The 70,574-nt window shown below is 39.9% G+C and overlaps 6 protein-coding genes across 11 annotated transcripts in view; 5 read left to right on the top strand and 1 right to left on the bottom strand.

Moving 5' to 3' along the window:
• The window catches only part of LOC124878246 (oocyte zinc finger protein XlCOF6.1-like), an 8,627-nt gene extending 497 nt beyond the window's left edge, over window positions 1–8,130 (top strand). For 2 of the 4 annotated variants that reach the window (XM_047382109.1, XM_047382110.1), the window contains exon 3: window positions 6,763–8,130. In XM_047382109.1, coding sequence (XP_047238065.1) covers window positions 6,763–7,922 — 1,160 coding nt within the window. In that variant the 3' untranslated portion in view covers window positions 7,923–8,130. Of the gene's footprint in view, window positions 1,063–1,262; window positions 6,283–6,762 lie in introns of those variants that run through there. The other 2 variants (XM_047382111.1, XM_047382112.1) reach the window with 2 other exon arrangements.
• A 4,688-nt stretch (window positions 8,131–12,818) lies between these two features.
• LOC124878247 (zinc finger and SCAN domain-containing protein 2-like) lies at window positions 12,819–17,382 on the top strand. Its single transcript, XM_047382113.1, has 2 exons — window positions 12,819–13,072; window positions 15,428–17,382. Exons 1-2 carry the CDS (start codon window positions 12,901–12,903, stop codon window positions 16,576–16,578), a joined length of 1,323 nt encoding a protein of 440 aa, XP_047238069.1. The 5' UTR covers window positions 12,819–12,900; the 3' UTR covers window positions 16,579–17,382.
• Window positions 17,383–24,568: 7,186 nt separating this feature from the next.
• Window positions 24,569–28,087, bottom strand: LOC124878245 (zinc finger protein 771-like). Of its 2 annotated transcripts, none has more exons than XM_047382106.1 (2): window positions 27,331–28,087; window positions 24,569–26,771 (listed from the first exon to the last, which is right to left on the bottom strand). In XM_047382106.1, exons 1-2 carry the CDS (start codon window positions 27,536–27,538, stop codon window positions 25,639–25,641), a joined length of 1,341 nt encoding a protein of 446 aa, XP_047238062.1. In that variant the 5' UTR covers window positions 27,539–28,087; the 3' UTR covers window positions 24,569–25,638. The 2 variants fall into 2 exon arrangements, with proteins under 2 accessions (XP_047238062.1, XP_047238063.1); XM_047382107.1 differs by lacking the exon at window positions 27,331–28,087 and adding an exon at window positions 27,005–27,291.
• A 7,355-nt stretch (window positions 28,088–35,442) lies between these two features.
• LOC124878242 (zinc finger and SCAN domain-containing protein 2-like) lies at window positions 35,443–40,741 on the top strand. Its single transcript, XM_047382103.1, has 3 exons — window positions 35,443–35,737; window positions 36,168–36,213; window positions 38,883–40,741. The coding sequence occupies exons 2-3, from the start codon at window positions 36,208–36,210 to the stop codon at window positions 40,356–40,358; spliced, it is 1,482 nt and encodes a 493-aa protein (XP_047238059.1). The 5' UTR covers window positions 35,443–35,737; window positions 36,168–36,207; the 3' UTR covers window positions 40,359–40,741.
• Window positions 40,742–41,818: 1,077 nt separating this feature from the next.
• Window positions 41,819–51,391, top strand: LOC124878241 (zinc finger protein OZF-like). The gene is made up of 2 exons (XM_047382102.1): window positions 41,819–43,600; window positions 49,066–51,391. Exons 1-2 carry the CDS (start codon window positions 43,243–43,245, stop codon window positions 50,253–50,255), a joined length of 1,548 nt encoding a protein of 515 aa, XP_047238058.1. The 5' UTR covers window positions 41,819–43,242; the 3' UTR covers window positions 50,256–51,391.
• Window positions 51,392–63,553: 12,162 nt separating this feature from the next.
• On the top strand, window positions 63,554–69,679 carry slc14a2 (solute carrier family 14 member 2). Of its 2 annotated transcripts, none has more exons than XM_047382225.1 (9): window positions 63,554–63,803; window positions 64,515–64,686; window positions 64,907–65,096; window positions 66,643–66,771; window positions 67,494–67,686; window positions 67,863–68,010; window positions 68,718–68,852; window positions 69,006–69,055; window positions 69,134–69,679. In XM_047382225.1, the coding sequence occupies exons 1-9, from the start codon at window positions 63,780–63,782 to the stop codon at window positions 69,503–69,505; spliced, it is 1,413 nt and encodes a 470-aa protein (XP_047238181.1). In that variant the 5' UTR covers window positions 63,554–63,779; the 3' UTR covers window positions 69,506–69,679. The 2 variants fall into 2 exon arrangements, with proteins under 2 accessions (XP_047238181.1, XP_047238180.1); XM_047382224.1 differs by having other exon boundaries at window positions 64,374–64,686.
• The last annotated feature ends 895 nt before the right edge of the window (window positions 69,680–70,574 follow it).

The raw sequence follows: 70,574 nt of genomic DNA, 5'->3' as shown, positions 1-70,574 counted from the left end.
AGAGCTGCAGGAATGTCTTTTTTAAATGGTAGTTTTGGAGCTTAGTTACAAAACCAAAGTGAAATAGGTCGAGTAAACAGTGTTTTTATGGAGGTTACGAAAACAAGCAAATCTCAGCTCAATTAGAAACCAAATGTCGGAGTCAAATAAATAGTTTGATGTAAACCATTTTCCTACAAATCAAGCAGCCATTTCACTGGGTTTGTCAACAATATTTTCAAACCAATGTAATGTGGGGAAAATAAACATGTTAAATACCAGAGACCAGATGGAAAAGCAATATAAATATAAAAGAGCATGATCTGATAAGGGAAAAGTCACATCTTGGTGTCCATCTTATGCTACAAGAGTTTTGGGGGGAAAAAAGGCTACTGGTTTAATCAACTTACTTTATTCTACTATTTCATATGTCTTTTTTGACCTATAACTGCTTTTATGAGAAAATCCCCTCTAGTTTAATATTTTGACGTACAAATGAAAATGTTAGACATGCTGATGTTAGGTCTCTCAAATATAGTCCTGATATCTTTTTTTATTTTAAATTTTTTTATCGTGTCCTGTGCAGCAGAGTAGCACTTAGATAACTGCTATAACTTCATTAAATTGCTTTGGGAGATTGCTTTGGGATTATTTCAAATGAAATGGGCACGGAGACACCTATGCACCGGCAGGGAGAGACATCAGCCACCAGCAGGGAGTGTGACGGGGGGGGCTAAGATGATCCAGGAGAGGGGGAGACTAAAACCCAATCTGACAGAAAAACAGGCACACACAGTCACAATAACACTTTCCCACCCTTATGCATACACATACAAACACTCACACAAAACACGAAGACACACAAGAATGGATGCCGCACACTCTCTGTTGAGCACTGATGCGCGTTTCCACCATTTTTGAGAACCAATCATGAGTCATCAACAGTGGGCGTTACATAGCGTGATAGCAAGACAACGCAGCTTGTTGAGCTGTGCGCAATGTTCCTTCTGATGCAAAAAGAGAGTATCCATAAACTACAGTTAATATGGAAAACGGAGACGGAGGCTTTGTGCAAAAACAATGGTATGTACAATGTTTTTAATTGCATATGTTCATTATCCGCGGGTGTAATGGAAACAAGTATTTATGCAATGTGTGTTTAGTGTGTTTTTGCAAAGCTAAAAATAATATTTATATGATTCGTTCTTCATCTTGGCTGCTGTACTTGCTGGTTCTATTGTCTGTGGCTTTGACCCACCCAGGGGTTACATTATGGTTTCTGCTTAAGAACCGAGCATTCTGCAGTGCCTGAGTTGAACCAGATGTCGCGCTCTAAGATCTCTTTTTGTTGATGGAAACTTACATTACCGGTTCACCCCAAAGGGATCCACCTGGTCCAAACTAGCAAGCCAGCCACAGTCACCCCAGGATGAAACGGTCCCAACCCCAATTAACTCCTGTCTCAACCCGTGAACCCCAACACGAATTTCCCCACGGTGCCATCCCCAAACCACGACATATAAATCAAACACATGTCCCCGAACACAAATGCCATGAATCCCCTCCCCACAAGGGCACAGTCCCATAAAAGAGCTCCATTTTCAAAAAGCTGATAAAGAAACATCCACTCAGCACGAGCCCTGCTCACAGCTCCAGCTTCTAGGGTCGCCGCTGCGGTGCGATGGCAAGGCAACAGACCTGCGTGACGCCATCACACGCGAGTGCAACAGAGTAGACACCAAAGAGCCCCTACCTGACACCAGGACTGTATCAACTCACCCGGCAAGCAGTCCTCAGCAGGCAGAACACCATAGGGCGTGTTCTTAGGGGGGGCAGGTAGGGGCACAAATTGTAAAAGGGTGGCACCCTAAAACTGTAGTCAAAGATCCAAAGTCTAAGCTATTATATTTTTGTTCTGTTATGTTTCTGTTTTTATATTACTGACCTCTGAACCTTCATTTGCCGTCTCTTAAACTGATGCCTCCTGCAAATGCCTATCTTAAACCAGAAGGTTGCAGTGGTAAAGCTTGGGCTTAAAATGATTAAAATACTTTATGGCTTAGTTTACATAAAGAAGCTTAATTAAAAAGATATATTTGTTATTCTTTCATTTAAATAGGCTTTTAACTTTTTACAGTTATTCCACTTAAAGCATTTCTCTTGAAAAAGTTACCGTTGCATACCGGTGATTCTTCAGCACCAACTGAATGTAAGACAAACACAAGGTCTTCGGTCAAGATGGCAATGTTGTGCATGGCCTGCAGTCTACCTCTGCGTAGACTTTTTGTTTGTTTTGTTGTTTTTTTCGAGTTTTATCTGGAATGTGTCATCTCTACTGGCTAATGAACGGCAGTTCCTTTTAAATATACGTGCTGTAGTAGAAAAACTACCAGCTCACAGGCTTAATGGACATTATAAGACACCTCCTTCACCACTTGGCGTTGGTACCTCTGTTCCTTCAGCGCCCTCTCGGCGTGTTTCTCCGCCGCGGTCGGCGCCACCGTAGGCGAGGGAAAAGAGGTGGACTTATTGTAAAACTTTAGGCGAACATTGGTCTGCTGTGTCACCAGTCAGGTAAGATTCTACGTGAAAACAGCGATCTCATTGTGCATCGCCCTATGGAATACTGCAATCGCTGGCTGCGCCTCACTGATGCAGACACTGGCTGCAAACCTCCTCACCAAAGGCGCTCAAAGATCCCTAGGTGGGGCCGTGTGCTGGAGAATCTCCTCCCTTGGGCCGTGTCCTCTGACTGGGCAGCCCGAGCTCTATTCACATGGCTCTGTTCAACACCAGATCACTTGCGAACAAAATGTTTATCCTTAATGATTACTTTGGTTCTCACTATTTGGACTTTCTGATGTTGACGGACATATGAAACCAGGTGACAACAGTGCCTATTCGGAACTCCTCCCACCTCCCTACTCTTTCTTCAGCTCCCCACGTTTGGCTGGTTGTGGTGGCGGCATTGTTACCATTTATAAACACCAATTTAAATGCAGGCTTCTGCCTTCAGACACTTACTCCTCTTTTGAACTACAGGTTTTTGTGGTTGATTTCTCCGATCCTGGTTTATTTGCTGTAGTTTACCGTTCACCAAGACTTAATAAGGATTTTATCCAAGAATTGTCTGAATTTCTTGCTGATTTCACTCCAAAATTTGACAATCTTATTTGTGGGGATTTTAATGACCATATTTGCTGCCTGAATGACCTACAGGCTATTGAGTTCTCGAGGCTTCTGGCATCTTTTAATCTGACACAGTAAACGGACCAATTCATAATTTTGGGCACACCCTGGATCTTGTTTTCACACATGGACTTTCTATCACTTGCTGTGAGATCTCTGAGGCGTCTGTCTCAGAAATCATTTTTTAATTTGCAGCTCCCTCTCCAGCCAGTAGACCATTGGTAGTGGCCTGTCAACGTCGCATCCTCACCTCTGCTGCAGCTGAAGAGTTTGCAAACACTTTTATGGATTCACAGTTTGTTAAATCAATTGGTCTATATACCACATTATGTCCTAACAACTTCCTCTCTTTTTTCAATGACACCTGTTGAGAGATCCTAGATTCCATTGCCCCTGTTAGGGCCAAGCATCTTAAACCTAAAGCTGAGCCTTGGTTACGTAACAGTAATGTACGTGACCTCAGGAGGAAATGCACAAAACCTGAAGGACTGTGAAAGGACAAATTGCATGCATCTCTGGTTTTATTAATGAACAGTCTTGCTCACTACCAGAGATCCGTTAAAGAGGCAAAAACCCTAGGGCAAAGGCTCTAATAATAGCCTTTGCCCTAGGGTGTTATTTAACACAACTAACTGTCTTGAATCCATCTACATCTGTGTTGTTAGATGCTTTGGCTACTACCTGTGAGAATTGTCTTTCTTTTTTTCTTGGAAATGTAGCATCTGTTAGACAGGCTTCTGTTTCTTCTACTAATGTAGTTTTCTCTGCTTCTGCCGGTTCTGCTGTATTCGAGCAGTTCGAATCAGTATCTTTTTCTTCACTGAGCAAAATTGTGCAACGCATGAAAACTACAAATTGCCCTCTTGATTTTTTTCTAACAAAGTTATTGAAAGAAGTTTTTATGACCATAGGTCCTTCCATTTTGTCCTAATTCCTGTTTAAATTCAGAGATTGTGCCTGCTCACTTCAAACATGTTGTGAGGCCTCTTCTTAAGAAACCCCACCTTGACCCCCTGATTTTATCTAATTTTAGGCTAATTTTCCACTTGCCATTCTTATCTAAGGTTTTAGAGAAAATGTTTTTATCCAGCTACAAACATTTTTAAAAGAAAATGAGATCATTTAGAAATTCCAGTCTGGCTTTAGATTGCGACATAGCACAGAGTCTGCCTTATTATTGCTATGCCTGTCGATGAAAGTGTCCAGTTGTCCTGGTGCTGCTTGATCTCACAGCAGCCTTTGATACTGTGGACCACTCTGTTCTCTTTTCTTGTCTAAACAACTATGTTGGCGTCCGTGGCTCAGGTCTCAAGTGGTTCACATCTTATCTTACTGATAGAACTTTCTCAGTTGTGATTAACGACTTCGCATCCTCTAGCGTGCCTCTGTCGTGTGGGATGCCACTGGGCTTCATCCTTGGCCTCCTTCTTTTCTCCCTCTATATGCTGCCACTCTGAGCGTTTATCACAAGGCACCACCTGTCTTTCCATTGTTACGCAGATGACACAGATGACATCCAGATCTGTCCCTAAAACCAAGTTACAGTAACTCACAACATTGCCATTTTGACTGCATTTCTGCAGTTAAACAATGGTTAAGCCAAAATTTCTTGTTTTTAAATGTACAATAGACTGATTATATTCTATTCAGTAATAATGCCACCGTTGATGTTAGTGCTTTGAATTTTAATTTCAGCAATACTGTTAAAAATTTGGGAGTGATTTTTGATAAGGATTTTAAGTTTAGTAATCAAATTAATTCAGTAGTCAAGTCAAGCTTTTACCATCTATGTATTTTGTCCAAAGTTATGCCTTTTTTAAACCACTCAGACCTTGAGACAGCTATACACGCTTTTATCAGTTCAAGAATTGACTACTGTAATGCTCTTTATGTTAGTGTCAGTCAGTTGTTACTCAGTTGTCTGCAACTAGTCCAAAATGCAGCTGCCTGGCTTCTTACGGGTACCGCCAAAAGAGAGCACCTCACTCCTGTTTTATTTTGTTTACATTGGCTTTCTGTCCATTTTAGAATAGATTTTAAACTTCTACTGTTTATTTTTAAAGTTTTAAATGGTTTGGCCCCATCTTATTTATCTGATTTGTTGTGTCTTTGTGTGCGTGGTAGATCCCTGAGGTTTTTGTCGCAGTTTTTATTAAATGGACCAAGTACTAACCATGTGCATTGGGGTGACAGGGCATTCTCAGTAGCAGCTCCTAGACTGTGGAGCCAGCTCCCTGCGGACCTACACTCTATCTCGGACCTGAGCTGTTTTAAATCAAAACCTAAAACTATTATTTAGAAAGGCTTTTAATGGCCAGGTTGGTGCTACATTGTTCCATCATTTGTATTGTTTTACTGCGGTTTCTGTTGTTGGTTGTTTGCTAATTTACCTTTTATGAAAATTTTATCTTTTAATGAATGCTTTGTAAAGCACTTTGGTTGCCTAGTCAGCGGTTTTGAAAGGGCTGTACAAATAAATAATAACAAAACAGGTGGGACTTAAGGCGGGAAAGCCAATCAGCAGCCGGTGTCTGGCTTCAACAGGAGATTGAGGGGAGAAGGAACGGGATGGAGGGGAGAAATACTGCAAGCGTAATACAGAGGAAAGAGACTGGAAGCCTAGTGGGAAAAGTGAGGGTGTTCAATCGTCTCGGAAGGAAAAGCGACGTCCACACTCGGCATCCTGTTGTAGGCGGTTGCTGTGCATGGTAATAAATTCAGCTCATGGCAATGGCAACACACCACGAGCTCCAGTCCACCCATTATAATGAAAGTAAACCAGCGCCTAAGCCAGCTGGGAACTGCACCCGTCCCAACCGCAAACTGCCAGCTGCCTCAGCGCAGGCACAGGACGCACAGCACCACCCACCCAACCGCAGCCCGGTGCCAGGCAGGGGCCCAGAGCTGCGGAGGAAGCCTCCACAGTGCACCAAAGACTGGCAACCCCACACCACAACCCCAGGGCTGCCCCGGCATGCCAGTCACCCCACCCCCCGAATGGGAAATTCGGCGGCCGCTGCAGGCACCCTGCACAACCCCACAGCCGGCACAGGGTGCCACCCCACACTCCCCACCCTGAACCCTTAATGTCTACATACACCTTAACATCTACAGGTTTGTGCAGGCACATGAGGTGAGACTAATTAAATAGATCCATCTCTGGATGTCATTAGGTGTGCCCACCCCATTGAGCTACTATATGTGTGTGTCAGGAAAAAGTTATAAGGATGAAGTCCTAATATCTAAACCAACATTTTACTAAGGGAGACGTCAGAGTTTCATCTGCTGTTAAAGAGCTTTGGTCTAAGTACGCAATAATTTGCTTTTACAAAAACAGTTAAAGCTGACCTCTGTAGTCAGACTGAAGCCCAGGTAATGGAGGATTCTATTTATGTTAAAATGTTTATTTAAGCATGTGTCATATGTAATTAAAGCTAAAAGATGGGTCAGACATTTTTTTTATTTCCAAAAACAGCCCAGTATATGATTTTACACTCTCCAAACAGCATTAGCTCAATTAAAAGATAAAAATGAATTGTTCTTTTTTGATTCTGAAAATAATCAGCTTTTTCTTTTCCCCCTTTTGCCTGACAGACCATCCAGAGCATTATGTCTGGAGGGAGAGGAACTCTAACTTAAACCTGGAGGGACCAGAACCTCAGCAAAAGAAAGAAAATCAGGGTGAATTTAAACCTCAACAGATAAAAGAAGAGCAGGAGGAAACAGAAGCTGAACCAGGACAATTGGGACCAGAACCTCTTCAGGGAAAGGATGAACAGGAGGAACTCTATATCAGTCTGGAAAAAGAACAGCTTGATCTGAATCAGGAGACTGGTAAATATACAGTAAATCCTACATATGAGGAAAGAGACCTGGAACCACAACCAAACAGGGACTCTATCCTCATCCAGATCTCTTCAGAACCTGAGAACCAAAACCAAGAAAATAACCATCATGAGGAGCCAGGATCAAGTAGATATGAACAGAAAAAATCCAAGAGGTGTCTGGATATCAGAAGAAAAAAAGATAATTTAGACAAACCAAATGTGAAAAGGAAGGAGAAAAGCCACAATGAGAAACTGTCTTGTAAAGTTTGTGGTAAAGTTTTATCTCGGGGTTATTTGAAAGATCATATGAGAACTCACACAGGCGAGAAGCCTTTCTCATGTAAAATCTGTAAAAGAAGTTTCAGTCTAAGACGGATTTTGACTGCTCATATGAAAACTCACACAGGTGAGAAGCCTTTCTCATGTATGATTTGTAGAAGAAGTTTTCATCGACGTGATCATTTGACTGCTCATATGAGAACTCACACAGGTGAGAGGCCTTTCTCATGTATGGTCTGTAAGAGAAGTTTTCATCGAAAGGGTCATTTGACTGTTCATATGAGAATTCACACAGGTGAGAAGCCTTTTTCATGTATGGTCTGTAAAAAATGTTTTTGTAGAAGTGATAATTTGACTGCTCATATGAGAACTCACACTGGTGAGAAGCCTTTCTCATGTACAATCTGTAAGAGGAGTTTTCATCAAAGTGAACATTTGACTGCTCACATGAGAATTCACACAGATGAGAAGCCTTTCTCATGTATGATATGTAAGAGGAGTTTTCATCAAAGTGAAAATTTGACTGCTCACATGAGAACTCACACAGATGAGAAGCCTTTCTCATGTAAAACTTGTGGAAAAAAATTTACCAGGCGATTCTGGTTGAAAAATCACATTAGAACTCACTCAGTCGAGAAAGCTTTGTGATATGGGAAATGAGGAAAAAGTTAAAATAAATTTTCCTCACCACATGAAAAGTGAGAAATGTGGGAATCCTTTCTCATGTTCAAGGAGGCCATTTGACGCTGTGAGACTAGCTTTATTTATTTGAAATTTTTGGGACAGATTCTGTCTTTTGTTACATCAGTCACTCCCGAAATATTTGTCTGATCCATGGATAAAGTCCATGCTTCTGTCTGACTTGTCTTCTTTCTGAGCCTCTCTTTGCATATCTCCCAAATTGTAAATTATGGATCTGGTCAGCTGGTCTCTCAACGCAATTGATCAAATTTTCTCGACGGGAAGACAGGGTAAGGGGAGACCCTCTTGTCCAGACGGGACATTCCTCTCCGGATGCACAATGGACTCCTGGCAGAAGTCAAGGATTGTATGTCAGATAATGATATCAGTTGAGGATGTGGAAGATGTGTACATAATTGGATTTCTGATAACAGGATTTCTGCTTTTCGGAGTTTGCGGTTACCTGGCATATTGGGAAAACGGCGCCAGCAGTTCTGGCCATTGCAAGGCTGCCTGGTTTATGTGAAGGAATCTGCAGAGCTATCAACACTCAGATTGAAATGTTAAGCGAGCAGAATCGCAAACTGGATGTGATCCTACAAGATCACAGGCTGGCTGCAATTCTTGGACTCAGAGGTGAAATGGGGTACATTTTGGAGAAGTTGTTCGCTCGGATCTGGCGAAAGACCATGAATTTGGCTGTTTGGATTCGCCATTGAGAAGCACCAGCGAGGCTCTCAAGGCTGACGGAAAATTAAGAGTCAGCCTGACCCAAATAATTGTTTTCTGAATCTAGCTCCCCTTCCTGGCCTTGATGGCTGGCTATCTTCAACTTATCCTGGAAGTTATGTAAACATGACGCTCTGCCCCCTCCCTTCCCTGAGGACATCTGTGGACCTGCTCAGAACTTTGTGGCCAGTTGATGAACATTCTAACGTACCATCAAGGACAATGGCCTCTGTGATAGTGCTTCATGGACTTACTTTGCACACACGCACATGCTTATATAAACATACACTCCCCTGACATACAGCCTTCAAGGTATCCATGCAATATGTTGTCTCGTATATGTGTTGCTTATTTGGGCTGAGGTTTGTTTTTGATATCTCAAACTCTATCCTGCTGAGGATAAAGTGTGAAATATGATTTTTTTTCCCACCTCATACCTATTGTGGTCTTTCTTCTCATCCTCTTTTCACCTAAATGTGGCTCCATAGATTTTTAGATTTTTTAGAAGGATTGTACTACAACTATGTCATACCAATGAAAGCCAAACATTAGTATTTGAAAGTTTGGACTAAAACAGTTTTACACTTAGACTTCAGTGAGTGCCCATGACTGTTGCTGAAAAGCGCTATATAAATAAACTTGAGTTGACTTGTGGATTCACATATAAAGGTAAAAAACAAAGAAAAAAATACAAAAAATATGGGAGCCGCAATGTTGTCGCAGGGGTAAAGCACGTGGCCAATGTATGAAGCCTTAGTCCTCAACACAGGCTGTCGCGGGTTCCAGTCCCGGCACATGTTTCCTTCCCCTCTCTTTCCACACTATTTCCTGTCAACTCACTTTCAAAAACAATTGAAAAATAAAGGCCACAAGTGTGTAAGAAAATAAAAAAACACAAATAAAAAAACTACATTAAGGGAAGATTTGCAACATAAATACATTACCGATATTAAAAATAGCAGACTCAAAACAAATGTGTGATTGAGTATGGTAAATTAAAAAATCTACAATATATGCGTGCATGTTTGTGCATAAAGAAACACTACAAAAAATGAAACTGCAGGGATGTAAACTTCAGTTTGTTGGGAGCAGTGATGGTTATAAAGTCTAGCAGCTGCTGGGAGAAGTAACCTGTGATAATGCTCCTTTGTGCACCTAGGATGCAGCTGAAGGAGCTCCCCAGTTCAGCAACAGCATCATGAACAAGGTGGGGACATTTTCCAAGAGAGATGGGTTTTTTTTGCCAGAGTTCTGTCTCCCACAACGTGCACTGGGTCAAAGGGGTATCCTAGGACAGAGCTGACCTTCCTGATGAGGTTTGAGTTTGCAGTGTAAATAATTTTGTAAAACTAAATGTGTGGTTTCGTTTTGGATGTCTTTTTTTTTACCATTTTTTTTAACCATTTGTTTTATAATAAATAAAAAAATAAAACAGTTTTTTTGTGTAGTGTCTCAGTGATCAGTACAGCTGCTTGCAGCACAGATCCTCCAGTATTTTTTACATCAATATTTTCAACTCCAAGTCCAGTTAACTTTGATATAAAGTGTGCTGGTACACAAAAACTGAAATGAACAATTTTGCTTGTCTGAAATGAAGCGGGGAGAAAAAATTGCCAAAATGATAATCTTTTATGTAGGAATGTGTTTTTTAGTGGTGCTAATTATATTTTAAAAACTAGACTTTAGTATAAAGAGACAAAAAGTCTGTGGCGAAAGAGTAGACCGACACTGACATCTAGAGGATAGCTAAAACTATGCATGCTGGGCTGAGTCATGCTCGTTAGTGTTTGCCTCACAGTTTAAATTAACAAAATATTTTCTCTGCATCAGTTTCTCAAGAAATTTTCTATTTACCAATTATTCCTTTTTCTGTTTTGTCACAAACATCTCAAGAGAATAAGTTTGATTAGTTATGAGGCTTTTAATGTCAGTTCTGGTTTTATGTCTGAAAGTACAAGTTTCAAATTGGAGGAAGAGACACTGTCTTCTTTACCTTTTTAAATCCTCAGTGGGTTGCAGCAGATGGTTGCTTACGCTGAGCAAGGTTCTTCCTGTTAAAGGGAAGTTTTTGTTTCCACCGTTACATGCATGCTCAGTATGAGTGGTTGCTGCAAACTGCAATAAACTTCAATGTCATGTGGTACAGGAGTAATTGCTGCAAAATCAGTGACTCCTCTTGGTATTCTTAGATTTAAAATGTTTTACCAATTGTAATAATAAGCTGAACTTGAATGTATTGTTTCATAACCATAAAGAAATTGGAATGTTTGCAAGTATATTTAAATCTCTGTATAGGATTGAATTGGATTTAATTGACTACATATTTCTGTGTATGAAGTGTGAAGTACCTTGTGAGGACATTTGTGAATCAATAATTTAGAATATGCATTCCTATCAGACTCGCTTGTCAGATTAAAAGTACCTTTTGAAAATAACCTTTAAGCAGGTATTAAACATACTTTTCATTGTGCCCCCATTTCTCTATTAAATTTTTTTTTCATCGGTCTGATGTAATCTAATCTTAAATGTTGTGTTTTCATTAGCTGTAAGCAGAAAATCACAGTTGACAGAAATAAAGGCTTGAAAACATCAGTCTGTGTGTATTTAATCTACACAATGTGTTTCACTTAGAGAACTGAGTTACTGGAATAAATTCACTTGTCAATAATATTCTAATTTATTGAACAGGTATGTAAAAAAACTGTACTAAACTGAACTGCCTTCATGTGTGCATTAGTGTGTTGACCGGACACAAATGATGGCTACATAGGTAAAAGAGAGAGAAAAGTGGAGCAGTTAAGCTGCAGAGAGCAGATATGCTGTAGGAGGGTAAGTTGAAGAACCTGGGATGTAGACAGGGTGGAGAGTCCAGAGAATACTGACAGAGGGAAAGGGGAGGTTTAACAGATGGTATTGAAACTTTCTAAGGCATGTGGTTTGGAGACAGTGGTCATATTGTGAATCCATAGCAAGTTGAAAAATGGTTTTCCTGTTCAAAGAAGCACTTATGTTTCCATTTTTAAATACAATGAAATAGTTCATTTTAGTTCAGTAGATTTGTTTGATTAATCCCAAAGGAAAATTAATTGTTGTAGTAACTCAAGTTATCTAGGTTTCTTTAAAGAGCCATTATAGATGGCTTCAAATCAGTCCCCAGAACAGATCCAGTCTTTTTTATCAACATGTTCAGCTTTTTAAGTCACTTGTTCCAATACTACTACCCCAACAGATGATAGAAGATGAGATTACACTCTACACAGCAGACTTATAGAAGAACTACAGCATCTTGCTGCAAACACTCAAGGACCAAAGCTTTCTCAAGAAGTACAGTTTGCTCTGACCCTTCCTGTTGACAGCTAACTGTTTCGTCCCAGTCCAATCTGTTGTCCAGGTGGACACCAAGATATTTATTTACTCTCCCAACAACTATGCATTTCTTCCCATGATGGAAATAGTGTTTGACATAATTCTGTTTCTCTTGAAATCCACAATTATCTGTTATGTTTTGTTCACATTAAAGATTAGATGATCCCTTCCACGCCATGCCACAACGCTGCCCATCAGTTCTTTGTACACCTGATGATTGCAGAGTCATCTGAGTATTTCTGATGATGACAGAACTCTATCTTGTACCGGAAGTCTAATGGCTGTTTGGCAAGGGGTAACAGAGGAGAATGCTGAAGTTGTTCCTGAACCTAAGCTACCGGAAGAATGTGTCCAGTTCATAGGCTTTATCCAGACTTCCAGCTGGATCAACTTTGGTCAATAAATATTGAATTTGTTGATATGAAGTGTCCTGTTATTCAAATTTATGTAAACTAGGCATGTTTCTTGCGGACTTTGTGGTTTGCTTAAAACAGTCTGCTCTTTGTGTTCCTGTAAAACGTTTTGGAAAAAAAAAAAAAACTGTATGAAAGCTGCTATTTATACAAATATGCCATGCCTATTCTAAAAAACTAAAAACAGTGCTGCAGCCCATGAGGCCAAAAACCTAATGGGTACCTTTAGATGTGTAAAGCAAAATAAATTGATTCCGCTTTTAAAATGTTACTTTTCTCCTCAGACTTGAGATATTCTCCAGTCCAGCAGGGGGCAATAAGGAGCCAAGCCTTTTCTTTCTAGCCTCTATTAACAAGCAGATGGACTTTGTGGGCCCGGGGTAGCAGAGATGCCTATGTTGTGTTGAGGTGTGCGAGCCAAGTATTATGCAGCAACAATGTCTTCAGCTCAGTCTCTGAGAGAGTTTATCAGGGAGCGACTGACCGCTGCTGCGGAAGAAATATTCATAGAGGTTGATAAAACCATCGTCCATTATGAGGAAGAGCTGGATCGTCAGCGCAGACTGCTGGAAATCTGCTGGAAACCCCAAATAAACCTACAGAGAATAGGTATGAACCCTGAGCGGTGCTGATGTTGTTTTACTGAACACAGAGCTGCAGGGAAGTCTTGCTAGAGGTGTTTCTGGTTAACTGCAGAGGGTTTTAAGGCGTCGCTGGATATTTTGATGCCTGATCAAAATACCGTGAACAGTTTGAACAATATTCCTTTTTTCTCGTTTTTTATTTTTATTTTTACATGTACTAAAACTATAACAGTCAGGCTAGAAATTTACAAACAGTTCTTACAACCTGATTTAAAGAATCAAAAAATGGAAAGTGTGCAGGTGTACTCCGACCAGATGAACTTGTGATGCACCTGTGTCTGTGTCCTTAACTATACCATACAGAAATGGGCCGGGTGGCATGGGTAAGATGTGTGTTCAGAGCTTTACAACTGGATTATAGTTATTTTTAACCAGTATACTTTTAGTAAAACAGTGATTATTGTAAATAAATTCAATAATAGAGCCCCATTTCACAACAAATATCGTCTATCATTTACAAGAAATGTCCAGTTTATATACAGTATATTTTCAGTTCAGTTGTACAAACAGGTTTGAAATCAATTACATACATTGAGATTTCATCCTAGACAGAAATCAGGGCAATCGAGATCCAACTATTATTCCAATTGGTAGAAAGATTTCCATCTGAGGAAACCCAGCTGGTGCCAGCGAGTCACTGACTTTTCAGCCATCCCTCCTACTGAACGAGCAGTCAGTTGCATGGTGGTGTTAAGCTTGCAGCATTCCCTCATATGGAGCAAGCATGTGGTGGGAGTGGAAAGAAGAACCCCCGCTTAAAAATGAAGACGCCTCCAGCAGAATATATAAACACACAGACAAAACCATTGTCATTAAATCAAAGGAAGATACTTGTTAGCACTGCAAGGTCAGCCTCCTTTGAGCTGACCCTTTGATCAAATTTGAATTGACACCTTGGCAACAGAGGCTACTGAGTAACTTACCCAGTACGTGCAGCTGCTAATTTCAAAATTGCTGATACCCCAAGTTTCATTGTAACACTGCTTACTTAGCCTTCTATATATGTAAACCTTATTTAGATATATAGAAGCACAATGGTTTTCTGCTTAAACCAGGATTGCACAGGGATTTAAAAAAAATTTTTTTAGACTGATCAAGGGAGATAAATAGTGATGCTGTCTGGACCCCTGTAACATTAACCAGGCCAAGCAGGCAGCTTGAGCAGCAGTCTCCTTGCGATTGAAATAGTTTTTTCTCTTTGTTATATGACAAGTACGAGATTATTCTCCTTCACATAACTGCTTTTACCACCTCTCACATGGAGAGATACTGGGCTAATTGTTTAAGCCACAAAATGTCCTTTCATTCTTGTATTTTTATGGACCCTTCTAAATCGGACATCCTTGCACACATATGCAGACTTTTCACCCTTCTTACCAAGACCATTGAAAAGGCCTTTACTATTACTTTTAAATAGAGCTGAAATAATACTTTACCCCACAAATTAAGTTTCTGGTGTTGTCAGAGCATATTTATGATCAAAAACTGTTTGTTTTAATGCATGTCAATACATGTCAGAAAACTTTCAAAGTAAGATATTTTTTCTGTAAGTTTTAAGCTCTGTAAGCTTTTGAAATAAATGTTTTTCTGTTTAGAATGTTTCAGTACAGTTCTTAGACCCTAACTGACACTAGATATCTAATCCAGTTTTGTTTTGAAAGTCTCCATCTAAAAAAAAGAATAACACAGGGTTTAAAAAAAAAAACAGCAGAGCCAGTTTTACAGTATAGTTATCTAATGCCATGTAATATATTAAATACCCCTGCTGGAGTTGATCAGTCCCAACTAACATCATGATGGGGCAACTTCTGTGTTGTGACTAATGATGACTTGAGTCTGGGGGGACGTTGGATATTGGATCAAAGAAAGGAAGTCTGTTTTTGGTTTTAACGGGGCGGTTCTAGATTGGCCAAGCTGATTCATTCCTCGTTTTCTAAACCAAGTCTTTAATGTTGTGTCAGATATTTAGAAATCCAAATTATGTCTGAAACTTGAAGCATTTAAATTTCAGACACTGACATTGATACTATTTTAAAATTAAGTTAGTCTCCAGTTAGACCTTTTATCAGCTAGTAATACCTTTTTCGTTCTCACTTTCCTTCAGAGATTATGTTTGCATTTTAAGTTTTGCAGTACGTTTTTTTCTTTTCTTTTTTTCTTTACTTAATTAATCAATGCAACATTGGTTTGATTACTAATAGGCTAGATACTGGTTGTATAAGTGACTAGTTGCAATATTCAATTTCAGGTGAAGTGTCAATTTTGCATTTCTCCAAATAAATTCATTTTTATAATATTCAAACCTCATTCCTCTCTGTAGAGAAAGCAGTAACATGGTTCCCTGAAGAGGAGATTCTCACTGACCAGCAGATCTACAGTAAGGAGAGGAGCCCCAGTATGCGACAAAATGATCCAGAACCTCAGCACATAAAAGAGAGCCAAGAAGGAATAGAAGCTGAGCAGATGCTAGAGAACGGGGGAGACATTGAGCCACCACAGATAAAAGATGAACTGGAAGAGCTAGAACCTCTGCAAATGCAAGAGAGCCAAGGGGAACATGAAACTTGTTATACAAAAGGAGAACAAGAAACACAACTGCCATGGGTAAAAGATGAACAGGAGAATCCAGAACTACCACAGATAAAGGATGAACAGGAGGAAGTTTGTATCAGTCTGAAGAAAGAGCAGCTTGAAATGAAGCAAGAGACTGATAGCATAATAGTGTATCCTGCTTATGAGGAAAGAGACTGCTGGGAACCAGAACCAAGATCAGACCAGCTTTTTGTCCAGATCTCTGGTGAACCTGAGGACCAAAACCAGGAAATGAGCGACAATGAAGACTCGGGATCAAGTAGAGATGAAGAACATGAGCTGAACAGGAGGCATGATAACATCAGAGGTCACTTTGACAATGTAGACAATTCAACATTAAAAAGACAGAGGAAAATGCACATTAATGATAATCTGTCTCCTTGTAAAGTGTGTGGTAGATTTTTTGCTCGGAATTACTTGAATCAACACATACGAACTCACACAGGTGAGAAGCCTTTTTCATGTTTGACCTGTGGAAAAAGTTTCAGTGAAAGAGGAAACTTATCTAAGCACACGAGAACCCATACAGGTGAGAAGTCTTTCTCATGTTTGGTTTGTGGAAAAGGTTTTGTTCAGCAAATTCATTTGACTCGTCACATTAGAACTCACACAGGTGAGAAACCTTTCTCATGTCTGACCTGTGGAAAACGTTTCTCTCAAAGTAGCAGTTTGTCTGGTCACATGAGAACTCATACAGGAGAGAAGCCGTTCTCATGTCAGACTTGTGGACAAAGCTTTAGTGAAAGAGGAAGTTTATTTCATCATAGTAGGATTCACACAGGTGAAAAGCCTTTCTCGTGTAGGACCTGTGGAAAAAGTTTCTGTCAAAAAAGTAATTTGACTGTTCACATGAAAACTCACAGAGTTGAGCAGATTTAATTTTGTTATATTCTCAAAAAGTGCGGTACATCAGAACAGGAGAGAAGTTGGACTCTGGTTCATCAATATGTCTTTGATGAAGTGATTTAAAGTAGTAGAAAACCACCAAACTAAGAATTTAGTGATATGAAAGTGTAATGAACAAGCTGTCTCAAGAGAAAGCACATGTAGGCCCTGACATCTAGAGAAAACTTGTTAAATTATGCATGCTTCATGCCATTTGTCATCTAAAAATGTGATTTCTTTTAGCCACTGACCACTAGGCTGGGCCAGGACTCCTATATAAATCTTGTCACAATTCAAAGTGAGGAAAAGGTAAAAGAAGGTTTAAAAAAATTCCAATGCTCAGAGAAAATAAAAAGCAGAGTGGTGTCATCCCCAAGTTTCCCTAAAAGCTATTAGATGTCAACCGATTGTGTGGTAATGAAAAAAACTGGAGCCGTGTGCGTTGGCCAGGTGAAACTAAAATTGGGCTTTTCGGCAATAAATATGGGTAATATGGGTGATGTAAAATCTGGAAAATCAACTAATACCTACTTTTAATTATAGTGGTCTACCTGTAATGCTGTGGGCCTGTTTCACAACTGAATGAACTGGGAAAATGTTTAGACTGCACTGTATCATGAATTCATTGAAATATACAAATGATTTGCCAGATACAACTGTCAATGGCCGTCACAGTCCCTACACCTACAGTACAGACCAAAAGTTTGGACACACCTTCTCATTCAAAGAGTTGTCTTTATTTTCATGACTATGAATATTGCAGATTCACACTGAAGGCATCGAAACTATAAATTAACACATGTGGGATTATATACTGAACAAAAAAGTGTGAAACAACTGAAAATATGTCTTATATTCTAGGTTCTTCAAAGTAGCCACCTTTAGCTTTGATTAATGCTCCGCCCACTCTTGGCATTCTGTTGATGAGCTTCAAGAGGTAGTCACCTGAAATGGTTTTCACTTCATAGGTGTGCCCTGTCAGGTTTAATAAGTGGGATTTCAAGCCTTATAAATGGGGTTGGGACCATCAGTTGTGTTGTGCAGGAGGTGGATAAAGTACACAGCTGATAGTCCTACTGAATAGACTGTTAGAATTTGTATTATGGCAAGAAAAAAGCAGCTAAGTAAACAAAAACGAGTGGCCGTCATTACTTTAAGAAATGAAGGTCAGTCAGTCCGAACAATTGGGAAAACTTTGAAAGTGTCCCCAAGTGCAGTTGCAAAAATCATCAAGCGCTATAAAGAAACTGGCTCACATGAGGACCGCCCCAGGAAAGGAAGACCAAGAGTCACCTCTGCTGCGGACGATAAGTTCATCCGAGTCACCAGCCTCAGAAATCACAGGTTAACAGCAGCTCAGATTAGAGAACAGGTCAATGCCACACAGAGTTCTAGCAGCAGACACATCTCTAGAACAACTGTTAAGAGGAGACTGTGTGAATCAGGCCTTCATGGTAAAATAGCTGCTAGGAAACCACTGCTGAAGACAGGCAACAAGCAGAAGAGACTTGTTTGGGCTAAAGAACACAAGGAATGGACATTAGACCAGTGGAAATCTGTGCTTTGGTCTGATGAGTCAAGTTTGAGATCTTTGGTTCCAACCACTGTGTCTTTGTGCGGCGCAGAAGAGGTGAACGGATGGACTCTACATGCCTGGTTCCCACCGTGAAGCATGGAGGAGGAGGTGTGATGGTGTGGGGTGCTTTGCTGGTGACACTGTTGGGGATTTATTCAAAATTGAAGGCATACTGAACCAGCATGGCTACCACAGCATCTTGCGGCGGCATGCTATTCCATCCGGTTTGCATTTCGTTGGACCATCAATTATTTTTCAACAGGACAATGACCCCAAACACACCTCCAGGCTGTGTAAGGGCTATTTGACCAAGAAGGAGAGTGATGGGGTGCTGCGCCAGATGACCTGGCCTCCACAGTCACCGGACCTGAACCCAATCAAGATGGTTTGGGGTGAGCTGGACCGCGGAGTGAAGGCAAAAGGGCCAACAAGTGCTAAGCATCTCTGGGAAGTCCTTCAAGACTTGGAGAACCATTTCAGGTGACTACCTCTTGAAGCACATCAACAGAATGCCAAGAGTGTGTGGAGCAGTAATCAAAGCAAAAGGTGGCTACTTTGAAGAACCTAAAATATAAGACATATTTTCAGTTGTTTCACACTTTTTTATTCAGTATATAATTCCACATGTTTTAATTCATAGTTTTGATGCCTTCAGTGTGAAGCTACAATATTCATAGTCATGAAAATAAAGACAACTCTTTGAATGAGAAGGTGTGTCCAAACTTTTGGTCTGTACTGTATATCCTGTAGACCTAAATTTGTGTGTCGATATCAAGAGAATATATTAGAGCACCCAGGACTGTAGATGATCTAGAGAGGTGGTGCAACCTATTTTTCAAACTTGTGAAATGTTAGAAGACTTAAGGTACCCCCAGGGTCGGGCATACCGTGAGCGACGCGGACAAACAATCGAGGTTTCATAATCGAGTGTACCAATTTCTTATATTCGTGGTGCTGAATTCCTACACCTCCCACACTTTCTGCCATGGTATCATTGGACGAGGAGAAAGAGCTAATTTGCCTTGTAGCTTTGGAAAACCAAAGAGAAGGTATTAAAGGTCATTAAATAAGATTAGGGACAAAAAAGGGGTACACACCTGTTAGTGTGGTGCGAAGAATGGTAGTGACCCACCTGTTTAATGCTTGCTGGATAAAAAACAATGGCTGTGAATACAGTTTATGTTACTTGTTGTTTATCATTTGCATTAAAAAGTCAGATCCATACGTCAAGATCTAAACTGGTACCCAAAGTGGTCTTGTGCTACAGCCGGACAGCGAGGCTTTGGGCATCATCAATGAACTAACTAGTCTAAAATTATACAAGTCTCAAAATGTGCATCACTGGAACATTTCCTGGATCTTTCAGCACATGGTTGAAAGCTTGGCGTTGCATGTCTGCTCTCTACAATCAAGATAGCTCTCCTCTTGGCCTTTGAGTCAATTTAATGTTGGCACTTAGGTCTTTAATCAGTACAATTAGAGAAAACGGCATCATTTGTTTGATTTAGTTAAAAAATACTGTTCAGATATACTTTATACCCAAAGAAAAATACGATGTTGTAGATGCTCCCATTGTCTAGTTTTCTTCAAAGTGTGATTACAGTCATTCAATTAAAAAAATGTCTAATGCAGGTTGTTTGTCAGATTAAAAGCACTTTTTAAAAATAGCAATGTTTAAGCAGATTTTTTTTTCCTCCTCGTGATCTGTTGTGGCATTTCGGGCATAAAATATGGATGGTTGCCTACATGTGCCAGGGAGGTTTTTGCTCTACAAAAAGGATATCTCAAGATGAAATCCTAATTGCGTGATTAACTTTATTAAATCAAGACAACACTGAATTCAGTATCAAAGTAGGCAGGCCACATTGATGTAATATTAACCTGTCTTTGTATGACCTTCAACCATTTGATTGTGTGTCAGTACGTGGGTGTGTAGGTAAGCGTATGTGTAGAAATAAATGTGTCTGTGTTGAGTGTGGTGCGTGTGTGAGTGAGTTGTAAGTTGTTGGAGTGACGAAAACCGTAGAAGTCTTTCAACACCCAGCACCAAGAGCAACAAAGGACAAGTGGACTCAGCTCTGGAAGGCCGCAGCAGTCCCAGGCAGACATACACAGGGCTTCTCCTCAGGGCAGCCACATGCCCCATACACAGGTAGGTTGTTAGTAAAGCACAGGAGATGCAGCCCCGAAGGCAAAGAGGCACAGTGTGAGACATAGGGCACTAAGAATCCCCGAACCAGCCACACCACCATGCCCTGCCACGCAGACCAAACCCGGAACCTAGACCTCCAGGCTGCTCACCAACCCGTGGTAGAAAGACTCCTCCAATGGCATCCTCCGAGACCCCAAAGACATCCCCACACCTCCAGTCCATGCTGAACCACCACAGGTGCTAGAATGGGAGCAAAAGAGGACCATGCTGTGCCTCTTGAGCCCAGCATATCCACCCCATGATCTTTGCATGTGTGACTGTGGTAATGGGCAATGTTTCAATGAATGTGGATGTGTATGTCTAAAGAGCATTAAAATTGTGGTTGTGGCAGGGATGTGCAGGGCTCCACTGCTTGCTGACAGCAGTCTTCCCAACCCCAAAGCCCTAAGTGTCTATAGGTCATTAAAATTGAAGTTCAGGATTGGGCCAAATATAGAGGACGGTGGATACTGGATGGTACTGCCCCCATCTCTGTCTCACCCTCAGCCACACCAACACAATTACACCCGAGGCCAGAAACCCACCAAATATCCCCAAAGAAGCCAGGGTGGAGTCCCCACAGAGTGTCTGCCGCCTAGGCAGGAGCAGTTTGGGAGAAACCGGGCCAGCCAAGGCGAGCGAGCCCATCTCCAGCAGCCCAGCCCACATGCAGCCTCCAAACTCCCGCCATCCATCCGGGCATAACCATCTTACACTACAAAGTGATTTATTTAATTTTAGGAGACCAAACAAATTCAAACTTTTGGACATGTGTTGGTGAGAAACCCATTTGGAACATCCAAAGGATTTTCTAGTGTAAGCTGAAGGTTGGCACTTTGGGCCATTCTAAAAGCATTTGAGCAAATTTGTCTCTAAAAGTTCATATTTGTACTGGCAGATAAATCAACATTCCTGTTGCTGAAAGGATGTGAGATTGGTAAATCTACTTCTAAAAGTTTTATACTAAGCTTTTGAGAGTAATTTTGGTGGTTGACTTTTAAGGAAGCTAGTTATTTATAGAAGAAGTTCTAGGTTTATCAGTTTGATCCTTAATTTGGACTGGATAATAGTTTTTGTTGAATTTTTTTCAATGCCATATGAATCTTCTAAAACATTAAAGGGCATGGTATCTTTCATCAAATATGTAAATTCTTTATTACCTTACTCTTTAATGTTGAGATGTTAAGAGCCCTTTTATTTTGCAGGATGTCTGGGTTGTTCCACATGGGTGTTTGTCTGCATGGGAGAATTGAAAACCTATTCATTTTGAGATATTCCCAACAGGCTGCCAGAGATGTACTGACATTGATGCTTTTAAAACAGCTGCTCAGCTTAATTAAAGCACTGATAAATGGAATATTTGAAATACAGATTTCCTTACATAGCATTTGTTCCGATACTTTTTTATGTGTTTTAGGCTACATAAATATTTAAAAATGACAGTAGATAAGTAGGAACAACATATTTTGAAATAAAATCCATTAAATCTGTATTCTTATTTCTATTTTACATGTGACTCATGTGGTAAGGTGAAAGAATGTTTCTGTAAAACAGTCATTGTGCTCCTCACATTAACAAATGTCCTGCTGCACCTCATTAATTATACAATTATTTAAATTAATCCAAATATTAAAGTGATAGAGGCATTTTCTGGTCAATGCATGGTTTGGCAACTTTCTGATTTGTGTTTTTTGGCCATTTGTGGCAAAGCGTGCAGTAAAAAATTATAGACCAGATGATTTGATATCAGGATTTCTGCTTTTTGGAGTCAGCGGTTACCTGGCATATCGAGAAATTTGGAGTGTCAGCAGCTGTTCTGGCTATTGTAAGGCTGCCTGGCATGTGTGATGGGGTCTTCAGGGCGATCAGCACTCAGACTGAGATGTTATGTGAGCTGATTTCGCAGACTGGATGTGATCCTTAGGATCGCAGGCAGGTTGCGGTTCCTGGATAAATCTTGGAGAAAGTTGTTTGCTCGGATCTGGCAGAAAGACCATGAATTTGGCTGTTTGGATTCGCCTTTGAGAAGCACCAGCAAGACTCTCAAGGCTGACGGAAAATTAAGAGTCAGCCTAACCCAAATAATTATTGTTTTTCTGAATCTGGCTCCCCTGCACGGCCTTGATGGCTGGCTATCTTCAACTTCTCCTGGAAGTTATGTAAACATGACGCTCTGCTCCCTCTGCCCCCTCCCTTCCCTGAGGACACCTGTGGACCTGCTCAGAACTTTGTGGCCGTTTGATGAACATTCCAACGAACCATCAAGGACAATGGCCTCTGTGACAGTGCTTCATGGACTTACTTGCACACAATCACTCACACACACACAGACATGCTCAAGATAAACATATGCACCCCTCACATCACCTTCACTGTTCCCAGCATGATGTTGTTTTGTCAACTTGTTGCTTCTTTGTGCTGAGGTTTTTTGCAATCTCAAACTATATCCTGCTAAGGATAAAGTGTGAAATATGATTTTTTCCCTCTACTTTCCTAATGTGGCCTCTTTTCTCATCTAACAAGGGCAGCGCCTGTGAATGGGAAGCAAAGCCTCGGTGACCCGTCCCCCCTTGTCTTGTGTCATGATGTATGTTTGGATGGGTTGTACTGGAATTCTAATTTCCCCTCGGGGATCAATAAAGTATCTTTGAATTGAATTGAATTGAATTGAATGGCCCAGCTCTGCCAGATGCAACATGATGGTTCTGACCCTCTCTTTTCCCTTATACCTGCCTGGTTCTTTTTATTCTTCGTCTTGCACCACATCTGCATGATGCTCTGTGACTCTTTCATCTCTTCATATTCTTCCCCTTCTATTGCCTCTTTTTCACCTCATCTCTGACCTAATGACTTTAAAATATCATGGAAGACTGAGCTTTACTTGGACTTTCATTCCATTGACTCGTGACTTCACTTTGACTCCTCGTTCCGACAACAAGCCCGCTTCATCTGTCCTGTTTACCTGCGTTTCTTCTGCATCTAACAAAGACAAAAAAGAAGCTGATGGGGATGGACCTTGGTAATTGATTGTAAGACTCAGCGCAAATTGCTATAAGATTGAGAGCAACTGGGATGTCTTCCTTAAAATCATGTTTTTTTTATTTAAACAAAATTTTAAAAAAACAAACAAAAAATTAACGCAATGTTATCAATGAGATCAGTTTGCACATTTTCTAAATTTGCTGGATATTTGGTTTATTTTGGTTAGCAACATCAGTCCTGCTTTTCAGACATTTTTGAAGCTTACTTCATCTTGCTGGTTGTTCTGGTGGATAAAAACACCTTTTAAAATAAATTATGAATATCAAAAATATTTTTGCTCTGATTAAATTACATTATTGGTCAAATGGATTGTTAAGACCCAAAACTAAAAGTTTGGGACTTTGACGACTTGAGACCTCAGTGAAGACTTGAGACTTACTTGTGACTTTCAAGACAATGACTTGGTCCCACCTCTGCTTTACAGTACGTTTACTTTGACTTTTTTAATGATAGGTGCAATCCACTCAATTCTGCAAGAATAAATTTGTGATTTCCTGCAGCAGATCCAACTCATTACCAGGTGATGACAGTTCTGCCCTTTTCCTCAACCAAGTGTTCAAGACTTAACAAAACAGGGCTGATTATACAAATTCAAAAATCCCTGGTGAACTCCCGAGTAGGTGATCTGCCCCTCTCCAGAAATTGGGTTTCAGAGCCCCAGTTGTGCATGGGTCAGAGGTCAAAGTACTCATCCCAATTAACAACCAACCTTTGCCAACAGGACAGTTATTAACCTTCTCCTATAAGATTACACATGGTTGGAGAATAGATTGCAAAATTTGTACATGAGCACAGAATACATGCATAATTTAACCCATTTCCTCTAGATGTCAGGATCTGCCCACTCCCCCTCTACAGTGTTTGTTCATTGCCTCTTCATAACAATCAATTTTGTAAGGTGGTTTATCATTACATGACTATAAATAAATGCTACCCTAAAACATATGATCAAAGAGATCCAATGTTGTTCAATTCAGGGTTTGTGTACCAGCACAACTTGTATCTGAATTTAAATGGCCTGGGATTTCAATCTGCCCATGGGAAACCTGGTTAGGGATCTGTGCAGCAAACACAGATCTGAGCTGAGAAGTGAGAAACCAGGTAAAAAATGTTTTGTTTTTTAGCTTGTTTGTATTTTTACAACAGAAAAGAGGAAAAGACAACAACTGTAACCATACCATACCAACTTTATTTATAAAGCACTTTATACACTGACAGGACCAAAGTGCAGTACACAATTATAAAAACATTGCAAAATGGAAAAAGATTGAATATAAAATACATATTAATGTACAGACACAATAAAACAAGTAAAAACATCTCAGATTTTGCCAAACGCCAAAGAAAAAAGATGGGTCTTAAGGAGGGACTTAAAAACAGTGAGTAAAGAGGCCTGTCTTATGCCCAAAGGAAGATCATTCCAAAGCTTGGGAGCTGCCACAGAAAAAGCACGGTCCCCTCTGAGCTTGCATTTTGTTTTTGGCACCTTCAGGAACAACTGATTAGCTGACCTGAGGGAACGTGACGGTGTGCAAGAATAACAGCTCAGACAGATAGGGCGGGGCAAGGCCATTAAGAGCTTTAAAAACAAATAAACGGATTTTAAAATGAATCCTAAAATGTACTGGTAGCCAATGTAAGGAAGCTAAAATAGGAGAGATATGATCAAATTTTCGGGTGCCTGTTAAAAGACGAGCAGCTGCATTTTGTACCGTCTGGAACTGGGAAACATATAAAGTGCATTGCAGGTAATCAGGCTCAGCAAATCCCCAATGAATATATAAATCTCTCTGGCAAAAAAAATAAATACATCATTCAAACTCTTGGCACATTTGCTTGGTTTGTTTTAGCTTTTGTGAAAACCTTTTATTTAAAAAAAAAAAGTTAAATTGTTCATAAAAACAAGAACTATGAAAGCCCATCCGCTACTCTGAAGAAAAAAACAAACAAATTTGTATCTCATAATTATGACTAAATTATGACATAATTATGAGATACAAGGTTTTTTTTTTTTTCATCAGAGAGGTGGAAATGGGCTTTCATAAAGAACAAAGTGTGCTGCCTCAATGGTTTTTTTTTTTACTGCTACTGTTTGAACAAAGAGCCCAGCATCTTCCCTGGCAGTTCTGAAATACTCAAGGGTTTCAGAATAATTACAATCTTCAAAGGTTACACCTGCTCAACTTGGTGAGCTTTCATATGAACAGTTAAATGACTTTCTTGAGAAATATTGTTTCCACAGTTCCTACATGAAAGGTTTTTCCCCTGTATGAATTCTGCTGTGATGAAATAAACTTCTCCTTTTGCTAAATGCTTGTCCGCACGTCAGACATGGGAATGGTTTCTCACCTGTGTGAGTTCTCATGTGACAGGTCAAATGAATTTGCTGAACAAAACCTTTTCCACAAGTCAAACATGAGAAAGACTTCTCACCTGTATGGGATTTTATGTGCCTTGATAAGTTTCCTCTTAAACTAAAACTTTTTCCACAGGTCAAACATGAGAAAGACTTCTCCCCTGTGTGAGTTCTCATGTGACAGGTCAAATGAATTTGCTGAACAAAACCTTTTCCACAAGTCAAACATGAGAAAGATTTCTCACCTGTATGGGATTTTATGTGCCTTGATAAGTTTCCTCTTAAATTAAAACTTTTTCCACAAGTCAAACATGAGAAAGACCTCTCACCTGTATGGGTTCTTATGTGCTTAGATAAATTTCCTTTTCCGCTAAAACGTTTTCCACAGGTCAAACATGAGAAAGGCTTCTCACCTGGGTGAGTTCTCATGTGTTCAGTCAAATGCCTACGAGCAAAAGATTTACCACAAATTCTACAAAACCGATTCTTATTCATGTTTGTTTTCTTCTGTTCTTTTAATTTTGGACTGTCAACATTGTCAATGTGACCTTTGATTTTCTGATGCCTCTTCTTTTGTTTCAGTTTATTTATCCTTGATTTTCGGCCATTATAATCACTCCGTTCCTGATTTTGTTTCTCAAGTTGAGAAGAGTTTTGGACAAGGAGATTGTCACCATTTGGTTCTGGTTCCATGTGATCTCTTTCTTCATAAGTAGAACTTTCCATAAAGGTATCTGTCACCTGTTTAAGTTCAAGTTGATCTTTCTCTATACTGATACAGAGTTCCTCTTGTTCATCCTTTATCTGTAGAGGGTCTGGTTCTCCTTCCTCCTCTTTGATATGGAGAAGTTCTAGTACAATGTGTTTCTCTTGTATCTGCTCAGGTTCTAGTTCTTCTAAGCTCTCTTTCATCAGGCAGGGTTCTGGTACTTCTTGGTGTGATCCCGAGCTCCTTTCCTGATTGTAGAACTGCTGCTCAGTGAGAACCTCCTCCTCCTTCCAGATATAATGCGGTGGGAGGTCTAAACAGACAAAGAGAAAAAATGCTGAATATGACTGTAAGATAGAATACTTTACTTTTATTATTTCATTCTGCTCAAGATGTTTTAGAGGTTATCGATGCCTCCATTGTCCAAGTAACCACCCACAGATCCATTCTTTAGAAAGAAAATAAATTGTGGTAATCTTTGTAGGAACCTGAATGGTCAGCTGTTTAGAGATAAGAAGAATACTTCAAGAAACAAACTATTCTCACCTCTTAACCTCCCCGCCCAAGTCTTCCCTGTTACCGTTGCCAGCCGAGCCTTTTGCTGACAGTCTTTTAATTTGGTTATGAACTCATCCCGATTTGTCAGCAATAATATGTACAGAATTTGAAGAAATTTAAAAAAATCCAAGTCATGTTTATAAAAACAATACATTGGAAAAGGCATTACATTTTCAGTAGTCTTTAAATTACGGGCATGGATAAAGCCACAGACCTTTTAAGAACATCTGCACTTCATCCGAAACACCTCTAACAAGACTTCCCTGCAGCTCTATGTTCATTAAAACAACATCAGCACCGCTCAGGGTTCATACCTATTCTCTGCAGCTTTATTTGAGGTTTCCAGCAGATTCCCAGCAGTCTGCGCTGACGATCCAGCTCTTCCTCATAGAGGACGATGGTTTTATCAACCTCTGTGAATATTTCTTCAGCAGCAGCGATCAGTCGCTCCCTGATAAACTCTCTCAGAGACTGAGCTGAAGACATTGTTGCTGCAGAGACACGAATATATATCCCACACATAGAGTTGCCAACCGTCCCTTGAAAAACGGAATCGTCGCGTATTTAGAATAAAAAGTACGCGTCACGTATTGAGCTGAAACGGGACGCACGTAGTCCCGTATTATTAAGTGGATCAAAAATCTTCACTAAAATGTCAATAGAATTAATAAATGATGGAGTGCTTTATATTTAACATTACGGTAAATTCATTACCAGCCATATCCTGCTCTGTGACCAATGAACTGACAGAATATTTCGGCTCATCTCATTGGCCAGCAGGTACCGTTGCTAAGGATGGCTACAGGTATTACGTTGATTCGCGTTTTCCCATCAGATACGGTTTCCCCAGCGTCTCCTCGCCGAGACGTGAAAAAAGGCCCGTGTTTGTTCAGCGCTCGTAACCAGCGCGCCGTGCTTCCGCCGCAGGAGATCTACGGAGGCCGTGAAAGCTCAAACAACGTGTTTTTCGGCGAAGTTGTCCCACTTTCTTGCAACTGTGCTCTCATCATAGATAGATAGATAGATAGATAGATAGATAGATAGATAGATAGATAGATAGATAGATAGATAGATAGATAGATAGATAGATAGATAGATAGATAGATAGATAGATAGATAGATAGATAGATAGATAGATAGATAGATAGATAGATCCAGGCTATTGTACCCTTTGTCCTCAGCATCCCTTCTTCTAGTGGGTTTGTGGAAAATATTTTCTCCATCATGAAAAATAAGTGGACTGATGTGAGGAACAAATGTTCTACAGAATTAATGAGAAGTGAGCTAATTTTCAGTCTAATTAATGAAATGTTCTGCTCAGAGTTTTACTCGGTAGTCCTGAAAAGCAAACAACTCCTTGCAGCAGCAAGAGCTCAAATGAAATATAAATGGAAAAAATAGGTTGTTTCTACATAATTCAGTACTGCATTTTTTAGTTCACTAGTTCAATATTTTTTTCACCACAACTGTACAGTCATGGCCTTTAAAGTGTTTATGTTTACAACTTTTCTACAGACTTTTTGTTTGCACTAAATGCACTATTACGAAAACGTTTTGCATTATACTGTTATGCTTTTTTATATTGTTTTAAGTTAAGCAGGACGGAGGTCTTTTCAATAGTGGTTTATTTATTTTAGAAGGATATTTGTTTTTGTCTAGTAATTTTATTTTGCAAAAAGAATAAAATATTTTATAAATTGCTGAATAATTATTTTTCCATGGATATTTGTATCAGTCAAAACATGCATCGAATTAAACTTGGGTTCGAGTCCAATGTTTCCAAAGTCATTTCACACAAAGAAAAAGGGTGAAAAAAATCACCAGGTCGGTAGAGGTGCAGACAGTGGAGTTGGATGGCCCTACCAGGAGGTGTCCCTTATTTATTTATCAAGGAGTTGGCAACCCTAGCTACACACCACAACAAGGCTAACTCTGCTAACTGACCCAGCCTTCTTCCGGGTTTAACGGAGGCTAGAAAGAGACGTATTGGCTCGGTATTGCCACCTGCTGGACGATTGAAAGAAAGAAAGAAAGAAAGAAAGAAAGAAAGAAAGAAAGAAAGAAAGAAAGAAAGAAAGAAAGAAAGAAAGAAAGAAAGAAAGAAAGAAAGAAAGAAAGAAAGAGAAAGAAAGAACAGTCACTCTAAGGGTATATGTGCCCTACTTTAGTTCATGCTGCCAATGTCTGGAGTGGCAAACAGGCAAAAATTATGATTATTGTTCATTAAGAAAGACTTAACTTTTATTATGTAATGCAATTAAAATGTTTTGGAAAGTGTTGAACCCTCAAATTTCCAAGTAACCAGACATAAGTTCACTTTCAGAAAAAAAAAAAGAGAACTGTTATCTGACTGGCCACTTTAATTAGTCAGTCAGTCATTTTCTACCGCTTATTCCATAGTGGGTTGCAGGGGAGCTGGTGCCTATCTCCAGCAGTCTATGGGCTAGAGGCAGGGTACACCCTGGACAGGTTGCTAGTCCATCACAGGGCAACACACAAACAACCATGCACACACTCATACACCTAAAGACAATTTAGAACCACCAATTAACCTAACAGGCATGTCTTTGGACTGTGGGAGGAAGCTGGAGGACCCAGCGAGAACCCACACATGCATGGGGAGAACATGCAAACTCCATGCAGAAAGACCCCTGGCTGGGAATTGAACCCAGGACCTTCTTGCTGCAAGGCAACAGTGCAACCAACTGCGCAGCCCCCACATTAATAATATATGGTTTATTCTATAATGAAATGCTATCAACCCAACTAGAGGGACTCAAAGATTCCTGGTCTTCAGTTTAACTAGAGAGACCAGTTTTACTGATGTGCAGTATGTAAAAGGTCATTATTTATTTTTTGCTTAGATCACAGATCTTTAACAGCTGATTAAAATCTGACTGCTCTGTGACTGAATTCACAGATGCCAAAGCATGAACCAGCTTTTGGAATTTGACGTTTTATCTCCAAAACTTTAGATAACCGGCTGAATTTCTTTATTGAGTAAAAAGAAACTTTTACTGTGCCCAAAACAAAGCATCTTTCTCTAAACATTTAGCTGATCAATTACAATAATGAGTGGTTTTCTGAGATGCCAAACTGGTGTTGTATTGTGGACCCAGACTGAAGCTGACAAGATAAGCAGAACCCAATCAGATCAAGTAGCAATCTACTCAGCATTTCACACTTTGTTTTCACCAGAGAAGTGCCCAGAAAACAGAAATTTAACTGGATTGCTGCTATTTGCACAAACCGAATCATGGTTTACACTGTGAGAAAAGTTGTTCAATTAATTGCACAGCTGAATTCAAGGTACATACTTCAATCAAGGATTGAGGGTGGTGTATGAGATACCCCCTGAGTACCTCAAGTCTCTGGATGTTGTTGAGCTGTCATAGTGGACAAACCTCTTCAATATTGCGTGGCAATCGGGGCCAGTACTTCTGGACTGGCAGACCAGGGAGTTGGTCCCCCTTCACAAGAAGGGTGACTGGAGGGTGTGTTCCAACTATAGGGGGATCACACTCCTCAGCCTCCCTGGTAAGGCCTACGCCAGGGTATTGGTGGAAAGGCCGATGGTCGAACTTTGGCTACAGGACAAGCAGTGTGGTTTTTGTCCCTCGTGGTACCCTGTGGGGGCATGCTACAGGAGTACGGAGTCGGGGGCACTCTATTAGGGGCCATCCAGTCTCTGTACAAGAGGAGCAGGAGTTTGGGCTGCATTGCCTGCACTACGTCGGACCTTTTCCCGGTGCATGATGGACTCCGACAGGGCTGCCCTTTGTCACCGGTCGTGTTCATAACTTTTATGGACAGAATATCTTGGCGCAGCCAAGGACCGGAGGGGTCCAGTTTGGGGACCAGTGGATTTCGTCTTTTTATTTTGCAGATGACGTGGTCCTGCTGGGCCCCTCTAGCCAGGACCCACAGCATGCACTGGGGCGGTTTGCATCCGAGTGTGAAGCGGCTGGGATGAGGATCAGCTCCTCCAAGTTCTCGACCGGAAAAGCGTGGCTTGTCCTCTTCAGGTTGGAGGGAAGTTCCTGCCTCAAGTGGAGGAGTTTAAGTATCTCGGGGTCTTGTTCACGAGTAGGGGAAAAAATGGAGCGGGAGATTGACAGATGGATCTGTGTGGCTGCCACAGTAATGGGGGCACTGTGCCAGTCCGTTGTGGTGAAGAGAGAGCTGAGCCCATTGGATGATGACCCAGGACACGCTGGAGGGAATATGTCTCTTGGCTGGCCTTGGGCTCTCCCCGGAGGAGCTGGAGGAGGTGTCTGGGAGAGGGAAGTCTGGGTTTCTCTACTGAGTCTGCAAGTAGATGAACAAGTATGAGTTTTCTTTTTGGCCCCAATTAAACTAAATATATTATTGTTTATTCATATGTCTAAATAATACCTATATTATTTAAATTGGGGAAACATGCTACAGAAAATTTGTTTTCAAGAAGAAACATTGGGACATGTTTTATTGTTTTGTGCCAAATATGCTGAAACGAGGGAACTGGTCATGACAACAGGTTCCAACTGGAGATACAAGACTCAGAGCTCTCAAGCCTCACGCAATGAGCGTGAGACACACACATTTTCCTGACTCCACACACACACATGACATGCCTCACACTAAAAAAATAACAAAGCTAGAGGTGGGCGGAACGATCGAAAACATCGATGCCAAATCGGGATCAGAATTGGATCAATACTAGCGTGGTGAGAGCGACACGTTAGTTTCAGATATTTTTCTATGCATCCAACAAATATCTCGAATTTCTTCACAGAGTTCAGCAATGTGGGCACAGTGCTCAATGGCTCTTATGGTATCCACAATTGCGTCGTCGATGCTAATATTCTGGAGAGCAATTATAATCCCCCCCCCCCCCCCCAAAAACAAAAAACGGCTGGAATTATTAGGTAAACATTTTATATGAAACGCTGTTTTTTAAGGGAAAATTAAATATATTTCATAATAATGAGCTGAGAATCGAATATGTATTTAATTATTTCACAATTTCATTGTCACATTATATGTTTATCTATTATTTATTGATGTAGGTACTTATTTCATGTTTCATTTATTTATTTAATTTTGAGCCCTTTGACGTTTCCTAGCCAAAGGGTGTTAAATCAAATTCTGCGATCATTAGATGTAATTCCAGAGGGCGCTGTTGAGCCTGTCCAACTGAAATATTCAGTCATATTCTGATGACTGTTTTCAGAAATGTCATCATACTGGATATTAAATCTTAGTAATCAGAACGAACTTTCTGACACTTCTGATTGTTAAAACTATAATTTGAACAGTGACAAATGAATGTGCCCTGAAATGCAAAGGGTTACATTAATTTCAAAAGCTTCTGCATTTTGCATCAAATGCATGTTTAATTTATGTATTTGTCTAAATCTGTCCTTTATTGGATTAACTAGTTTTTGCGATTTCTATTTGTGGTTATTTGTAGCGAAGATGATTATCTTAATAAAACAGTTGGGAGAACAAAGTGAGGTAGAGGGACTGCTGTGGCCAAAACATCCATAATCTGTAGTTTCTTCAGCAGCAGTTGACATAATCTAACTCTGAACATTTCATTAAACTTGAGAGCTCTGTACAAGACCTTGTGGACAAAGACAATAGAACGGAATTGTATTTTTGTTTTTGTTTAGATACCTTAAAAAGACAGAGTTAATAAAGAGAAAATAGTATTTCTTACAAATATGTGTAGTTTGCACGGTGACGCAGTTGGTAGCACTGTTGCCTTGCAGCAAGAAGGTCCTGGGTTTGACTCCCGACCATATGGAGTTTGCATGTTCTCCCTCTGCATATGTGGGTTCTCACCAGGTACTCTGGCTTCCTTCCACAGTCCAAAAACATGACTGTTAAGTAAATTGGTCTCTCTAAATTGCCCTTAGGTGTACAGGTCCTTCTCAAAAAATTAGCATATTGTGATAAAGTTCATTATTTTCCCTAAAGTCATGATGAAAAATTAACATTCATATATTTTAGATTCATTGCACAGTAACTGAAATATTTCAGGTCTTTTATTGTCTTAATACGGATGATTTTGGCATACAGCTCACGAAAACCCAAAATTCCTATCTCACAAAATTAGCATATCATTAAAAGGGTCTCTAAACGAGCTATGAACCTAATCATCTGAATCAACAAGTTAACTCTAAACACCTGCAAAAGATTCCTGAGGCATTTAAAACTCCCAGCCTGGTTCATCACTCAAAACCCCAATCATGGGTAAGACTGCCGACCTGACTGCTGTCCAGAAGGCCACTATTGACACCCTCAAGCAAGAGGGTAAGACACAGAAAGAAATTTCTGAACAAATAGGCTGTTCCCAGAGTGCTGTATTAAGGCACCTCAGTGGGAAGTCTATGGGAAGGAAAAAGTGTGGCAGAAAACGCTGCACAACGAGAAGAGGTGACCGGACCCTGAGGAAGATTGTGGAGAAGGGCCGATTCCAGACCTTGGGGGACCTGCGGAACCAGTGGACTGAGTCTGGAGTAGAAACATCCAGACATCCACAGGCATGTGCAGGAAATGGGCTACAGGTGCCGCATTCCCCAGGTCAAGCCACTTTTGAACCAGAAACAACGGCAGAAGCGCCTGACCTGGGCTACAGAGAAGCAGCACTGGACTGTTGCTCAGTGGTCCAAAGTACTTTTTTCGGATGAAAGCAAATTCTGCATGTCATTCGGAAATCAAGGTGCTAGAGTCTGGAGGAAGACTGGGGAGAAGGAAATGCCAAAATGCCAGAAGTCCAGAGTCAAGTACCTACAGTCAGTGATGGTCTGGGGTGCCGTGTCAGCTGCTGGTGTTGGTCCACTGTGTTTTATCAAGGGCAGGGTCAATGCAGCTAGCTATCAGGAGATTTTGGAGCACTTCATGCTTCCATCTGCTGAAAAGCTTTATGGAGATGAAGATTTCATTTTTCAGCACGACCTGGCACCTGCTCACAGTGCCAAAATCATTGGTAGATGGTTTACTGACCATGGTATCACTGTGCTCAATTGGCCTGCCAACTCTCCTGACCTGAACCCCATAGAGAATCTGTGGGATATTGTGAAGAGAACGTTGAGAGACTCAAGACCCAACACTCTGGATGAGCTAAAGGCCGCTATCGAAGCATCCTGGGCCTCCATAAGACCTCAGCAGTGCCACAGGCTGATTGCCTCCATGCCACGCCGCATTGAAGCAGTCATTTCTGCCAAAGGATTCCCGACCAAGTATTGAGTGCATAACTGTACATGATTATTTGAAGGTTGACGTTTTTTGTATTAAAAACACTTTTCTTTTATTGGTCGGATGAAATATGCTAATTTTGTGAGATAGGAATTTTGGGTTTTCATGAGCTGTATGCCAAAATCATCCGTATTAAGACAATAAAAGACCTGAAATATTTCAGTTAGTGTGCAATGAATCTAAAATATATGAATGTTAAATTTTCATCATTACATTATGGAAAATAATGAACTTTATCACAATATGCTAATTTTTTGAGAAGGACCTGTAAATGAGTGTGTGCATGGTTGCTTGTCCTGTATGTCTGTTGCCCTGCGATGGATTGGCGACCTGTCCAGGGTGTACCCTGCCTCTTGCCCGTAGACTGCGGGAGATAGGCACCAGCTCCCCAGTGTCCCACTATGGAAGAAGCGGTATAGAAGATGAAGGTAGTTTATATATATATGTGGCAGTTTAGTATCACGATCCACATTCCATTCCAGTTGGTGGTAGTAACGCACACAATGTTTTTTGCCAAACGCAAAGAAAATCCAAGAAGAAGAAGAACCAACAAGCAGCAGCCTGTTTTGTTTTTTAAAACAATCTTGCTTACAAATACAATGACACAACAGGACATAGAACACAGAATATTTGACAAAGTATGTCAGATGGATAGGCTTCCACAATAAATACAGTTGGTACAGAAAATAACGGACACGTTATGACAAATTAAAAATGTTAAGTGACCTACAACATTCATACGTTTTTATAGCATTTTTGTTTGTACTCTTACAAATAGTGGATAAATATAGTTCGATTTCCTTAACCAAAACTGGAAAAAAAAAGGTGAAGATGATGAAAACTTACATTTGTGAATATAAAATTTGCCAAATATTACAATTAGGGTACTTGCTAGTATTCTGTTTGTATTAGTATTCTTTCCATGAAAACCAAAAATAATATGCTCATACCTCAGTGAAACCATGACATCAATATTGCAAATTATTAAGTTGTTACATTCCTTCCAAAATTTCTTTGTAACATGACAATTCCAAAATAAATGTTTCTGGATGCTCTTTGCAAAACTTACAATTGGGGTCACCAACAAGCAGCAGCCTGAGACGCCCTGAAATTACACGCTCCGGTACAGTAGGTGGCGATATGCACAAAAACGTTGGTTGCGAGTCGCTAATAAAATCGAAGAAGAAGAAAGAAGGAAAAAGACGATCGCGTTAGCAGAGTTAGCTTTGTTGTGTTTTCTGAGCTGAATATTTGTGTCTCTGCAGCAACAATGTCTTCAGCTCAGTTTCTGAGAGAGTTTATCAGGTAGCGACTGACCGCTGCTGCTGAAGAAATCTTCACAGAGGTTGATAAAAGTTTCATCAAACGATGGGCGATGGTTTTATCATAAAACCGTCGTCCAATACGTGGAAAAGCTGGATCTTCAGCGCAGACTGTTGGAAATCAGACGTAAACACCAAATAAAGCTACAGAGAATAGGTACGAACCATCAGCGGTACTAATGTTTTACTGCAGGAAAGTCTTGTTGAAGGGATTTTATGGTTAAAATTATCTTTCTTGAAGTTTAGTGGCCCAACTCAGGTGAATCAGCCAAGGAAACATTCTCATTATGAATCACCAAATCTCAGTTTAGTTTGAGACGAAAGTATCACAGAGTGAAGATCTGAGTTATAGGGAAATAGGAAACATCAGATGTAACCTTTTCTTTAAACAGAATCCTAATAAACTAAGCAAATGATTGCTCAGTTTATATTTTCTTTTAAATCCAGAAACAGTTTTGCTCCTGAAGGACACCTTCTCTTAGGCCAAAGCATCTATCAGCATTGCACTTAACGTTAAATTAAGAGACTGATCTTGTTTTAGTTTAGATTTAAAGAAACCCCACATTTGTATTTTTCTGATCATTCAGGCTAGAAGCGGATTAAGGAATTTCTTCAACACCATTGAAGATGACGGTGAGGAGACAAACTTCTGAACACTGACATGAAGCAGCACGGAGGACTGTGATATATAAGTGTCAACAATGAACTTCATATAGTGATAATTTGCTATATCCATATTCATTACTGAACAAGTGATAAGAAAATAAATTCAACAAGTGGACAATAGTTTCATGTTCAGATATTTCACTACCTAACTATGTGGGAATTAATACAAAAGATTTTTTGAAAGCACGCTCATTTTTATTCTGGGCTTGTACAGCAGGTGTTATATTTTGAAGCATAAGAAGACTAATTTTAAGTTGCATGGTAGGGTTGTGTGTAGTTTTCATTGTAGTGCATTTTATGACAGACGGAGCTGTAAGTATTGTTGCTGCTCACAAGTTTGTTAACCTACAAAAAATCTGTGTATGGCATTAAGCTTCATGATGTTTTCATTGAGATCAATTCTAAAGTATGCAGCCATATTGTTGGTCCTCGCAATGAAAGGGAAAACACTTTTTGACAAACTGCTGCTAAGAAAAGAGAAGTGGTGTGTTGAAAAACTGCATTTCATCAAAAATGATCTGAATGAAATGGTTATTAAAACCTCTAACACTCTCTACACATCATTGGATGGCATGTCACTCAAAGACTTAGGAACCTACTACATTTCATATAAAAATAGACATTGAAAGTAAAAAAAATACCTATACCTAAAACATCTGAACCATTTGTGTTGCAGCATGAAAACGTGCAGGACAGAGGACCTGGGTTTGAGACATCAATGATTTACATCTAAAAGCATGACAAAATTATAAAAAAAACTATATAACTATTGAGTAATGAGACCTACTGGATACAAATCAGAATTAATTTTATTCACCATGTTTGTGATGCAAACAAGGAATTTGGGAATTTGACTTTGGTTCCAATTAAGACATTTTAAATATAAATATATCAAAAGGGAATTAAAAAGAAAAATGTTTTGTTTATATGTTTATATACGGTGTTTTTACAAACAAAAATAGTTATGTTGCTTTTATAACAAAAAACAATGATTATTACATTGCTGCTTCTAAAATAATCGAGAGCCCAGAGTGTTTATGGTCCTTTTTCATGTACAATGCATCCAAAGCTAAATATATTTTACTTCAGTCAAAATTTGTGGAATAAACTTTAATTCCAGCTAAAATAGGACACTATTTCTGATTGGTTTTGTCCTTTTTTTTTTTAAGTGATGGAAAGCTAAAGCTAACTATTTTTAAACATATTTAAATAAACATGCTAAGGGCAGATCCTTTCTTTCCATTTCTGCTCACTTTTAGCATAAAACCTTTACTTGCAAAAAGCTTTACCTCCGTTGGTGGCACTCTTTATTTTGGAGGTATTTCTTGTATAAAAGAGTAATGAGAGGAACAGAGGGTATAATGCTCTAAAGACCTACCAGAGTGAGCTGTCCAAACTCTCCTCATTCCAGAACTTTCAATGGCACTGTAATAAATGAACCTTACACTGTAGCAGCAGTGTGATGGAGATTTTAAAAGTTTTAACATCATAGCCTTTAAAATGTAATGCCTTAACACCTGTTACCAGCCCCTGTCTAATGCCACACAGTATGCCAAGTGACTACAATGATATCATCACTGGACCTGTAGCTGTGGCTGCAGGTTCCACCCACTCAGGCCATCCTCCATCCCACAAACGGGGAGGATTTGTCTATCTGTTCACTTCAACATGCCATGCATTCAAACACAAGCATAATTCTCCATCTCCTCAGGTTCCATCGTTTTTGAACAAGAGAGAATACCTGGCTGCAGCTGGATTTGTCAAAATCATGTATAAATGTACAATTGACCTTTCTAGGGTCAATGTTTCAAGCTGGCTACAATGCACAAATTACTCTTTGCTGCTTTTGCATGCAGCATACTGAGACACATTGAATGAGATAGGCACTCTAGACATGATGGGTTTTCTGTTTTGGTAGAACCACAGAAAAAACTGTTTTATGCTAGTTTGTGAACAAAACATGCTTACTACTTAGCTCTTATAAACAATGGTGGCCATGGTGTGGTAGCTATCATAAAGAGATACTGCTGGACGGCCCTTTTGCATGCAAGGAAGGGTCAGTGATGTGAAGTGAAAAGACATTGTCAAAATGAGACTACACAGTTGTCACTTAGCCCCAGAAAAGGGCAGGTCCTCCCTGTCATTGAACTTGACCCGGATGCTGTAGTAACGCATTTAGGTTGTTATTGTGAGTACTCAATCCCTGTGCTCTTGTAATGAATGTATTGAAGAGTGAACTTTATTTTTTGTAGTCATTTATTTCCTTTCTTGCGGATCTCTGAAAAGAGTCTTAATATCTAAATTAGTATTCACAAAAAAAGCACACAAAATATATATTTTTTACAGAAAGGGATAAACCTGTCTTGTACAGTTTAACTAAAGCACAGAGCAACGATTTAGGTAAGTTGAGTTTATATCATGTTATAAGATGTATTTGGTATAATTTGATTTGCAGGGTGGGTGAGTCAAACAATACTTCTAATTTTAATTTCTGAAAAAGCGCAAATGTGTGGTTATTTGATATTTTGATGGTTAGTAATCTCCAAACCGTCTTTTGTTCTGTGAAATAACTATTTTTTGTTATTGTCACATTAATCATCATTGTTTATTCTTTTGCTTGTCCAAACCACTCACAGCATTGTGTCTGGAAGGAAGAGGATATTCGTACTGGCCAGCGGTTCAGCAACCAGAAGAGGAACTGCATTTTGGGCCAAGAAGAACCAGGATCTCAGCACATGATGGAAAACCATGGCAAAGGAAAACCTGCATGGATAAAAGAAGAAAAGAAAATATTAGAACCTCTGTGGAGAAGAGAAAATCGGGGAGAACCAGAGCCTCTCTTCATGAAAGTGGACCAAGAGGAACCAGAATCACAAATAAAAGATGAACAAGAAGAAATTGAACCTTACCAGGTAAAAGAAGAACTAGAATCTCTGCGGATAAAGGCCAAACAAGAAGAAATAGAACCTCCACAGATTAAAGAGGAGTGGGCAAAACCCAAACCACCCCAGATAAAGGATGAACAAGAGGAGTCGGGTCCTCCCGAGATAAAGGTTGAACATGAACCAGATCCTCCTGAGATAAAGGTTGAACATGAAGAAGCAGATCCTCTACAGATAAAGAATGAACAGGAGGTACTCTGTATGGGTCTAGAGAAAGAGCAGCTAGAACTAAAACAGCAGACTGATACCTTCGCCGTTAATACCACCTTTAAGGAAAGTTACCACTGGGAACCAAATGCAAACAGGGAAATACTTGTCCAGATCTCTTCTAAATCTCAAAACCAAAATCGGGAAATGAGCAATTATCAAGATTCAGGATCGAGTAGCGATGAAGAACTAAATCAAAATAAGAGGTGTCAGAAAACCAGAGATCTCAGTGACACTGTAGACGATCCAACCACAAAACGACGGAAGACAACACACATGAATGATAATTTGTCTTCTTGTAAAGTTTGTGGAAAGTTATTTGCTCGAACTTATTTGACAGAACACATGAGAATTCACACAGGTGAGAGACTTTTCTCATGTACAACCTGTGGAAAAAATTTTATTACTGGAAGCAAGCTGAAAATCCACATTAGAACTCACACTGGTGAGAAGCCTTTCTCATGTTTGACCTGTGGAAAACGTTTTAGTGATAGTGGAAATTTATCTAAGCACATGAAAACTCATTCAGGTGCGAGGCCTTTTTCATGTTTGACCTGTGGAAAAGGCTTCACTAATAGGGGAAATTTATTTCAGCACACAAGAACTCATACAGGTGAGAAGCCTTTCTCATGTTTGACCTGTGGAAAAGGTTTTACTCAGCAAATTCACTTGAACGATCACCTGAGAATCCATACAGGTGAGAAGCCTTTCTCATGTACAAACTGTGGAAAAAGTTTCAGTGAAAGAGGAAATTTATTTCAGCACATGAGAACCCATTCAAGTGAGAAGCCTTTCTCATGTTTAACTTGTGGAAGAAGTTTTACCCAGCAAATTCACTTGAGTGATCACATGAAAATTCACACCGGTGAGAAGCCTTTCTCATGTTTGAGCTGTGGAAAAAGTTTTCGTCGAAGCAGTCATTTGACCGTTCATATGCGAACTCACCCAGTTGAGAAGTTGTAGTCATGAGAAAGTTATGGTTCAAGGTTCTCTCAGAATGGTGACTTGACTGATTAAATGGGAAGTCACCAAGGTGAGCAGGTTTAATCCTGTGAATCGTATAAGTCCTGGGATATATTTTTAAGAACTAAGTTGAGAACTCCAGATGAGATGTTTTTTGTGAGTCCTCCATTCCTTGGATTTGACCTTTAACCAACAGCTGTTGGTTTTCGCCTTATCAAAATGTCTTTGTAAGACACAAGATCTAATCAAAACAAACTGCTCAGCTAATAATCTTATTTTGCTAATTTAGAAATTCAGAAAGTCTACTTAATAAATAATTAATAATCATGTTTTTTTTTACATTTAGTGTAATGAAAGTATTTTCAATAAAACTGTAGAATTCACTCTTAGTAAATATTGTCTAACTCGAGATAGTTCTCATATCACCCCAACTCAGCTTCTGATTGGTTGAACAGTCTCTTGATTACTCCTTATTGAGAAGTGCATTCTCTGGGTGATCTGACTCCAGAGTTTCGACTAAACCTTAAAAACCATCTGGAATGTTTTGCCAGACCAGATTAGAGAGTGCTGAACAGCCTTTCGACACTTGATTGCATTAGTTGACTTTTATGGACTATCCTGCCAGCCAAGTGAGACATAGGTAAGAAAAACTATGTCTCAAATGCACACCTTATTATAAGTATGTATGTTTATTTTTTTTGGTTAAAAAAGTTTCTGTTCTAGGGATAGTGAACACTGGTGCACCTTTCAACAATGATCAATAGGCTTATGTTATTTAAACATGCCTCCAGTAATTGTTGGACAACTATTTCCAGTTGTTACTTAGGTTATATTTAAAGCTAAAAATTGATCAGTGACTATATTTTGTTTCTTAGAAACAAAACGATGTCACTTGTTAAGAGTCACAATAATGAATAATCACAATTTGCTTTTATTTTCTGAAATGTAGAAAAAATTAATTAATCAAGAAACTAACTGAAGCAAGAAATGTACCAGCTGTTCGTACCTTTTAAATTTAGTTTTTAATTTGTCATTGCTTTGTTTCTTACCTGTAAAATAAATCATGACATTCTTAGAGCCACACAATAGCCACATAAGCTTATTATCATCACATTCAGATTTATTGTCCGATTTCTAATTATCAAATCGATGACTTTTATCATATTGCTGGTACACAAAACAGCCAAACATTTGAGCAGACTAAGTATTTTATTTAACTTTAAACGCACATGTACATGCTTTTATGTAGATATGAAAAAGTATTGTGTGTTAGTGTATAATGTCCAAAACAGAGTTCAAAGGGTAGAAAAACTGTCAGTCAGTCAGTCAGTCATTTTCTACCACTTCTTCCATAGTGGATTGCAGGGGAGCTGGTGCCTATCTCCAGCAGTCTATGGGCGAGAGGCGGGGTACAGGTCGCCAGTCCATCGCAGGGCAACACACAAACAACCATGCACACACTCATTCATACACCTAAGGGCAATTTAGAGAGACCAATTAACCTAACAGGCATGTCTTTTGACTGTGGGAGGAAGCCGGAGTACCCGGTGAGAACCCACTGTAAAACTGTAAAAGTGTAAAAAAAGCAACTGTCATTTGTGATTCTGTTATCTAGGTCAAGGATCGGTGACTGCTGCGCAGCTCCATTGGTTGTTTACAGTGAAACCCAAAATTATCCAAACACCTGCAGATTTAGATATAAAACTATTATCATTCAATTATGAAGATGCAGTTGAGATGGGCATTTCTGAAAAGACAAATCGATGTAAAACGAGAACAAATCCTAAAAAGAATATATTTACATTTAATGAAAAATAGCATGTTAAGAATTATTTATACCCCTCTTAATATTCAATAAATTGTATTGATATCACAGCTATCAACCCCATCTTATAATGATTGGGACCTTCATTGATGCTGCGTCCTTCATCCCTCTAGAGGCTCAGTTTACAAACACCAGTTGCCGCCAAGGCCACTAAAACATTTGGTGAAAAAACTGCAGACTGAAAAGGAAATCCTGCAGAAAGCTGATACAGTAGGATTTTCAGGTCACTTTTTAAAATTGTTGTAAATTGATGTTTTGATTCTTATTTTGAAGACAGTCTAATAGTAATTCTGAACTACTGATTTTGCATCACATACCCATCCCTTGTATTTTTCTTTTTTTTCTGAGTTCTTGCACCATTGCCCTCTCCAGTAGTTGGGGCTCTATATAACCTATGCGAAGAGCTGGCACCTAACAGACACATAAATAAAATATATACAAATGTGTTGTGTCATTAACTTGAAGGATTACTTGGATTTGAGTGAATAAAAAATGTGAATAAAGACTGGATTTGTTATATCGTGCTACTTACCAGTAGGCCTCACTCTGAAGATGTTAGGCGTGTTTTAAGCCAACACATTAAGTCACACCCCAGAACATTTACAAAGCTGTGAGATGATATGCTTAAGCATCCAAATGTCGAATAACTTCAAAACCTCCAAATGCTCCTCCAAATGGTTTTTAAATTAGAATATGTTACTTTAGAACAGATCAGAGACAACATTACTGTATCCGTGATTATTATGACCGATGTCCCTGACCAAAGGGACTGATTATTATGTATACTTTAAAGTACTGCTGGATTTCAAAACACCTTCAGTCCAGTTAATCTACAGCATACCCTTGATATTTTGATATAATCCAGAATGTTGGAGAGCATGAAAATTGTATAATTGTGTCTTTTCACCCATCATTTTACGTGGACTTGGCACCAAATGTAAAATGACACACAAACAAGAACTAGTTATGGTATGTCAGTGTCAACTGACAATTTGTGGTTAAACTGCTCTTAGTTGGTAGCAACAATTACTTTGACAAAATATATATTAGGAAATAGAAATGTCATTACTGATACATGTCCAGATCTTTCTTTCCATTCACATTTGCCAGTTATACTTCCGTCCACAAGGTGGCGATGAGCCAAGACTTTTCTTTTCAGCCTATATCAAATCAGGAAGGAGATCTGGGCTTGTTAGCATTATTAGCTTTGTTGTGTTTTCTCAGCTGAATGTTGTCTCTGCAGCAACAATGTCTTCAGCTCAGTCTCTGAGAGAGTTTATCAGGGAGCGACTGACCGCAGCTGCTGAAGAAATCTTCACAGAGGTTGATAAAACCATCGACCATTACGAGGAAGAGCTGGATCGTCTCAGACTGCTGGAAACTAAATTGAAACCTCCAATAAACCTACAGAGAATAGGTATGAGTAATCAAAGTCACTGATGTCATTTTATTGAGCACAGAGCTGCAGAAATGTATTGTTGGACGTGTGTACAAAGGTGTGGCTGCATCAATGCCCGATCAAAATACCGCGAAGGTAAATAAACGATTTAAAAACTGTTGTAGTAGTTTTCTTTCAGAGGTATTAAATACACAATTATTATTTTATGCCAGGCATCCTACAACATTTCTAACTAACTTTAAAACATGATTCAAATAAATTGAAAAATACGCTGAAACTGGAGACTACACTCTGCTACAGCAACGTGTCCGACTGAACGAACAAGCATATTTGGTCTTATTTGAACTGTAATATCTGTACAGGCTAAGGCAGGATATGTGGCGTTAGTAAGTTGTGTGTTAGGATTCCTGCAGTTTAACAGCTGGATCTGAATCATTTTCAACCAGCACAATTTGTGTAAGACAGCGTTCATTTAAAAAATGTCATCTATGTAAATTTACTCCAACATGTAGTGCAGCTCTGTTCCTCACCAACAATAACAGTATGGTACAATATTGGTGAACATTAAATATCAGCGGGTGCTCTTTGGCTATTGGTACAACTCCTTTCGTTTATTTTTCCAACTCTTCTGTCAGAGATGAGCAGCAGTGGAGGACTGCAGCCTGGAGACCAAGTTTAATAGCGCTCGTCTAGTGAACCTAAGCCACGCCCCCTGTGCGTTTACCTTTCAAAATATAAACTCGCGTAATATATCAGCATGGCGTCCTTTTTTCGGGTGATCAAATGTCAATTTTAAATGTTTCTTACACGAGAAGTAAACCGATTTGAGGTGTGCAGAGACTGCTGCAGTACTTATAAAGCGGTCAGTATAACGCTGGGATATGAAAACTCCTCCGATGAACAACTGTCAATAAAAAACGAAGAAGAAAAGTTCGTCGACGGAGATATGAGCTGGCGGCATCACTGGTATATTCCACTAGAGGGCGATCTTTTACTATCCATCTAGAAATAGCTAAATTTGCCAATAGACTGGATAGCTTTTATCATTACGTTTGAAACGTAAAGTGTACCTTGGTTTGATACATAATTCTGTATTTGAAGAAACATCTGCTAATACCAAATGTTAGCCACTAAGAGCAGGGGAATTTTTCTGTTTTCTATCTTTTCCTGTAAATATTAGTGTGCTGGAAAAAAAAAAATACATGCTGTTTTTTTTTCATACATTTTCTGATAAACGTGCTGGTAATACACCACCCCTCATCCACATTACCAGTATCATAGTATCATAGGCAAATCTGTATTGTGCCCCCTTAGAACAAATCCACCACTGGTGATGAGATGCACAGAGTGCTGTGTGCACTTTCACTGTTCTTTTTGCTCCATTGGCATGTACAAGACAAGGTCGAAGGCCATGGTTTTTCAGCACTTCGAGGTGCAAAATGCACTCCAACATGAAGGTTTGTTCTCCTGAGGTTTGTGCTATGCCATTATCACTTGTTCGCTTGTCACCATTGCTGCAAAGCAAGTTGCTGTATTTTAGAAAGAAAGCACATAATGTTGTACATGATTACTTTTGTCTCTTTATAGATTTCTACATAACATAATGCCATCATGCCTGCAGGCCAAGAAACAGTGGCCATTTCCCTTACTGCAGTATTACTACAGTCAAAAGGCAGGATGCAGAGAGGCACTTTAAAATCTGCTGGCCACTGTCTGTATTGGTGAGGACTTACGTGTGTGTTTGTCAAAAACTGTGATGTGGGTGCGAGTGTTATTCCCAGGTGCATATTAACTCTCTGACACAGTTTGGTGTTTTTTTCAACACTATTCAATTTTAGTTTTTGATATCTTTAGAATTATTTAGATATTGCAGACTGTAAAACTCAATGTAATTACGATCTCTGCTTTGCATGCTATTCATTGAAAATCATTTTCTGTATATTTCACCAAAAGGTATTGGACATTATTAGAATTAGAAATATAAATTGTATTGGATATTTGACATTCATGATTAGTACTGATATTAATCCAAAACAATAATTATTGAATGTAGAAAACTATATTCTACCTTATTAGGTAGTAGAAGGACCACAGGAAACAACAACACCAAGTGATCCCATTTGAGCTGTGGGGTATATATTCAGAGGATCCCTACCCTGCAGCAAGTTCTGCAAGATGCAGTATTGACCCTCAGCTACTTTTGAGCTCTTTTATGGATCTCACCTGTTAGTTTTCTGTGTTCATAGTTGCTGATTTTGTCCTGTGTGTTTGTGTGTGTGAATAAATAAAGAATGATAAGATGCTATGCATTAATTTCACACATCAAGGGGAAATTGTTATGTACGGTGCTCCTGATGAGAGCTTAAAAGTCCTGAAGTCTTCCAGCTGTGAGGATAAAGAAAGAGAAGCAGGGTGACCACATTCTGATTTCAAACAAAGAGGAAGCTCTGCCTAGAGATAATTAAGGTTAAGTTTAAAGGTTACATTTAAATAAAAACAAAGAAGTTTTCCCTATATGTATAGAAAACTACAAAAATTGTCTTTATAAACAATGTTATGAAGATGCTATTCAACAAGTGATCGAAAAATTTCTTAAACATCATACATAAAACGGTAGAGGAACAATTAAAACCAGACATTTGATTACCTGAAAAAAGGACAAGTTATGATGATATATGACGTGAGTTTGTATTTTGAGAGTGAAGCACATGGGGGGCGAAGCTTAAGTTCACCACACGGGAGGTCTCCAGGCTGCAGCCATACCCGTGTCGAAATGTGGGGGATCTGGACAGACAGCAAGCTCAATTGTTGGCAGTAAACCTCTGGCACCCCTGGCACCTGAGCTGCCACCAGAGGGTGCCATTTCTAGCTGCCACTGCCACGAATTGAGCTAGGCCCTGCCAAGAACCTGGACATGGCTGGTTTATGGTGAAATAATGTTCTTTTAACATCCGGACTATAGCTCCAATGGTGGTTATGATGAACCTTTTTATAGGCCACCAGTTTATATAACTGGCTAATATTAACTTGAACACAAGCAGCACAGATGCTATCGAAAAAACTGAAAGATTTCAGATGGTTTCTTGGGTTTGGATGTCTTTTTGCACATTCCCTTCTTCATGTAGATAACTTGGGTTGTTGCCGACGTCTGATGTAAATATTTAAAGTAAGAAATACATTGTTATTTTTACCGTTGTACAGTACACACCAAAAGTTTGGACACATCTCATTCAAAGAGTTGTCTTTATTTTCATGACTATGAATATTGTAGCTTCACACTGAAGGCATCAAAACTATGAATTAACACATGTGGAATAATATACTGAACAAAAAAGTGTGAAACAACTGAAAATATGTCTTATATTCTAGGTTCTTCAAAGTAGCCACCTTTTGCTTTGATTACTGCTCCACACACTCTTGGCATTCTGTTGATGAGCTTCAAGAGGTAGTCACCTGAAATGGTTTTCCAACAGTCTTGAAGGAGTTCCCAGAGATGCTTAGCACTTGTTGGCCTTTTTACCTTCACTCTGCGGTCCAGCTCACCCCAAACCATCTCGATTGGGTTCAGGTCCAGTGACTGTGGAGGCCAGGTCATCTGGTGCAGCACCCCATCACTCTCCTTCTTGGTCAAATAGCCCTTACACAACCTGGAGGTGTGTTTGGGGTCATTGTCCTGTTGAAAAATAAATGATGGTCCAACTAAACGCAAACCGGATGGAATAGCATGCCACTGCAAGATGCTGTGGTAGCCATGCTGGTTCAGTATGCCTTCAAGTTTGAATAAATCCCCAACAGTGTCACCAGCAAAGTACCCCCACACCATCACACCTCCTCCTCCATGCTTCATGGTGGGAACCAGGAATGTAGAGTCCATCCGTTCACCTCTTCTGCGCCGCACAAAGACACGGTGGTTGGAACCAAAGATCTCAAACTTGGACTCATCAGACCAAAGCACAGATTTCCACTGATCTAATGTCCATTCCTTGTGTTCTTTAGCCCAAACAAGTCTCCTCTGCTTGTTGCCTGTCCTCAGCAGTGGTTTCCTAGCAGCTATTTTATCATGAAGGCCTGATTCACAGTCTCCTCTTAACAGTTGTTCTAGAGATGTGTCTGCTGCTAGAACTCTGTGTGGCATTGACCTGTTCTCTAATCTGAGCTGCTGTTAACCTGCGATTTCTGAGGATGGTGACTTGGATGAACTTATCATCCGCAGCAGAGGTGACTCTTGGTCTTCCTTTCCTGGGGCGGTCCTCATGTGAGCCAGTGTCTTTGTAGCGCTTGATGGTTTTTGTGACTGCACTTGGGGACGCTTTCAAAGTTTTCCCAATTGTTCGGACTGACTGACCTTCATTTCTTAAAGTAATGATGGCCACTCGTTTTTCTTTACTTAGCTGATTTTTTCTTGCCATAATACAAATTCTAACAGTCTATTCAGTAGGACTATCAGCTGTGTACTGTATCCACCTCCTGCACAACACAACTGATGGTCCCAACCCCATTTATAATGCTTGAAATCCCACTTATTAAACCTGACAGGGCACACCAAGTGAAAACCATTTCAGGTCACTACCTCTTGAAGCTCATCAACAGAATGCCAAGAATGTGTGGAGCAGTAATCAAAGCAAAAGGTGGCTACTTTGAAGAACCTAGAATATAAGACATATTTTCAGTTGTTTCAAACTTTTTTGTTCAGTATATAATTCCACATGTGTTAATTCATAGTTTTGATGCCTTCAGTGTGAAGCTACAATATTCATAGTCATGAGAATAAAGACAACTTTGAATGAGAAGGTGTGTCCAAACATTTGGTCTGTACTGTATGTCTCCAGTATGTTATGCAATATTATAAATGATGATGTTAATTATTTCAAATCTTCCATTGGGGTCAGAAATGCTTTCATTGTCAGTAAACATTGTTTTGTTAATTAGATGGTCACCCCCCATTTGGAAGTGTAGAAAGGTAGAAAGGCATGAGGAAACTGTGGTGTGCGTAGCGTTTATGGTTTTGTTTTACATATGAGTACCCTAAAAGTAATGCATTATCTGCCTACAGTTTTTCTAGGTTATATTTTTATATTTCTTTCAATTCTGAACACATTCCAGATTAAAGATCTTAATGATTTCATAACTAAACTAAATGCCTGGTATTAAGCTATAGGCTTGGTTAGCATCATGTATATATGTGTATCTGGTTGGGTGCACGGCTGTGAGTCTAATGTTTGGGGATAACTTTAAATGTGGTTGCTCTAAAAATGACAACAATAAAAGGGAAGATTTTGGTGGGGGGTGTGCGCTCTTTAATTTTATATACCGTTAATGAATGCTCATGCAATAGGCTGCCGAAACAGTGATAAATTATATTGTGAAGAGCAATTGTCCGTTTTAATAAAAGTATAAAAGAGACAATGTTCAAAGATCAACTAATGAAGACAGCTGACCAATAAAAATTCTTAATCAGCATTTTTTCCCTTTTGCCTGTCCAGACCTGCCTAAGCATTATTTCTGGAGGGAGAGGGATTCTCTTTCTGAGCAGCAATTCCACAACTATGAGAGGAACTCGAGTTTGCACCAAAAGGAGCTACAACCTCAGCAGATGCAAGAGACTCAGGGAGAGGTGGAACCACTGCAGATGAAAGAGGAACAGGAGAAACATGAACCACTACAAATAAAATACAAACAGGAAGAACTAGAACCTCAGCAGATGCAAGAGAACCAGGATGAACTAGAAGTCATCTGTGTTAAAGAGGAGCTACAAGAATCAGAACTACCACATATAAAAGATGAACAGGAGGAATTTTGTATCAATCTGGAGAAAAAGGAGTTTGAACCTAAGCAGGACACTGAAATGTTTATAGTGAACCTTGCTTACAAGAACAAGAAAAACAGGGAGCAAGAACTAAGCAGGGACCAGATCTCTTCTGAACCGCAGAACCAAAACCAGGAAAGGAGCATTCATGAAAAATCAGGAACAAGTAGAGGGGAAGAACTGAGACAAAATAAAAAGTGTCAGACAATCAGAGGTCACAATGAGAATGTAGACAGTCCAGAGGTAAAAAGACAGAAGAAAACTCACATGAATGATAAACTGTCTTGCAAAATTTGTGGTAAATTTTTTGCTCGGAATTATTTAAATCAGCACATAAGAACTCACACAGGTGAGAGGCCTTTCTCATGTTTGACTTGTGGAAAAAGTTTCAGTGAAAGAGGAAATTTATCTAAGCACATAAGAACCCATACAGGTGAGAAGTCTTTCTCATGTTTGATTTGTGGAAAAAGTTTTACTCAGCAAATTCACTTGACCTGTCACATGAGAACTCACACAGGTGAGAAGCCTTTCTCATGTTTGATTTGTGGAAAAAGTTTCTCTCTAAGTAGCAGTTTGTCTGGTCACATGAGAACTCATACAGGTGAGAAGCCGTTCTCATGTCTTACGTGTGGACTAAGTTTTAGCAAAAGAGGAAGTTTATTTCACCACAATAGGATTCATACAGGTGAAAAGCCTTTCTCGTGTACGACCTGTGGAAAAAACTTTAGTCAAAGAAGTAATTTAACTGTTCACATGAAAATTCACACTAGTGAGGAGTTGAATCTGTGTGAAATTTGTGGCTCAAGTTTTTCTCAACGTGGAGACCTGACTGATCACATGAAAACTCACAGAGGTGAGCAGGTGTAAACTTGTAAATCTTGTAAGATTCTTAAACACTATTGTACTTCCCAGGGGAGAAGTTGGGCTCTGTCGATCATGCTTAAAATGTCAACCTAAATCACCAGTGAAAACATAACATTTAAAAACGATCAGTGACAGTTAAAAATCACTAAATAATCACAGGTTGCACATAGTTGAGCATTTCCAGCTACATGTTTTAAAAGGCTTTTCACGAAAGCATCAATAACTTAATATGTTTTCTTATTTTTTATTCGGCATCTTAACTTCATAGTAAACTAATCAAACCACCTTCTGAGCCTAATTCACTGAGGCTGACTTTTGGCTGATGTAAGCGCCTGTTGTGTAGTGAGCTTAAAATATTTTATGGTTAATAAAGGCAAATAGTAGTTCATGCATGGTTGTTTTTAAAATGTTTATTTAAAAGGCCTGCCCAAGGTTTACAGGTTGGATCCGATGTTTTTGTGTTGTTTAGGTCTGGTCAATATTTTCAGTTACTTGCTAGGAAGCGCATGTTTTATTTCTCAGTCTGTGTTGACGATCGGAAGATATGTGCTGTGGAGTGTTCAGATGAAAAACACATTGTACTGGCAGGTGTGTCTACAAATCACTTTGACTTAATGTAGCCAATTAGGTGTACAAATTAGTATTTTATGTTGTTCACATGGAAAAGATGATTGCTGTGAGAGAGCTTTCGAGATTGTTAACCACGTGGTATTAGAAGCAACTGTTGCCGATTTGTAGAAGTCAAACTACTGAATTAAAATAGAATATTTTGCTGTTCATAAAGTCCTCATGGCATGACATGGTGACATCAATGTACAAATGAATGCATTTCTATTGTTTTGTAGTTTTGTAAAACTAAAATCAAAACTATACTAAAATTTCAGAAGTAAAAATGCTTGAATTAAAAAAACACGTTTTTATCAGCAGCTCAGCTGTTTACCAGGACAGATGCTGACATCTAGTTGAAAGAAATAAAATAACATGTGTTCTGTCCTGAGTTATGTATCTGTAGGCAAATTTTGATGTTCAAAATGTTCATTTTAATTTATTCGTTTATATAAATGTTTGCTGGTGCTGATTCAGTGTTGGAGAGAGGTTTCTTTCATGGAAATAAAAAGCTGTGTTTTTTAGAAATCAAACTACAATTGATGATTCTAAATATTTAAATTTTCAAATTTATTTTCTTTTTCCTTTTTATTACATGTTTCTTCGGACTAGAAGTAAGAATCCCGACTTGAATCTGATTGGGAAGCTGTGTATAGAGCTATAGATTAGGGTAATGGCAGGCATGCCTTCCAACCTCCAAGACTTGGTGCTCATCACTAAAGATAAATCATCCAAATACCAGTTGAAACATGCTAAAAGTGCTCAGCAGTTGTAAGAAGGGTTTGATTGTTGTAATAATAACTTTTATAGAGATTTTTCTATTGAATATTGAGATGGCCATAACTTTCAGCATGAACGTTTTTTTGAGAAAATGTAAATAACAGATAAGTGTTTAGTCTTTAACATTCTTGGATTTTTGAGAGTCTTCTGTCCCATTCCTTATCAGAAATAAGCGTCTTGGTCAGGTGTATGAATATTTTTGAATTTAACTGTTTGATATCAGTAGTTAAAAGAAAATCATCACAGACTTGTCTCAGAGTGAGATAATGTAAACTGAGAAAGCCTAATTATAAATTGCCTCCAGGCAATAGTTGGTTAGACACCCTGGTTAGGAGGATCAACCAAAGTGTAAAATGTATCTGTTGTTATTTCCTCTGAATCTTTATGAAGAATTATGTAGATATCTTATTAGTAGCAAATTGTCTTCAAAAAGGTTTCATTTCTGAACATTGCAGATTAGTCAAGTCAGTCAGTAATTTTCTACCGCTTATTCCATAGTGGGTCACGGGGGAGCTGGTGCCTATCTCCAGCAGTCTATGGGCGAGAGGCAGGGTACACCCTGGACAGGTCGCCAGTCCATCACAGGGCAACACACAAACAACCATACACACACTCATTCATACACCTAAGGGCAATTTAGAGTGACCAATTAACCTAACCGGCATGTCTTTCGACTGTGGGAGGAAGCCGGAGTACCTGGTGAGAACCCACTGTAAAACTGTATAAGTGTAGAAAAAGCAACATTATGTCATTTGTGATTCTGTTATCTAGGTCAAGGATCGGTGACTGCTGCGCAGCTCCATTGGTTGTTTACAGTGAAACCCAAAATTATCCAAACACCTGCAGATTAAATTATTTAAAATGAAACGTTTTTGTTTTCTTGCAAACACTAATATCAGTTATAATGAATACAAACATGAACCATATCTGTTTTTAACAAGGATTTATCTCAAACTGCAAGGTATTATATCTTATTCTGGTTTCCAAAATCAAAGCAAAGCATGTTCTCTGCTTTAAAAGAAATAAGCTGAGTTGCCTCACCTTAAAGCAAATTTATCACGTAACATGATTCTTTAGACAGAATCTATGTCACCCCGTGAAAAAGAAAACATTTATTGATCAGGATTTTATCTCCCAAGCAGGTAATAATTACCACCTAAGGCGATGAACCTCAAAAGCAGCACTTTGTGTCAGGATCTGTTAGACTTTAAGCTTGCTAATTTCAGTCTGCAGGTAATGGTCCACTTGAAGCTAAAGCTCCGGCGTATGTGAAATAAGAAAGTTTTCAGAAGGACTGTTTTGGGGCTCGATTTAACTGGCCGTAATCAAGTGATTAAGGACATTTAAAGCTTCAATCAGGACATCTTCATGTTGGTAGTTCAGTACCTTGTTGTGATTTGGTGGTGAGAGATGGTGAACCAGTGACCAACATATTGAGAGGATGATACACTGCACAAAAAATTTAAGGAACACCTTGAAAACACATTATATTTCAATTCAATCCTTACTGAAATGGAACGGGTAATCTGTTAGGAACAAACGGATGCCACATCATTTGATGAAAACAAAAATTACTGGGCACCAGCCGTCCCTCGTCCCCGGTCACGCACATTTTACTAGCTCTACTTCATTTACAGTAAAAGATTGGACGAGGGAAAGAAAGTTTTCCACTCCTGGCTTCATGCTAAAAATTTCACTGAAGATGCATTTTCAGAAAGGAATTGACAGAAAACCAGGAGACCTACAGCAATTACAAAGACATTGTGTGAAAGCAGACACTTGAGTCTCCAAACTGAACAAAAATGGTGACTGTAGAGTGAAATTTGTGGCTGTGAGGGGAAGTTAAAGAAAAAGCTTTCCTGAAAAAAGGAACACCCTCCTCCAGTCTAAAGCAACATGATGGAGTTTTTGTTTTTATTAATCTTCTGTCAAACTAACTGTTGCTGCCAACCAAGAGCCGTTTGACTACAAGGTAATTTGTGCCTTTAAAGGGCAGAACTGCTTCTGAATAGGCCTACATGCTTTTTGATACAAACTTAATTTTCTAGTAAATAGTTCTAAGGTCAGTTTTCATCTAGAAACTATAATTGTTTTTTGTTTATTTCTTTATTTTACATAAGAAACCAGAAATATAGAAACAAATGTATTAAATGAAACACAAAACATTTTTACCAGACCTTCTGGATTATATGATAAAGTATTACAGGCTATGTTGTGAATTAACTTGATTGAGAACGTTGTAATAATTCAACAATTATGTTTTGTCAAAAAGTATCAATGTGAATAGTTCAAGTCTAACTTATACATTTCTAGAATCAGTTAAAGTTAGCTGTATTAATTCCTTGCCAGTTTATACTTACACCAAGAATAATAAGTCACAGCTAATGAAGAGACTGATGTTTTTTAATTACCTTACATATAACATTTCCTTGCTTATATAACTCCACTTTTACTTTACCTTACTAATTATAGATAATAAATAATGAAAAAATGACTGCAGTCACAAATTGTACACCTACAAAAGAATCAGTGTCACCACTGTTTAAGATGCATGTGTTGTAGAGTCAACAATGGGAAAAGGATGAATGTGCATTTCAGTTATTATTTCAATAACTTGTCAACTAAGTCCTGAGTGATGTTTGGGTCACATGAGGTTCCCCCCTAGAGATGCCCTCAGCAAAAGGTCGCCCACTATTGTGGCTGAGGGCCATCTCTTCTACCTCTAAGAGTGATGGTGAACCCCCACATGTTCCCTGGCCTCTGCCTTTTTCACATTTCCTATAATAGAGGTCAAATTGAATCATGTTCAGGAAGTAGAAAATTAGACACTTATAGCCAAGCATTTTCGTATAACTTTCAAATGGACAATATTAAATATTGGCAGCTAGGTAGTTGTTTTTCGGCACCGGAACCAGGGATGTTGTGTCCCACAGCACAGAGCAGGGTCAACCATCAAGCTCAGGTTCAGTTGGAAAATGTGCCTGAAAACATCACATCCTAAATAATATAAATTTTATTTGTTACTTGTGATCATAATTCATACGGGCTAAAGCTGTAAACAGTGGATCAGACGCTTAGTTTGAAGTGAGGTATTTAAAGCTATTAGATATGAGGGATAGTGGATATAATGGACAAAGGATGGGATGAAGATCAGAACTGCCAGGTTCTGGGGAAGAGGAGGACCACAGAGAAGCTTCATAGATGTAGTGAAGGATGCAGAGGATTTGGTATGACAGAGATGGATCAGCTGCAGAGAACCCTAAAGACAGAAGCTGACAAGAAAACTGGAAATGTGTTTACACATAATACCGTCCAAATATTCATAATGTCATATGTTGATATTATTTATCAATTTTCATTTATATAGGTGCTCATTTAACCCTTAACCCTAACCCCTTCAACATCTCCTCTTTTCCTTTATGGAATACATGAGAGGAATTTTTACTTAAGTAAAATATTAATGAGGTGCTTTTTAGTGTAGCAGAAAAGAGTCCAGTGCTGCAGAGGTTACTCATAGAGTGGACAATGTAAGTGTGCAAATACAATAGCTTTCCAGTTTTCCTTCCCCTCTTTTTTGTCAGTTTCAAGTTAAGTTTGGATGTTATTTTGTTGAAAGTCAAGAAACCATGTGGGTGTGTTATAGTTTATTGTCATCAAAATTTCAACCCAGCTGTTGAAAGTGGGCCAGTCTACCAGGAAATCCCGACCCACTTTTTTCCCCCAGTCTGCCCCTGGGCAGAAGAAATGGCCCTCAGTCAGAGTAGTGGCTGACTTATTTCTGAGGGCTTTTCTGGGAGGGACGTCATCTTAACCAATCCTCCCTCAAGACAGCAACAATTACGTTAGAGGTTAGTTCTTGAAATAATAACTGATATGTACATTCATACTTCTCCCAGCAACAAAAAGCATTATTTTATAACAGATTCAAGATAATCCCAGTCAGGGGAAGTCCACTTCCTGAAGGCAAATGCAGAATCAGTTGTAATTCTTGGAACTGAAGCCCTGAAACATTGGCATGCTCATCTGTCGCTTCTGTCCCAAAACTCCTCCATTCTCTTGTAGGTGTACAATTTTTGGCTACCGTCACTCTTACATCATTAATAATATCTAATATGTAAGGTCAAGTAAAGGTGGAGCTGTATAAGTAAAGAAACATGATGTCGGCAATGGTGACAGTGTTGGAAAAAACCCCCACAAAATACAAGCAAGTTGTTGAATTATTTTTTATAATTACCTATATTTGTTTTCCTTAGATATTTGTGGAAAATGTGTTTATTAGTTGAAGTTAAGCTTAAATGCAGCAGATGGGAAATATGAAAATGCCTGTATGACATTTGTGCTTGTGCAATTAGGGTGCAGGGAATAACTAAGCAGACTGTGAGTCCACTGAGCAGGAACTAATCAAACTGACTCTTGCTAACACAGGAAACTGGAGTTCAGAAGGTCATGTTCCATGGTTTGACACTTTATATATCCTTTGCTTACACCATTCATAACTGTCTTATCGGTTATGAATGGTGTACTGTCTCTTGTGTTGCCTTCTGTCCCAAAACTCCATCATGCAGTTCTAAGTACTTCACTTGTGTTTTTACACTTTGTCTGCTGCCAGAGAGCCACATTGAGATGTGGTCCTTAAACTTGTAATGTCACAGCTGATTTTGCTTTTCAGTGTGTAGCAGAATGACAGTTGTGCATTTTTCCCAAACAGAACCATGATTGACAATCAGCTGAAGAGGGTCCATTCACCTCCGGGGCACAACTTTCTTCTGTAAGAACTTAAATCTTGGCTCATGAGTTCACATGACAAGGAACAGAAACGCAACTGAAATTTAAAAATGTTTCTGTCCCGAAAGCCCTGTGAAACAGCTGTACTAGCTGTACTTACAAGAAAAGATAGAAACGTGCTCTCGAAAAGGAATACATATTTATATACACAATATATATATATATATATATACACACACACACACACACACACACACACACACAACCGGTCAAAGGTTTTAGACACACTTTCTCACTAAATGGTTTTGGTAATGTTTACGACTATTGACACTGTATGCAGATTCTCACTGAAAGGATAAAAACACAAACGATAAATTGTACAAGAACTTTAAATATGTTTTATATTTTACATTCCTTAAAGTAGCCACCCTTTGCTGTTATTACTGGAATGTTAACTTTGGCCGTCTCTCAATGAACCTCTGGGAAGTTCTTTCAAGACTCTTTGAAAAACCATTTCAGGTGACCACCTCATGAAGCTCTTGAAGAGAATGCAGAGAGCAAAACACTAATCAGAGCATAGGGTGGTTATTTCCACTTGAGGACAGAATCCAGCTGCTCTTCCTCCCCCACCAATGTCTTCAATTTGGATGGATAATGATTAACAAATAGATGTCTCTCCACCAGATGTCAGTATCTATCTGATTGACTGTGTTTGTACATCATGTTTGTTTCTTCCTTGCATTAAAAGTACATCAGCAGAATACAGTTTGTTAAAATACATACATGTAGCAATACCTTTTCACATATGTAGATTGGGCTTTTTATCGTTTGACAATACTCCCATGACTCAATGGAGCTACTTTCAGCCACTTCATCATAGTCGTGCAAAGTTGCTCTGTTCAGTGTTTGTGGGGTGGCACAGATTTTAACTTTACAAGACTGATAGCTTTACCTTCTGAGTGAGAATAAAACAAATGATTGGTGCTGGCAAACATAAGTCACAGCTGAACTGGGTGATTTTATAAACACATACAGGTCCTTCTCAAATTATTAGCATATTGTGATAAAGTTCATTATTTTCCATAATGTCATGATGAAAATTTAACATTCATATATTTTAGATTCATTGCACACTAACAGAAATATTTCAGGTCTTTTATTGTCTTAATACAGATGATTTGGGCATACAGCTCATGAAAACCCAAAATTCCTATCTCACAAAATTAGCATATTTCATCCGACCAATAAAAGAAAAGTGTTTTTAATACAAAAAACGTCAACCTTCAAATAATCATGTACAGTTATGCACTCAATACTTGGTCGGGAATCCTTTTGCAGAAATGACTGCTTCAATGCGGCGTGGCATGGAGGCAATCAGCCTGTGGCACTGCTGAGGTCTTATGGAGGCCCAGGATGCTTCGATAGCGGCCTTTAGCTCATCCAGAGTGTTGGGTCTTGAGTCTCTCAACGTTCTCTTCACAATATCCCACAGATTCTCTATGGGGTTCAGGTCAGGAGAGTTGGCAGGCCAATTGAGCACAGCGATACCATGGTCAGTAAACCATTTACCAGTGGTTTTGGCACTGTGAGCAGGTGCCAGGTCGTGCTGAAAAATGAAATCTTCATCTCCATAAAGCTTTTCAGCAGATGGAAGCATGAAGTGCTCCAAAATCTCCTGATAGCTAGCTGCATTGACCCTGCCCTTGATAAAACACAGTGGACCAACACCAGCAGCTGACACGGCACCCCAGACCATCACTGACTGTGGGTACTTGACACTGGACTTCTGGCATTTTGGCATTTCCTTCTCCCCAGTCTTCCTCCAGACTCTGGCACCTTGATTTCCGAATGACATGCAGAATTTGCTTTCATCTGAAAAAAGTACTTTGGACCACTGAGCAACAGTCCAGTGCTGCTTCTCTGTAGCCCAGGTCAGGCGCTTCTGCCGCTGTTTCTGGTTCAAAAGTGGCTTGACCTGGGGAATGCGGCACCTGTAGCCCATTTCCTGCACACGCCTGTGCACGGTGGCTCTGGATGTTTCTACTCCAGACTCAGTCCACTGCTTCCGCAGGTCCCCCAAGGTCTGGAATCGGCCCTTCTCCACAATCTTCCTCAGGGTCCGGTCACCTCTTCTCGTTGTGCAGCGTTTTCTGCCACACTTTTTCCTTCCCACAGACTTCCCACTGAGGTGCCTTGATACAGCACTCTGGGAACAGCCTATTCGTTCAGAAATTTCTTTCTGTGTCTTACCCTCTTGCTTGAGGGTGTCAATAGTGGCCTTCTGGACAGCAGTCAGGTCGGCAGTCTTACCCATGATTGGGGTTTTGAGTGATGAACCAGGCTGGGAGTTTTAAAGGCCTCAGGAATGTTTTGCAGGTGTTTAGAGTTAACTCGTTGATTCAGATGATTAGATTCATAGCACGTTTAGAGACCCTTTTAATGATATGCTAATTTTGTGAGATAGGAATTTTGGGTTTTCATGAGCTGTATGCCAAAATCATCCGTATTAAGACAATAAAAGACCTGAAATATTTCAGTTAGTGTGCAATGAATCTAAAATATATGAATGTTAAATTTTCATCATGACATTATGGAAAATAATGAACTTTAACACAATATGCTAATATTTTGAGAAGGACCTGTAAGGTTGAATATGTTTTATCACAGAAAAAATCAGGAGAAAAAATACAATGTTGTGCACTTCAGGGTGTCATTTGGAGGAACAGCCTCTATCATCTGAATATGTGCTGTGTTTTGTTATTGAATTTTGCATGGGAAGTCCAAACGAACATGTTCGAGCACAAGGTGATACTTGCTACCAGCCACCTTGGGGTAAAGGTTGATGATCAGGATTGTTATTGTAACATCAGACTTGTGGTGTAATTACTTGGACACTCCTGTGAAGAGAGAGACAGAGCTTTCAATTCATCACCACCTAATGGCGAGTTGGATACAGTGGCAGGGGAGGTTGTCTGAAAAAACTGGGAAACAAAACAGAGTAACAAAGGGACACTGGCAATGTTTGGTGGAGGACCCTGCTAAAGAGAGCTCTTCAACTCACACTTCTGTGGAATCTGAATGGAGCATATTCAGGGTCTCCATTGCAGATGCAGCTTTCAGGAGCTGTGACCTAAAGGTCATTGTTTCCCGCTGCATTGACAGCCAGAGGACCTATTGGTGGACATCAGTGGTGAAGGAATACCATCATGCTGAAGAAGGAAGCTTCTAGGACTTTCTTGTTTTTAGAGACTCCTGAAACAACAGATATGTACTTGATTGCTGCACCTTGTGCTGCAGCAGCAAAACCATTGGAATGAGAATATTTCAGAGAGGATAAAAAGAAGCTCTTGTTCTGGTATTGGGTCATGCCACTGAATCAATGAATTCCAGTTTTCCAATCATTTTCATGGCTGCAGATGTATAACGTTTGGTGTGTAAAACATTGACTGACCTGCAGATAATCCTGACCTCAACCTTCTTGAACACCTTTGGTATGAATTAGAGCAGAGGCTGCAGTTCTGGTTTTCTCATCTAACTATGAACACACCTTGTGGAAGATGTTTACAGGATAGTTCAAGTTGCTATTGCTGGCAACGGTGGGTCCATCAATAATCTGGACTTTATAGATTAAGAATAGGATGTACATGTAAAAGTAGACAGACAAATCCTTTTGGCAATACATTATAAATATTTGAAACAATACACCTTTCCTGCGTTTAGTTAAAAAGCTCCCCAGCAGCAGGGGACAAGGAGTGGACAAGATGCTGAAGACTCAGTGTTGACAGTGTTGGAATGTTGTGGTTTTCTCTGTTACCCTGAAGATTCGGACAAGACGGAGTGGAAGAAAAAGGCAGCTGTCCCAATCTTTTAAAAAGGGAAAAGTGTGTTCCAACTATCACGGGTCACACTTCTCAGCCTTCCTTGAAAAACCTACCCTAGGGCACTGGAGAGGTGGTGCAGTAGTTGAGGAACCTGTTACTTTTAAGGGCGGATGTTTGTATACCCAAAGCAAGAGCTGTGTTCATATTTTTGGTGCAAAGTTGAGATTGACCGAACGTGGTTGTACTTCACCAGCGCTGCCACTTGTTTCAGTCCTGTTTGTGGAGATCATGGACAGGATCTCAAGCCGTGGTCATAAAGAGGAGGGCGTCTGATTCAGGATTTTGTGTACCACCGAAATATAATTATTTTGTTTTATGGTAGTGATGGTGGGGATTATTCAATAATCTAATTACAGTTTTGGAAATATCTTTAAATTTATGTAATGTGATAAACTAAATTCTAATTTTAACAGTAAAAAATTAAATGTCTATCTGCTGCTCAAGAGGAACAGCTTTCTAAAAACATTCCTGGAAAGATCTAGGGAAGTATGATGTATTTCACTGGAGCTGTTTCTGCTTAATTTCTTTTTTAATCACACCAGAACTCTCACTCAGAGTTAACTGTATTCTCTATCTTGTGTTAATATTTTATAAATTACCTGGCATAAGTCAGTAATTACTTTATTTGTTTAAAAAAAACTTGATAATGTGAGTCTTGTGAAAATATTTTGAAGTTCATTGGTAAAATTTTGTAGACAAATCACAGAGATGGATGTAACAACATACGTCTCATGGGACGTGTTAATTTTTGTTGGTTAAATAATAATAAAAAAATGTATTGAAACAGTGAGGGTCTGCTGGGAACGCCTGGCGGAGCCCTCGGCCAGGGATGTATTCAACTCCCACCTCCGGGAGAGCTTCGACCAGATCCCGGGGGATCTTGGAGACATAGAGTCCGAGTGGACCATGTTCTCCACATCTATTGTCGATGCTGCTGCCCGTAGCTGCGGCCGTAAGGTCTGCGGTGCCTGTCGCGGCGGCAATCCCAGAACCCGGTGGTGGACATCGGCAGTAAGGGATGCTGTCAAGCTGAAGAAGGAGTCCTATCAGCTGTGGTTGGCTTGTGGGACTCCTGAGGCGGCTGACGGGTACCGTGAGGCCAAGCGTGCTGCGGCCCGGGATGTAGCAGAGGCAAAAACTCGGGCCTGGGAGGAGTTTGGTGAGGCCATGGAGAAGGACTACCGGTTGACTCACTGCTGACCTCAACTGAGGACATTATCGGGCGGTGGAAGGAGTACTTCGAGGATCTCCTCAATCCTGCCATCATGCATTCCGTGGTGGAAACAGAGGCTGGGGACTCAGGGTTGGACTCTTTCATCACCCAGGCTGTAGTCACCGAGGTGGTTAAAAAGCTCCGCGGTGGCAAGGCTTCGGGGGTGGATGAGATCCACCCTGAGTACCTCAAGTCTCTGGATGTTGTAGGGCTGTCATGGTTGACACGCCTCTTCAACATTGCGTGGCGGTCGGGGACAGTGCCTCTGGACTGGCAGACTGGGGTGGTGGTCCCCCTTCATAAGAAGGGGTGTGTTCCAACTACAGGGGGATCACACTCCTCAGCCTCCCTGGTAAGGCCTACGCCAGGGTATTGGAGAGGAGAGTCCGGCCGATAGTTGAACCTCGGCTTCAGGAGGAGCAGTGTGGTTTTCGTTCCGGCCGTGGAACACTGGACCAGCTCTATACCCTCTACAGGGTACTCGAGGGTTCATGGGAGTTTGCCCAACTGGTTCACATGTGTTTTGTGGACCTGGAGAAGGCATTCGACTGTGTCCCTCGTGATGCGAGGGACACAGTCGAGTATGGAATCGGGGGCCCTTTATTAGGGGCCATCCGGTCCCTGTACGAGCGGAGCAGGAGTTTGGTCCGCATTGCCGGCACTAAGTTGGACCTGTTCCCGGTGCATGTTGGACTCCGGCAGGGCTGCCCTTTGTCACCGGTCCTGTTCATAACTTTTATGGACAGGATTTCTAGACGCAGCCAAGGGCCGGAGGGGGTCTGGTTTGGGGACCAGTGGATTTCGTCTCTTCTTTTTGCAGATGACGTGTTCCTGCTGGCCCCCTCTAGCCAAGAACTACAGCATGCGCTGTGGCGGTTCGCAGCCGAGTGTGAAGCGGCTGGGATGAAGATCAACTCCTCTAAGTCCAAGGCCATGGTACTCGACCAGAAAAGAGTGGCTTGTCCTCTTCAGGTTGGAGGGGAGTTCCTGCCTCAAGTGGAGGAGTTTAAGTATCTCGGGGTCTTGTTCACGAGTGAGGGAAGAATGGACCGGGAGATCGACAGACGGACCGGTGCGGCTGTCACTGTAATGGGGGCACTGTGCCGGTCCGTTGTGGTGAAGAGAGAGCTGAGCCGAAAAGCAAAGCTCTCAATTTACCGGTCGGTCTACGTTCCTACCCTCACCTATGGCCATGAACTTTGGGTCATGACTGAAAGAACGAGATCCCAGATACAAGCGGCTGAAATGAGCTTCCTCCGTAGGGTGGCCGGGCACTCCCTTAGAGATAGGGTGAGGAGCTCGGCCATCCGGGAGGGGCCCGGAGTAGAGCCGCTGCTCCTCCACATCGAGAGGAGCCAGTTGAGGTGGCTCGGGCATCTATAACGGATGCCTCCTGGACGCCTTCCTCGGGAGGTGTTCTAGGCACGTCCCACCGGGAGGAGGCCCAGGGGACGGCCCAGGACACGCTGGAGGGACTATGTCTCTCGGCTGGCCTGGGAACGCCTTGGGCTCCACCCGGAGGAGCTGGAGGAGGTGCCAGGGGAGAGGGACGTCTGGGCGTCTCTGCTGAGTCTGCTGCCCCCGCGACCCGGTCCCGGATAAGCGGAAGACGATGAGTACAGGTACGAGAAAACTTCACACTGGACTTAAAGCAACATATATTCTGTGCCTCTCCACCCTTCTTCCAGACTCTGGGACCTTGATTTGACTATGAAACTGTCATGATCGGCCTGTGCCAGGTTTTTGAGTTAGTGTTCTGTTTACTTCCTCTGTTTTCTATTTATTCAGGTTTATTATATTCCTTCTGTGTAGTTTTTGTTACTTCCTGGATTCCTAAGTTTAGATATGTCAGTTTTTATTTCCTTATAGATCTGGATCCCCCTTGTTAAAGTCTGCTGAGTCTGCTGCCCCCGCGACCCGGTCCCGGATAAGCCGAAGACGATGAGTACGAGTACGAGTACGAGTGTATTGAAAGATATTAGATATAATTTCACTCTGATTACATTTTACAGCACTGTGATTATACTGGAAGCACTACGGCAGACTAAGGAGCCTGAATTCATACTCACTTTGTCCACATTGAAAGAAGACAGAAACAAAAAGGTTTCTTGAAATTAGCAAAGTTTGTGTCTTTAGAGATTAAAAAGTGGCAAAATGTTATCTTATCCTGTCATCGCTGAGCACAAGAAACAAAGAGGTGGGTGTGAAGTAGAGGTGGAGTTTTTGTCTCGTGTCTTTTCTGTATATAAGCCGTTGTAGCTCTGTGCTATTCAGCCCAACAGAAGCTGGCAGTGCATGCGTCCTTAGCAGATTCTGGGGCATATGACTGGATCACGCAACACAAAGGTAGGGGTACTTTTAAATGCTTGATGAAGTCTACAGAGTCAGGCAAAACAGTAAAATCTAACCGAAAAGGGTTGTTTAAGAGAGTTCATGTTTAAAAGACATAAGAGAAAATATTTTGGCTCATTGTTCCAGTGCTTGAATGAATTGATTTCACAGTACTATTTTTAAAAAGATAAAAAAATAGGGACAAAACAGCTAGGTTTTATCCACTTAATTAAAGAAATGTTTAAAGTTTATCCTTTCCTTTTCATGTTGATAAAGTCCAGTTGATAAAGAAGCATATTTTCCTATTGAGCCTTCAGGGAAATCTTTACTGTGAAAAAGTTACTAAAGTAAACTTTTACATTCTGCACAATGTAACCTTACCAGTTGATAAGTATCATGTTTGTACAAATGCTCTCGTATGTCAGAGGTTAAAAAAAACTTTAAAACATTGAACAGATGTCTTTCTGCTTTGAAACAATCATTTTCATTTAAATTGACAATATTGGTTTCAAGCTGTACATGTATATATACTTTCAGCACTTTTATACAAATATACTAACAGTAAAAAAACGTATTTTTTCTTAGGATATTCACAAGAATATCAGCAGCTCCACATCTGCACCTGTTCCAATTAGCTCTGCTGCTCCAGTCTTTACTGTAAGTTTATTTTAACAAAAAGGTCTAGTTTGTATGAGTGATGCACTATGTGCAAATTTTCAAATCAAGGAGCTCCATCCCCTAATGGCACATCCTGAGCACAACCCCTCCCAGGAAGACAAAATGGAGGGCCAAGCGAAGACTGCAGAAGCATCATGTTGGCACAGGTCCTGGGCCCGCTTCCTCAAAGGAGTGTCCTACTTCTCAGGAGACATGGAGGTGTTTGCAAAATGGATGGAGAGTAAGTCAAAGTTAACATAAGGGCCTTGATTTGAATAACAGAGCAGTGATGTTCAAAACAGAGAACTCACTGCTCTCAAAGATATAATAATAAAGCTTAGCTGTTGTCATAAGGAAAACTGAGATGAAACCATTTCCACTGATGAACATTGCCAAGCCTTAATCTGTATTTTTGTCAACAGCTCCTCAAGGTAATAAACCCTCTTTACTCCTCTTTCCAGGACAGTTTTTCTTGCTGCAGCTACTTGACTGGGTTCTGCGTGGAGCAGCCCAGGTGATGTTTGTTAACAATCCCCTGAGTGGCCTCATCATTTTTGCAGGCCTCATCCTGCAAAATTATTGGTGGGCCCTTAATGGTTTTGTGGGCACACTCTTTGCAACCATTTCTGCTCTATTTCTGCAACAAAGCAGGTGAGCACACAAAATGTACCTGGAATTAATCATAATGTGAGATTATATATAAATGTATTCAAGTGACATAAAATACAGGTCCTTCTCAAAATATTAGCATATTGTGATAAAGTTCATTATTTTCCATAATGTAATGATGAAAATTTAACATTCATATATTTTAGATTCATTGCACACTAACTGAAATATTTCAGGTCTTTTATTATCTTAATACGGATGATTTTGGCATACAGGTCTTATGGAGGCCCAGGATGCTTCAATAGCGGCCTTTAGCTCATCCAGAGTGTTGGGTCTTGAGTCTCTCAACGTTCTCTTCACAATATCCCACAGATTCTCTATGGGGTTCAGGTCAGGAGAGTTGGCAGGCCAATTGAGCACAGTGATACCATGGTCATTAAACCATTTACCAGTGGTTTTGGCACTGTGAGCAGGTGCCAGGTCGTGCTGAAAAATGAAATCTTCATCTCCATAAAGCTTTTCAGCAGATGGAAGCATGAAGTGCTCCAAAATCTCCTGATAGTTAGCTGCATTGACCCTGCCCTTGATAAAACACAGTGGACCAACACCAGCAGCTGACACGGCACCCCAGACCATCACTGACTGTGGGTACTTGACACTGGACTTCTGGCATTTTGGCATTTCCTTCTCCCCTGTCTTCCTCCAGACTCTGGCACCTTGATTTCTGAATGACATGCAGAATTTGCTTTCATCCGAAAAAAGTACTTTGGACCACTGAGCAACAGTCCAGTGCTGCTTCTCTGTAGCCCAGGTCAGGCGCTTCTGCTGCTGTTTCTGGTTCAAAAGTGGCTTGACCTGGGGAATGCGGCACCTGTAGCCCATTTCCTGCACACGCCTGTACACGGTGGCTCTGGATGTTTCTACTCCAGACTCAGTCCACTGCTTCCGCAGGTCCCCCAAGGTCTGGAATCGGCCCTTCTCCACAATCTTCCTCAGGGTCCGGTCACCTCTTCTCGTTGTGCAGCGTTTTCTGCCACACGTTTTCCTTACCACAGACTTTCCACTGAGGTGCCTTGATACAGCACTCTGGGAACAGCCTATTCGTTCAGAAATTTCTTTCTGTGTCTTACCCTCTTGCTTGAGGGTGTCGATAGTGGCCTTCTGGACAGCAGTCAGGTCAGCAGTCTTACCCATGATTGGGGTTTTGAGTGATGAACCAGGCTGGGAGTTTTAAAGGCCTCAGGAATGTTTTGCAGGTGTTTAGAGTTAACTCGTTGATTCAGATGATTAGGTTCATAGCTCGTTTAGAGACCCTTTTAATGATATGCTAATTTTGTGAGATAGGAATTTTGGGTTTTCATGAGCTGTATGCCAAAATCATCGGTATTAAGACAATAGAAGACCTGAAATATTTCAGTTAGTGTGCAATGAATCTAAAATATATGAATGTTAAATTTTCATCATGACATTATGGAAAATAATGAACTTTATCACAATATGCTAATATTTTGAGAAGGACCTGTATGCCTGCAAAATACAAACAGTTGCAAGTAAGTTGCACTGATCAGTTCCAATCACTTTCTCTCAGGGGTGCAATAGCTGCAGGACTTTATGGGTACAACGGCATCCTGGTGGGTCTCTTGATGGCTGTGTTCTCCAACGCAGGAGACTGGTACTGGTGGCTTCTGCTGCCTAATATCTTCATGTCAATGATGTGGTAAGCAGTTATACTAAGACAGCAAAAGCAAAATTTACTCACTGTTAAAGCCTGGCTTCAACTTTCTGATACAACACTAGAAAATATTAGAAGACCACTTCAAGATTTCTGGATTGTTTTATTTGCATGTTTGTTTTATTTTAAAAACTACTGCTAACTTGTCTTTCAGTTTCCAATATATAAATAGAGTTATTTTTAGCATTCATCTGCAGAAGATTACAGTCAAATTAGCAAGATGCAGTGTTTTTTTCAAATAAATATCAACTCCATTTTGAACAATTTTATTAAAACATTTTAATGCTTTTTATCTTCATTTTTAACTCCGTGCTTCAAAAAAGTTTTAACTTAGGAAGAGTTCAGAAATCAATATTTGGTGGAACCACCTGGATTTTGCATCAGGTTTCATTTGTACTTTCCACCCATTTTTCACATTGCTGTTGGGTTCAGATCCTCACCTAATCAGAACCTCATTAACAAGAATATTGTGTACATGTTTTGGAAATAAAGACACCCTATGTAATTAATTTATGTAGACATGCTCATTTCAGAAAAAATGCTTTATATTCAACCCTTTTTCAGTCATTAAGAAAGTCAATGCTTTTCTTGTCTTAATAATATCAGAATAAGGTGCAAAGATATCTGCAATGGTGAGAAACAACACACATGTTCTTTATGACCCTGAGCCCTTTTAACTAAAAATGTTCTGCGATTTTATATTTCAGCCCGATTGTGTCCAGTGCCCTGGCATCTATTAACAGCCGCTGGGATCTGCCAGTGTTCACTCTGCCATTCAACATCCTGGTGTGTCTCCACATGGTTGCCACCGGGCACTATAACCATCACTTCCCCCAAGTCCTCATTCAGCCACGCTCAGAGCTCCCCAACATCACCTGGTCTGAAATCAACGTGGCAAAGGTTAGCAACATACCCCTTTTCTCTGTGTTTCATAGTATAGGATCACTTCCAACAAGATAGTGTTTACTGTATGTTCTTATGCGGCAGAATGCGTTTTAAATTGCATCCAATTTATCATTGTTTGTATTTGCAATGATTTAAAAAAAATATTTTTTTCTTCTTTTTCTCCTTTTTAGCTGTTCAGGTCAGTACCAGTGGGAATTGGCCAGGTGTATGGCTGCGACAACCCGTGGACAGGAGGGATCTTCATCATCTCCCTCTTCATCTCTTCACCCATCACCTGTGCCCATGCTGTGCTGGGATCTGCAGTGGGCATGGTGTCAGGTAAATTACCCAAACAACAATAAGTAGTGCATAATTGTGAGTTGTGAAGTAGAAGGAAAATTACAAACGGTTTTTTAATTTCTTTTTCAAATAAAATCTGAAATTGTGGTGTCCAGTTTTATTCAGTCCCGCTGAATCTATATTATGCAGAACCACATTTGACTGCAATAGTGCATTCTTCTTTTCAAAATAGTTCAAGCTCATTCTGATTGGACGAAGAACAATCTCTAGGATTTTGGCCTGGACTTTGACAGGGCCATTCTAACACGTGAATCTGCTTTAAACTAAATCATTTTGTTGCTCTGGCTGTATGTTTGAGGCTGTAGTCCTGCTGGAGGCTGAACCTCCACCCCAATCTGACATCTTTAGCAGCCTAGAAAAAGGCTTCCTTCCAGGCTTCCTTGTTTTGGCTGAATGAAAATTTTTTTAAACCATATATCTATTTTCTTCACAAATATGTGCTATTTCGTGTTGTCAATTACACAAAAATTCTAATAAAAACATTGAAGTTTGTGGTTGTAACATAACAAGATACAAGAAAAGGTTCAAGGGGTATGAATATTTCTGCAAAACAGCTGTTAACGTGTAAATGATGAAGTAGCATATATAAAGCGAATATCATGTTAACAGAACTCTGTGCTGCTCTTGTTGCTTTGACTTATCGTTTCCGGGTCTTTGTGTTTGTGCATTAATTATTTTTCTTACAGGTCTGGCTCTATCGGCTCCTTTTGAGGACATTTATTTTGGTCTCTGGGGATACAACTGTGTGTTAGCCTGCATTGCTATTGGAGGAATGTTCTATGCTCTCACCTGGCGCGTGCACCTGCTCGCCATCACATGTGGTGAGTAGAGATCCACCAAGATAAAGCCTCCATCTAAAAGATGTGGGTGTTACGCATAACTGTAAGAAACTCAGTCAAGCATGAATCTGGTATTTGTGATATGCAATCACACTTGTTATATCACAGGATTTGAAACCTTTTTCTCCTCTGCAGCTTTGTTCTGTGCATACCTCGGCTCAGCAATTGCCAATGTCATGTCCAGGGTAAGCACACAGAAAACTGTACAACCAGATTTCCGTTTGCCATTTATGTGTATCTCATATTGTATTCCCATATTCCAGTTTGGTCTGCCAGCATGTACTTGGCCTTTCTGCCTCTCTGCCCTCACCTTCCTCCTCTTAACAACGGGGACCAAGGCGATATTCAAGTTGCCGCTGGCCAAAGTCACCTACCCTGAGAAAAACCTGGCCTTCTACTGGAGGATGAAAAAGCAGGAGAAGGCAGAGAAAGAGAGAGAAGATCCGCTGAAGGCTGTCAATGAGCAGGTGATACTAAATGAAACAGAGCAACTGAAACTGGAGCTTCAACAAATGGAAGAGGGGAAACAAGAAGGTGAAAATGAGATGACAACTGAAGAGGATCAGAGGGTTAACATAGAAGAAACAAACAGACAAAATACTTTCAGTGAGGTTGTTCGTCTTGACTATGTCTAAAACTATGTTCTTGTGAATGTAGATGAAGTGAAAATGTGCAGTGGCACCGAAATATGTGAAGAATGTAAATATATGTAGTGATAGTAGTAACTATTTTTTATTATATGGCATTTTGCACTTGTTTTAATTTGAGAACTCATTTTTTATTCTAATTGTAATAAACAATAAATGTAATCTGTCTCTGTTTCTCATAAAGTTCACTACTAAAGCCAAATATAATATAAAATATAACATAAAATGATAGACAGGATAGCTAGATTTACTCCACAAATCTGATTTTTGTGGATGACCAGCAAGAGAAAAGCCATTGTGGTATGAAAGCCATAGAAGTCCTGTCTGCACACATATAAGATGTAGGTAATGTCATGAACGTACCCACCAATGTGAAGAAACAACATGTTGGAGGCTGCAAAAGATAACTTAATTTATTGATTTGCCTTAATTATGGATTATGTCTTATTGATCTATCACATTGGCTTACAATAAAATTCAATGATGTTTGTGCATTGTTACGAGACAAATTTAACATTTGAACCGTGTCACATTTCCATCACACTTAAAACCAGCTGGAGCATTGACTATGATCACAAGGATGCAAGTTTCCATCTGGTAGTAGTCAAGATATGGCTTTAAAAACATGGCAATTTTACCTTATGTTATTGTAGATTTAGTACCAGTTCAGAGGATGTTCATCATGCTACACAGAGTACTGTTGGTAGTTTCATCTCCAGCTCCTTCTCATTTCAAGGGATCATTCAAATTTGTACGATGCCCTCCTGATTAAACAAATGTGACCCTGATGAGGCCTCACTGCAGCACAAAGTGCTTAGCAGTTTTGAATGTTTACAATTCTGGCTAATCGGCCTTGCATAACCAGCCTCTGAGATTCCAGAGACCAGTTTATTAGCTGCTTTGAATGGTTAATTTAGACAGTTGGATTAAACGTGATCTGAGGCCTAGCACAATGAACTAACAAATGCTATAAATGAAAAAAAGGATAACTGCAAACACCTAAAATACAAATAAATTATAGTCTACTTAAAAGCAGTTTGGAGCATCAGATGGCATT

The sequence above is a fragment of the Girardinichthys multiradiatus genome, chromosome 12, assembly GCF_021462225.1.
Source record: "Girardinichthys multiradiatus isolate DD_20200921_A chromosome 12, DD_fGirMul_XY1, whole genome shotgun sequence".
Lineage (NCBI taxonomy): Eukaryota > Metazoa > Chordata > Actinopteri > Cyprinodontiformes > Goodeidae > Girardinichthys > Girardinichthys multiradiatus.
The sequence above is the reverse complement of the archived record's forward strand: the minus strand, read 5'-3'. Positions and strand labels throughout refer to the sequence as shown.

Excerpts from the sequence above, each read along its gene's own strand:
- LOC124878247 (XM_047382113.1), top strand. The coding sequence starts at position 12,901 with ATGTCTTCAGCTCAGTCTCTGAGAGAGTTTATCAGGGAGCGACTGACC. Across the intron at positions 13,073-15,427 it reads AATAAACCTACAGAGAATAG|AGAAAGCAGTAACATGGTTC; the intron begins GTATGAACCCTG and ends TCCTCTCTGTAG.
- LOC124878245 (XM_047382106.1), bottom strand. The coding sequence starts at position 27,538 with ATGTGTGGGATATATATTCGTGTCTCTGCAGCAACAATGTCTTCAGCT. Across the intron at positions 26,772-27,330 it reads AATAAAGCTGCAGAGAATAG|ACCTCCCACCGCATTATATC; the intron begins GTATGAACCCTG and ends TTGTCTGTTTAG.
- LOC124878241 (XM_047382102.1), top strand. The coding sequence starts at position 43,243 with ATGTCATTACTGATACATGTCCAGATCTTTCTTTCCATTCACATTTGC. Across the intron at positions 43,601-49,065 it reads AATAAACCTACAGAGAATAG|ACCTGCCTAAGCATTATTTC; the intron begins GTATGAGTAATC and ends TTGCCTGTCCAG.
- slc14a2 (XM_047382224.1), top strand. The coding sequence starts at position 64,479 with ATGAGTGATGCACTATGTGCAAATTTTCAAATCAAGGAGCTCCATCCC. Across the intron at positions 66,772-67,493 it reads ATCTTCATGTCAATGATGTG|CCCGATTGTGTCCAGTGCCC; the intron begins GTAAGCAGTTAT and ends TTTATATTTCAG. Across the intron at positions 68,011-68,717 it reads TGCAGTGGGCATGGTGTCAG|GTCTGGCTCTATCGGCTCCT; the intron begins GTAAATTACCCA and ends TTTTTCTTACAG.